Source organism: Chionomys nivalis, chromosome 6 (assembly GCF_950005125.1).
Source record: "Chionomys nivalis chromosome 6, mChiNiv1.1, whole genome shotgun sequence".
NCBI classification, from domain to species: domain Eukaryota; kingdom Metazoa; phylum Chordata; class Mammalia; order Rodentia; family Cricetidae; genus Chionomys; species Chionomys nivalis.
The window spans coordinates 477,470-549,558 of record NC_080091.1 but is presented as its reverse complement, the minus strand read 5'-3'; the positions used below and the strand labels follow the sequence as shown (position 1 = coordinate 549,558).

The 72,089-nt window shown below is 40.7% G+C and overlaps 1 pseudogene; it reads right to left on the bottom strand.

Annotated features, from left to right (window-relative positions):
- Positions 1 to 25,321: 25,321 nt before the first annotated feature.
- LOC130875598 (zinc finger protein 883-like) lies at positions 25,322 to 50,770 on the bottom strand (annotated as a pseudogene).
- Between the last annotated feature and the right edge of the window lie 21,319 nt (positions 50,771 to 72,089).

Sequence of the window (72,089 nt, the reverse complement as noted above, 5' to 3'; positions counted from 1 at the left end):
TCCCTTTATTGTAGAGGATTGCTTTGTTTATTCTGGGCTTTTCATTTTTCCATATGAAGTTGAATATTGTTCTTTCGAGGTCTGTGAAGAATAGTGCTGTGATTTTGATGGGAATTGCATTGAATCTGTAGTTTGCTTTTGGTAGAATTGCCAATTTTATTATGTTGATCCTACCTATCCAAGAGCATGAGAGAGCTTTTCATTTTTAAATATCCTTTTCAATTTCTTTCTTCAAGGAATGTAAAGTTCTTATCGAAAAGGTCTTTCACGTTTTTGGTTAGTGTTACCCCAAGATATTTTATGTTATTTGCGGCAATCGTAAATGTTGATGCTTCTCTAATTTTTTTCTCAGCTGCTTTATCGATAGTATACAGGAGGGCTATTAATTTTTTTTAGTTGATCTTGTATCCTGCTACATAACTGAACATGTTTCTCAGCTGTAGGAGTTCATTGGTAGAATTTTTGGGGTCACTTGTGTATACTATCATATCATCTGCAAATAGCAAAAGTTTGACTTATTCCTTTCCAATTCCTATCCCTTTGATCTCCTTTTTTTGTCTTGTTGCTCTAACTAGAGCTTCAAGTACTGTATTGAATAAATATGGAGAGAGTGGACAGCCTTGTTTTGTTCCTGATTTCTGTGGAATCACTTTCAGTTTCTCTCTATTTAACTTGATTTGGCTGTTGGCTTACTATATATTGCTTCTATTATATTGGGATATGTTCTTTGTATCCCTGATATCTCCAAGACCTTTGTCATGATGGGGTGTTGGATTTTGTCAAATGCTAATGAGATGAAAATAGGCTCTTTTCTCTTTCAGTTTATTTATATGGTGGATTACATTGAGAGATTTTTGTATGCTGAACCATCCCTGCATCTCTATGATCAAGATGGAGGAGTTTTTTTTGATGTGTTCATGAATTCAGTTTGCCAGCGTTTTTGAGCATTTTTGCATCAGTGTTCATGAAACTGATTGGTCTCTAATTCTCTTTTTCAGTTGCATCATTGTGTGGTTTGGGTACCAGGGTAACTGCAGTCTTATAAAAACAGTTTGGCAATAACCCTTCTGTTTCTAGCTCTTCTTTGAAATTTTGGTAGAATTCTGAGCTGAAACCATCTGGCCCTGGGCTTTATTGGTTGGGAGACTTTTGATGAATACTTATTTTTCCTTAGGGTTTATAGGTCTATTTAAATAATTTATCTGTTCCTAATTTAATTTTGTCATGTGGTACCTATCCAGAAAAATCATTCATTTCCTTCAAATTTTCAAATTTTCTGGGGTACAGGTTTTTTTTTTTTTTTTGGTTTTTCGAGACAGGGTTTCTCTGTAGCTTTGGAGCCTATCCTGGAACTCCCTCTGTAGACCAGGCTGGTCTCGAACTCACAGAGATCCGCCTGCCTATGCCTCCCGAGTGCTGGGATTAAAGGCGTGCGCCACCACCGCCCGGCTTGGGGGGTACAGGTTTTTGAAGTATGGCCTGATAATTCTCTGGATCTCCTCTGTGTCTGTTGATATGCCCCCCTTTCCATTTCTGATTTTGTTAATTTGCATATTCCCTCTCTGCCTTTTGGTTAGTTTGGATAAGGGTTTGTCTATCTTGTAGATTTTCTTAAAGAACCAACTCTTTGTCTCCTTGATTATTTGTATTGCTGTCTTTGTTTCTATTTTATTTATATCAACCCTCTATTTAATTATTTCTTGGTGTCTACTCCTCTTGGGTGAGTTTTTTTTTTCAGTATAAAACAATCTTTATTTATTAAATTTTTAGAGGTTTTTCTGTCAGAAGAAATATGACATTGGTCATATTTGAGACCAGACAAGTCACTATAGCATACAGATGTTTCTGGAATTGTTTTCTGGTCAGTAAGGGAAAAAGCTTTTTTTTTTTCTATAAATACAATGATTTCTTTGGTTTTTGCCTTTGCTTCAATTGCTGAGTTAAGTACAATATTTTTGTTGTCTGTTTTAAATCATGGTCACTGAAAAAGCTTGCAGTTTGGAATGGTTTAGCATCTGTCTCATTGTCTCTGATTTCTTTTCTTTTTTTTTTTTTGCTTTTTATTTTTATTTTTTTTAATTAAAATTTCCACCTGCTCCCCGTTTCCCATTTCCCTCCCCTCCTCCCAAATATTGCCCCCTCCCCCCAGTCCCCTCCCCCTATCCCCACTCATCTTCTCCTCCCCCCACACCATTCCCCCTCCCTCTCGATACTGAAGAGCAGTCCAAATTCTCTGCCCTGCGGGAAGACGAAGGTCTTCTTTCTATGTCCAGGAAGGTGAGCGTCTAAACAGGCTAAGCACCCACAAAGCCAGTTCATGTATTAGGATCGAAACTTAGTGCCATTGTCCTTGGCTTCTCATCAGCCTTCATTGTCCGCCATGCTCAGAGAGTCCAGTTTCAACCCATGCTTATTCAGTCCCAGACCAGCTGGCCTTGGTGGGCTCCCAATAAATCAGTTCCACTGTCACAGTGGGTGGGTGCATCCCTCGTGGTCCTGGTTTCCTTGCTCATGTTCTCCCTCCTTCTGCTCCTCATTTGGACCTTAAGAGCTCAGACCGTTGCTCCAAATTGAGACTCTGTCTCTACCTCGATCCATCGCCAGATGAAGGTTCTAAGGTGATATGCAAGATATTCATCAGTATAGGATAGGGTCATTTCAGGTTCCCTCTCCTTAGTTGCCCAAGGTACCAGCTGGGGACATCTCCCTGGACACCTGCTAACCCCTCTAGAGTCAAGTTTCTTGCCAACCCTAGGATGGCTCTCTTAGTTAGGATATATACTTCGCTGCTCCCGTATCCTCCCTTCCTATATCCCAACCATCCCAATCCCCCGAGCTCCTCCCATCCTCCCCTTCTCATGTTTCTCATCCCATTTCCCCTTTGCCCCTTGCCACCTCACCCACGAGTTCCCAGTTTTTGCCCTGCAATCTTGTCTACTTCCCCTCTCCAGGCGGATGACTATATGATTTTCTTTGGGTTCACTTTCTTATTTAGTTTCTCTAGGATCACAAATTATATGCTCAATGTCCGTTATTTATGGCTAGAAACCGATTATGAGTGAGTACATCACATGTTCCTCTTTTTGGGTCTGGGATACCTCACTCAGGGTAGTGTTTTCTATTTCCATCCATTTGCACGCAAAATTCGAGAAGTCATTTTTTTTTACCGCTGAGTAGTACTCTAATATGTATATATTCCACACTTTCTTCATCCATTCCTCCATTGAAGGGCATCTAGGTTGTTTCCAGGTTTTGGCTATTACAAACAATGCTGCTATGAACATAGTTGAACAGATACTTTTGTCATTTGATGGCACATCTCTTGGGTATATTCCCAATAGTGGTATTACTGGATCTTGGGGTAGGTTGATCCCAAATTTCCTGAGAAATCGCCACACTGATTTCCAAAGTGGTTGCACAAGTTTGCATTCCCACCAGCAATGAATGAGTGTGCCCCTTTCTCCACAACCTCTCCAGCAAAGGCTATCATTGGTGTTTTTGATTTTAGCCATTCTGACAGGTGTAAGATGGTATCTCAAAGTTGTTTTAATTTGCATTTCCCTTATCGCTAAGGAGGTTGAGCATGACCTTAAGTGTCTTTTGGCCATTTGAATTTCTTCTGTTGAGAATTCTCTGTTCAGATCAGTGCCCCATTTTTTATTGGGTTCATTAGCATTTTAAAGTCTAGTTTTTTGAGTTCTTTATATATTTTGGAGATCAGACCTTTGTCTGTTGCAGGGTTGGTGAAGATCTTCTCCCAGTCAGTGGGTTGCCTTTTTGTCTTAGTGACAGTGTCCTTTGCTTTACAGAAGCTACTCAGTTTCAGGAGGTCCCATTTATTCAATGTTGTCCTTAATGTCTGTGCTGCTGGGGATAAACGTAGGAAGGGATCTCCTGTACCCATATGTTGTAGAGTACTTCCCACTTTTTCTTCTATCAGGTTCAGTGTGTTCAGACTAATATTGAGGTCTTTAATCTATTTGGACTTGAGTTTTGTGCATGGTGATAGATATGGATCTATTTTCATTCTTCTACGCGTTGACAACCAGTTCTGCCAGCACCATTTGTTGAACATGCTCTCTTTTTTCCATTGAACACTTTTAGCTCCTTTATCAAAAATTAGGTGTTCATATGTTTGTGGGTTAAAATCAGGGTCTTCTACTCGGTTCCATTGATCGACTTCTCTGTTTTTATGCCAATACCAAGCTGTTTTCAATACTGAGGCTCTGTAATAGAGTTTGAGGTCAGGGATGGTAATGCCTCCAGACGATCCTTTATTATATAAGATTGTTTTGGCTATCCTGGGTTTTTTGTTTCTCCATATAAAGTTGATTATTGTCCTCTCAAGATCTGTGAAGAATTTTGATGGGATTTTAATGGGGATTGCATTAAATCTATGAATTGCCCTTGGTAGAATTGCCATTTTTACTATGTTGATCCTCCCAATCCAAGAGCAAGGGAGATCCTTCCATTTTCTGGTATCCTCCTCAATTTCTTTCTTCATAGACTTAAAGTTCTTGTCAAATAGATCCTTTACTTCCTTGGTTAGAGTTACCCCAAGATATTTTATGCTATTTGTGGCTATCGTGAAGGGTGATGCTTCTCTGATTTCCATCTCTGCTTCCTTATCCTTTGTGTATAGGAGGGCAACTGATTTTTGGAATTGACCTTGTATCCTGCAACGCTACTAAAGGTGTTTATCAGCTGAAGGAGTTCTTTGCTGGAGTTTTTGGGGTCGCTTATGTACACTATCATATCGTCTGCAAATAATGAAAGTTTAACTTCTTCCTTTCCAATTTGAATCCCTTTGATCCCCTTATGTTGTCTTATTGCTATTGCTAGAATTTCAAGCACTATATTAAAGAGGTATGGAGAGAGTGGACAACCTTGTCGTGTTCCTGATTTTAGTGGAATAGCTTTGAGTTTCTCTCCATTTAATTTGATGTTAGCTGACGGCTTGCTATAAATAGCTTTTATTATAGTTAGGAACGACCCTTGTATTCCTAATCTCTCTAAGACCTTTATCATAAAGGGATGTTGAATTTTGTCGAATGCTTTTTCAGCATCTAATGAAATGATCATATGGTTTTTTTCTTTCAGATTATTTATATGATGGATTACATTGATAGATTTTCGTATGTTGAACCAGCCCTGCATCTCTGGGATGAAGCCTACTTGATCATAATGGATAATTTTTCTAATGTGTTCTTGGATTTGGTTTGCCAGTATTTTATTGAGTATTTTTGTGTCGATGTTCATGAGTGAGATTGGCCTGTAGTTCTCTTTCTTGGTTGTGTCTTTGTGTGGTTTTGGTATCAGAGTAACTTCAGCTTCATAAAAGGAATTTGGCAATGACTTCTCTGTTTCAATATTGTGAAATACATTAAGGAGTATAGGTATTAGGTCTTTTTGGAAGTTCTGGTAGAATTCTGCATTGAAGCCGTCTGGATCTTGGCTTTTTTTGGTGGGGAGGTTTTTTATAACAACTTCTAATTCTTCGCGACTAACAGGTCTATTTAGATTGTTCACCTGGTCCTGGTTTAACTTTGGTATATGGTACTTATCTAAAAAAGTGTCCATTTCTTTTACATTTTCCAATTTTGTGGCATACAGGTTTTTGTAGTAAGATATAATGATTCTCTGAATTTCCTCTGAGTCTGTGGTTATGTCTCCCTTTTCGTTTCTGATTTTGTTAATTTGCGTATTCTCTCTCCGCCGTTTGATTAGTTTGGATAAGGGTTTATCAATCTTATTGATTTTCTCCAAGAACCAGCTTTTTGTTTCATTGATTCTTTGGATTGTTTTCTGTGTTTCTATTTTGTTGATTTCAGCCCTCAATTTGATTATTTCCAGTCTTCTACTTCTCCTAGGTGAGTCTGCTTCTTTTTTTTCTAAAGCTTTCAGGTGGGCTATTAAGTCTCCAATGTGTGCTTTCTCAGTTTTCTTAAGTGGGCACTTAATGCTATGAACTTTCCTCTTAGCACTGCTTTCATAGTGTCCCATAGGTTTGAGTATGTTGAGTCTTCGTTTTCATTGAATTCAAGAAAGACTTCAATTTCTTTCTTTATTTCTTCCTTGATCCAGGTGTGGTTCAGTAGTTGACTGTCCAGTTTCCATGAGTTCATAGGCTTTCTGGAAATAGCATTGTTGTTGAATTCTAACTTTAATCCATGGTGATCTGATAAGACACAGGTGGTTACCGATTTTTTTTGTAACTGTGTAAGTTTGCTTTGTTACCGAGTATGTGGTCTATTTTCGAGAAGGTTCCATGAGCTGCAGAGAATAAGGTATATTCTTTCTTATTTGAGTGGAATGTTCTATAGATGTCTGTTAAGTCCATTTGATTCATTACCTCCATTAATCCTCTTATTTCTCTGTTAGATTTCTGTCTGATTGACCTGTCCATTGGTGAGAGAGGAGTGTTGAAATCTCCTACTATTAGTGTGTGTGGTTTGATGACAGCCTTGAGTTTTAGTAACGTTTCTTTTACATAAGTGGGTGCTTTTATATTAGGGGCATATATATTCAGGATTGAGACTTCATCCTGGTGAATTGTTCCTGTTATGAGTAAAAAATGTCCCTCTCCATCTCTTTTGATTGATTTTAGTTTGAAGTCAACTTTCTTAGAAATTAGTATGGCCACACCTGCTTGTTTCTTAGGTCCGTTTGCTTGATAAACCTTTTCCCAGCCCTTTACTCTGAGTAGATGTCTGTCTTTGTGGTTGAGGTGTGTTTCTTGTAAGCAGCAGAATGTTGGATCCTGTTTTCGAATCCAATCTCTTAGCCTGTGCCTCTTTATAGGTGAGTTGAGTCCATTGATATTAAGTGATATTAATGACCAGTGGTTGTTAACTCCGGTCATTTTTCCTTTCTCTCTTTCTTTCTTTTGGTAGTAGAGTTTGTGTGTTTCCCTTCTTCAAGTTGTGCTGGTGAAGGGTCATTAGATGTCTGAGTTATTGTGGGCATTGTTGGACTCCTTGGTTTGTGATTTTCCTTCTATTACTTTCTGTAGGGCTGGATTTGTGGCTACGTTTTGTTTAAATTTGTTTTTATCCTGGAAAATTTTGTTTTCTCCATTTATAGTGAATGAAAGCTTGGCTGGGTATAGTAGTCTGGGCTTGCATCCATGGTCTCTTAGTTTCTGCAGCACATCTATCCAGGACCTTCTGGCTTTCATGGTTTCCATAGAGAAGTCAGGTGTAAGTCTGATAGGTTTACCTTTATAAGTAACTTGGCCTTTTTCCTTTTCTGCTCTTAGTATTCTTTCAGATGTGCTATTAAGTCACTTATGTGAGATTTCTCCAGGTTCTTTATGTAGTCACTTACTGCTATGAACTTTCCTCTTAGCACTGCTTCCAAAGTTTTGGTATTTTGTACGTTTATTTTCAATGATTTCTACTAAGCCTTTAATTTCTTTATTTCTTCCTTGACACAGAGGTGATTCAGTCGGATATTTTTCAGTTTCCATGAATTTGTAGGCTTTCTGCAGTTAGTGTTGTTGTTTAATTCTAACTTTAAGCAATGGTAATCCAGTAAGATATAGGGGAATATTCCATTTCTTTTATATGTTGAGGTTTTCTTAATGACCAAGTATGTGGTCAGTTTTAGAGAAGGTTCTATGAGGTGCTGTGAAGGTATATTCTTTTGTGTTTGGGTGAAATAATCTATATATGTCTGTTAAGTCCATTTGAGTCATGACATCTATTATTTCTCTTATTTCTATGTTATCTTTTTGTCTCTTTGACCTGTCCATTGGTGAGAATGGGGTGTTGAAATCTCCTACTATTAGTGCATGGGGTTTGATGTATGTTTTAAGCTTTAGTAATGTTTCTTTTACATATGTGGATACTCTAGTATTTTGGGCATAGATGCTCAGAGTGAGACTTCATTTTGATGGACTTTTCCTGATATGAACATGAAGTGACCCTCTCCATCTCTTATGATTGATTTTATTTTGAAGCCTATATTGTTAGATATTAGAAGAGCTATGACTGCTTGTTTCTTCGGTCCATTTGATTGGGAAATCTTTTCCCAACCCTTTACACTGAGGTAATATCTGTCTTTGAGGTTGAGGTGCATTTCTTGCATGCAGCAGAAGGATTGATCCTGTTTTCTTCTTCATTCTGTTAACCTGTGTCTTTTTATAGGTGAATTGAGTCCATTCATATTAAGAGATATTAATGACCGGTAGTTGTTTATTACTGTCATTTTTTGATGGTAGTACTTGTGCATATCCCTTCTTTGGGGTTTACTAGCCTGAGATATGAGATTACTTCATGCCTGTGTTTTTGTGGATGCAGCTAACTTTCTTGGGTTGTAGTTTTTCTTCTAGTACTTTCTGTAATGATGGATCCATGAGTAGGTAATATTTAATTTGGTTTGTCATGGAATATTTTTTTTTCTCCATCTATAATGATTGAAAACTTTGTTGGGTATAGCAGTCTGTGCACCTGTGGTTTCTTAGTATCTGCAATAGGACCGTATGGCTTTCAGAGAGTTGGATGTTTCTGATGGGTCTGCCTTTATATGTTACTTGACCTTTTTCCTTTGCAGTTCGTAATATTCTTTCCTTATCTTGTATTTTTAGAATTTTGATTATTATATAGCAAGGAGACTTTCTTTTCTGGTCCAGTGTATTTGATGTTTTGTATGCTTCTTGTACATTCATAGGAATATCCTTCTTTAGGTTGGGAAAGTTTTTTTTCTATAGTTTTGTTGAAAATATTTTCTGTGCCTTTGAGCTGAAGTTCTTCTCCTTCTTTTATTCCTGTTATCCTTAGGTTTGGCCTTTTCTTGGTGCCCCAGTTTTCCTGGATGATTCGTGTTAAGCATTTGTTGGATTTAATGATTTCTTTGACTGATGAAACTAATTCCTCTATAATATCTTCAACTCCTGAGATTATCTCTTCTATTTTTTGTAATCTGTTCTTTATGCTTACATTTGTAGTTCTTGTTCATTTACCCAAATTTTCATTTCCAGACTTCCATCAGTGTCTTTTTTTTTTTTTTAATAATTTTGCTTCTGTTTCAATCTTCAACTATTAAACTGTTTGAAGTGCTTGCTTCACTTGTATGATTGCTTTTTGGGGGGTCCTTATGTTTCTTTAAGAGATTTATTGATTCCTTCCAATTTTTTTTTGTTTGTGTGTTCCTTTATTTCTTTAAGACAATTTTTCATTTCCTCTTTAAGGGTCTCTATCATCGTCACAAAATTATATTTAAGGTTGTTTTCTTTTACTTCTTATGAGTTAAAATGTTCAGGTTCTGGTGGTGCCATATTGGTCTTCAGGTTGTTGGATGTTTCTTAAACTGTCACGTGCCCATCTTTTCCTCCAGTGGGTGCAGGTGGGGCCTTTGCTTCAGGGCATCCCTTTTCCTTCAAACGGTGAAGGTGGGGCCTGTGGCTTAGGTGGCTGTTCTTCCTCCAGGTGCATGTGGTCCCTGCCTCTAGTGGATGCTGATAAGGCTCCAGGGGCTCCTCTCCAGGGCCAGTCTTGGCCAAGGCACTGTCCAGGGGCAGTTTGTGCCAAGGCTCTCTCCAGGGTCAGTCTTGGTCAAGACTCTGTCCAGGGGGAAGTCTGGGCCAAGGCTCAATGGTCACAGATGCAGTGGGGGTTGGTCTCAGGTGTGTGAAAACTGCTGGGGATCTACAGGGTTGTGTGGGTGGGGGTGGGGCATGGGATGTGCCACCCAGGAATAGGTCCTAGAAAGCTGAGCCCTCCAATTGGGAACCCAGATGCTCACCTCTCCTGGGGTAGTCTGGGCCAAGGCGCTAGTGGTCAGAGATATGGTGAAGAGGGCAGCAGGTATGTGAAGGCTGTTAGAGGTCTCCGGGGCTTGGTGCATGGGGGTAGGGCATGGGGTGTTCCATGTAGGGCTACGGCCTAAAGAGCTGAGCCCTCCAACCAGAAACCAGACGCTTACCTTTCTAGAGGCAGTCTGGGCCAAAGTTTCCTTCGTCACAGATGCAGTGGGTGATGGTAGCAGGTATGTGGAGGATGCTTGGGAACTCTGGAGCTTAGTGAGTAGGGTTGGGGTACAGAATGTTCCTTCCAGGTCTATAGAGCTCAATCTGTCAACAAAGAACCCAGATGTTTACCTTTTCAGGGGCAGTCTGGGCCAAGACTCCAGTGGTCAAAGATGCGGTGCAGGATGACAGCAGGTACCTGTAGGTTGCTAGGGATCTCTGGAGCTTGGTGTGTGGGGGTGGGGAATGGGATGTTCTTCACAGGGGCTTGCCTCTCCAGGGGCAGTCTGGTCAAAGCTCTGGTAGTCACAGATGCCAAAAGTGATCTTTTTATACAGAATAAATGCACTGTTTTATGAAGATTTCTAGACTTCTTAATACATATTTAGTAGTGAGTGGACATCAGTTTGCCTACTAGAACACCTGTCTGTTTCTGGGATCTTCTCTGCTCTCAAGTATATGAAGAAGATCTGTGTTTTAATTCACTACAGATATGCAGAATGCCAACATTCTATTATTCATCTGTGTAGGACAGCCCTAGGCATTTCTGGAGATTCCAGTATCTCCAGAAAAATATCATTTTGTCATATCTGGATGTTGGCTTTCTCATACAGCACTTTATGCATGTCCTCTCTAGGACACATTACAATTGAATATGATAATGGTCTTATTTGTGCTAGGATTTGATTTTAAAATTTTATTAATATACCTAAAATCCCTTACCATTCATAGAAAAAAGTCGTTAGGGAGCACCATCAAAAAACTAATTGGAAAATTTTAATTATATAAGAGAGGTACACATACCTAAATTCCCAAATACTGTTCTATATTTAGTTATACTAAATTTAATTTAACTTTAAAGAATAATGCTTTTGCTGCTGCCAAAAACCATTTTGATCTAAAAGTGATACAGAGTAAGTATATGTTAAATTCAAGATCTAGAAACTAATCTCCAGTAAGGGTTTATGTTCTTTTAAAATCAGAATGACATTGTGCTTATGTCTTTCCATAAATGGACCATGTCAGAGATGTCACCCTATGCAATGCATCTAATCAGAACAGCATCCTGGAGACCACGAGACAGAAGAAATGTCTAGAGAGTGTTGCCAAACTCATCAAGACCAGATGCACCAAGAATAAGAGTAAGAAGAGAGTGATAAAGAAGGAAGTGAGAGCATCATCATTCATCTACATTGGTCCCAACTATGGACTATATGTGACCTGAGCCTATTACTCTTGCTATATGACATTATCAGCTTTGCTGGAAGAAGCAGATGCTCTCAACACAGAGACCAGATGAACTCTTTTCTATTGGAAAAAAACTCAACCAGTATATTTTTAAAAATGTATTTTTCTCTCAGAAAATACAGAGTGACTGCAGCTTCCCCTATGTTCACTCTTTACAGTTCCATACACACCTCCCCTCTCACACAGAATCCCTTCCCCACATGTCTAATTCCTGAAAATAGAAGGCCTCCCAGGGACAATAACCAAACACACCACAAGATACAATAATACCAGACATAAACTCTCCTATCAAGTCTGTGCAACCCAATAGGAGAAAAAAGGTGCCAAAAGCAGGCAAAAAGTCATAAAGCCAGGGTTGGAGAGATGGCTTAGAGGTTAAGAGCACTGGCTTCTCTTCCAGAGGTTCTGAGTTCAATTCCCAGCACCCCCATGGTGATTCCCAACCATCTGTAATGAGATCTGATGCCCTCTTCTGGCCTGCAGGTATAATATTGTATACATAATAAATAAACGAATCTTTAAAAAAGTCTTAAAGTCAACCAATATAATCTATAAGCAGAAGTCTTGGTGCAGACTCTTATAGGCTCCATGATTGATGCTTCAGTCTCTCTGACACTCCATGAAACCTGCTCTCTTGATTCTGAAGGCTGTGCTCTCTTTTAGTTTTTGACTCTTCACTAGCTCAATTTCTCCTTTCTCTCTTCCACTGCGCTCCCTGAGTATGAGGGGAAGGACCTCCAACCTTTATTTTATCTATCATCTCTCTCTCTCTCTCTCTCTCTCTCTCTCTCTCTCTCTCTCTCATCTATCTATCTATCTATCTATCTATCTATCTATCTATCTATCTATCATCTATCTATCTAATCATCTATCTATCTATCTATCATCTATCTATCTATCTATCTAATCATCTATCTATCTATCTATCTATCTATCTATCTATCTATCTATCTATCTATCTACCTACCTGCCTTTTGTGTGACTGATTCTCTGCATCCCTTCCCAACAGATTCTACATGCAGCCTCTCTTATGATGACAGGACTAGGTAGTGTAACATTTGGTTTGATGATGTCTAGTTTTTTTTTTAAGTTCTTTTTATATTTGGATATTATCCTTGTGTCAGATGTGGAGTTGGTGAAATCTTTTCCCATTCTGCATGTAGGCTTCCTTTGTGTCACAATGACAGTGTCCTTTGCTTTACAGTATTTCTGTTTCGTGAGATACCATTTTTACTTGTTGATCTTAGTGCCTGCCTGTTTGGTATTCTGTTCAGGAAGTTATCTCCTATGTCATCACATTCAAGGCTATTCACCCCTTGTTCTCCCATTGGGTTCAGTGTATCTGGTTTCATGTTGAGATTTTTGATCCACTTGCACTTGAGATTTTTGCAAGGTGGTGAATATGGATCAATTTTCATTTTTCTAATGCAGATATCAAGTTAAACAAGTATAATTTGTTGAAGATGCTTGCTTTTCTATTGTGTATTTTTGGTTTCTTATTAAAAAAATCAGGTGTCCAGTTTGGCAGTGATGGCATACACCTTTAATCCCAGCACCCAGGAAGCAGAGATGGGCAGATCTCTGTGAGTTCGAGGCCAGCCTGGTCTACAAGAGTTAATTCCAGACAGGATCCAAAACTACAGAGAAACCCTGTCTCAAAAAAAAAATCAGGTGTCCATAGATGTTTGGACTTATGTCTGGTTCATCAACTCAATTCCATTGATCAACATATTTGTTTTAATGCCAATATCATATAGTTCTTATTACTATGACTCTATAGTGCAGCTTAAAAGTAGAAATGATGGTGATCCAGATGTCTAGTACTGTTCAGAATTATGTTAATTATTTTAGGTGTTTCTCTTTTACTATATAAACTTACATATTTTCCTTTCAAGGTGTGTAAAGAATTGCTTTGGAATTTTGATGAGGATTGTAATGAGTCTGTGACTTGCTTTGGGTAGCATGGCCAATTTTCTATATTAATCCAAACCGTCCATGTACATGGAAGGTCTTGACATCTTCTGGTATCTTTTCAATTTCATTCTTAAGATATGTGAAGATTTTGTCATAGAAGTCTTTCATTTACTCTGTGAGATTTACTTCAAAATATTTTATGTCATTTGTGACATTTGAAAATGGTTTTCTTTCCTTAAGATCTTTCTCAGTACATTTGACATTTATGTATAGGAGGCTAGTGACTGTTTTTAGAAAATCTTATATCCAACTACTTGAAGGTGTTTATCAGCTGTAGGAGGACCCTGAAAGAACTTTTGGGGTCACTTATTCATACAATCATATCATATGAATATAAAAATACTTTGATTTCTTTCTTTCCAGCTTGTATCCTTTTTATCTCCATAACTTATATTATTTCTCTAGGAAGAACACAAAGTACAACATTGAATAGATATGGATAGAGTGGACAGTCTGGTCCTGTTACAAAGACAAGAGTCACCTAGTGCCGGGCGGTGGTGGCGCACGCCTTTAATCCCAGCATTCGGGAGGCAGAGGCAGGCGGATCTCTGTGAGTTTGAGACCAGCCTGGTCTACAAGAGCTAGTTCCAGGACAGGCTCCAAAACCACAGAGAAACCCTGTCTCGAAAAACCAAAAAAAAAAAAAAAAAAAGAGTCACCTAGTTTTCTGGGACTTCCACATTAGGGTCATTGTGTCTGAACTAGTTGAAAATAGAGGAATTATTGGACGCTAACCTGATCTGATGCACTGCAGAGCATCTGAAGTCAGTGTTCTTAGGTGCGCTGCATTTCTTCTTCCTCTCTAGCTCTAACCACAGTCATGTTTAAGATATATGCTTCTTGGTTCCCATATTCTCTCAATCAGCAGATCAGAAGCACTAGACCAATTTATCTGCAGGCTCTATACTCTCATGACAGTTAACCATTACACCTCTTTTGTTCTCATTGGTTGGAACCATGTCATATGACTATACTTACCAGCAAAGGAAGCTAAACATTTATTTTCAAGGATGGAATGTGCAAGAATGGCAATTGGACTGTATCACGATGTTTTTATCTCAAAGCAATACTAAGCATGATAATAAGCCAAGAAAAGGCTGTGAGAGACCTCTTCCTTCTATTATTTTCCAAATTGTGAGCAAATATTTGCTCGCACAGAGGACTTGGAAACTGTTGCTCCCTATGGAACTGTAATCTTTGTGTTATGTAAAGAACGTGTATTTGTGTATGTGTGTATTGTGTTATACATGTGTTAATGTATGTGAAACAAAGGCAGAGACAGTTGGACAGAAGCATGTAGAAATTAAGTATTGCAATATTGCCAATATAAACCCATCACACATTCATACAGTACTTAGAACTATAGGTGTACACATTTGCTCTGTATTTCAGAAGACTATAGAGTAACAGTCCCCATTGTACTGAGAATGTCTAGTACATATTACTTTCTAAAACATCCTGTCTCAGTGGTGGTTTTCAAACCCATTTTCCACTGCATGAACTATGATCCTGGAAAGAAATTATTTACATGGTGAATCCTGGTGAGCGCTTTAATCAACCATCGTGAAACACAATAGAATTGTGCCTAGCTGATAGGATCCAATATGAGAGGTGAGAAATTGTATTATTGTTTTTTAGATTAGTCCAACAAGGACTTCCCCAAGTTCATCTCCTTGGCAGCTTGTCAATCTAAGCATAAGAAATGTGTTCAATACCATGGATGCTGCTTGTTCCCTGTGGACTCTGTTTCAAGTGCTTCATTTTCTCCTCTCAACTTTTACTGTTCTTATTCACTAGCTGCCAACTGTATTGATCTACCATTTCAGCTCTTTTTTATTTCTAACCTTCTTCTGAGAAGAGTTTTATAGATATAGACTCCTTTAATGTCTTCCATAATGATCAGGCCTTATCAAGAGGGAAGGCTACACAGTGTTCTTTCTGGAAACAAGCTAGGAAAAGCTAAAAGTCCTTAGTGCCTAGAGTACAAAAGCCCTCAACACAAGTTAGCAATTGTTGGGGTAGGGTGGCAGGTTCAAAGGGTTGAATAGTTACACAAGAAAAAAATCTTTAGTGCTGTAATCACATTATTCCTACCTGATAATTGGAAGTAGAGAAAGGCAAAGCAAGCACTTAGTCACATTCTGGGTGAGTTGTCTGAAGCTCCCAATGAGACCATCTCAAGATTTATGAAGAAGACTGACATCTTAAATCATGGCCTTCATATGCATGTTTGGCCAAGTGAACAAATGCACTAAAAGATGGGAAACAAAGTTAGCATTTCCACAATGTGCGATTTGTGATTGGTTGATTTTTTTTAAAGATTACAATGCAGTTATTTTCAGAAAAGAAAAAAAAACCATCTTTTTCCTTTATTTATTGTATAAATAAAAGTACATTTAGTTTTTGAAATGAAAATACCCAATTCTTTATAAGAAGTACTTGCTCTTTATCAAAAATGTATGTAATTATTCAAGTAACTTTTTACCTATGTTACTATATGAAAAGAATTGCTTAGAAATACATGCTACTTTTTTAAACCTACTACATCTTAGGTAGGATTATCAAAGGGAATAGACTATATTTAAATGTATAGAAGAATATTGAGAATATTTTTCTTAAAAAACAAGGATTTTAAGGAGCCAGAGAACATCAAAGAGATTATCAAGGAGAATTTGTAATTAAGGAGCTAAAGGTCCTATACTACAATAGGAAATAAAGAAGTATAAAGCAAGGCTACTCTCAGATGCCAAAACATAACTGACCATTACCACCAACACTAATGTGACAATCAGTGTCATCTCTTGGCATGTACTAACTGACATAATATCACCTTCTGTGTTGAAATGAGAAGTACTATGAACTGTATTAAGACTTAATATCTACTGAAGAATGCTTTATGTGTATACAGAGTGTAAGAAATCATCACATAAATTATACTGATTTTGTTTCTTTTCATGCAAATAAACTTAGTTTCCTGCTTATGACTCAAACCAAATTATTTTACCCAAACTTATAACCCAAACAAAACTATTTATTTGGATTAAAAAGTTACATTGGTATGATTACACCAAACAATTCTTTATAAACTAAAAGAAAACTGCTAGACTAAACTCACCTCTGCAATATTGGATTTAAAAATCACATTATTTCCACATCATGTGCAATGTGCTTTGGTAAGACATAACAGACTACTCTACCATCCACCACCAGGATTATGTACTGTCTTTGGGGATAAACAGGCTCAGTGTCTTGTGTTGTTCCCAGCATGCAACAAGCACTGGATAAATATAGAGTGAATGAATTCTGATTTAAAACGTGGAGCCATATGAAGGAAATTTTAGGAAATTATCAGGATGCAACATACATGAAGCTAAATCTCCCCTTCCACTGGACAGTGCTCTGTCCACACTAATGTTGAAAATACTACTAGTGGGTTGGGAAGCCAAAAGGGAGTTCAAAAAATCTAATTTGAATTGTATTGGTCACCCAAAAATGTACTATTCATTCAAATACAAGTATGGTAACTGTTGGATTATTTTAAGTCCCGGGGAGGAAAATACCAGGGCAGTTTCGATGTATCTACATTAGTGCACAAATCTTAGGAAACATCAGATCATTCATACAAGGAAGGAACTTTGCAAATGTAGTGTTTGTGAGAAATCCTTTACATGTGTCTCACATCTTAGACAACATCGGTTAATTCATAGAGGAGAGAAAGCTTTCAAATGTAGTGATTGTGATAAATCCTTTACACATGCCTGTTTTCTTAAAGTACATCAGAGAGCTCACACGGGGGAGAGACCGTACAAATGTAGTGAATGTGACAAATCCTTTGCGAACATATCTAATCTTAGAAATCATCAGAGAATTCATACAGAACATCAGCCTTACAAATGTAGTGAATGTGACAAATCCTTTAAATTGCTAAGTACTTAAGACTCTAAGCTGTGACATTCCTAGGTCAAAAACAGGTACTGCAGGCTTGCCCTGCCCAGTCCAACATTGCGGAGCCACTTATGACTGAATCAGTTGCACCTCTGAGCTGCAGAGCAACAGACTGTTCTGGATGTTGGCTCCACCTCTCGCCAATTTCAAAATGGAGGACGTACCATTTTCTGCTAGCTCTGGGGCCACCAGGTAGATCTACCATGCAGAGCACTGCTCAGCCTGGAAACATCTCTGTGTATGGCACCAGGAATCCGCCATGCTCTCCCGCCTGCCTAAGCCTGATCCTACAGTCTGCCCAGGAGGGGAGCGCAGGCATGTTCTCAGAGTACTTTCTTCCAGATCCCCAGCGGGAACACAAACATCCAGTCCCATAAAAGCCATTGAAATGCTTTAAAGCCAGAGTTTGCACTGGCGGCACAGCCCCAGGAAGGCACCTTTTAAAATGAGGCAGCTTTTTTTCTGCTGCTATTGCTGAAACAGGAAATCTCTCTACGGCACGTCCTAGCAAACAGCAAAAACTGTGTTAAACTCTTTCTCCCTTTTTTTAAAAAGTCCTTTCAGGTTTTTAAATGGATTTAGTCCATCACATTGGAGTGCCACTCTGTAGTGGTGAGGCGAGCAGGCCTCCTTTTCGTCCCACCTGGCTCCCGCACAGCTAGCTTTACACTGCGGCTCGGCTCCCAGCTACCTTTACACCCGAAATAACAACACACAAATTGTATTCATTTAAAAACTGCTTGTCCAATTAGCTCTAGCCTCTTACTGGCTAACTCTCACATCTTGATTAACCCATTTCTATTAATGTGTAAGCCCCACAAGGTGGTGGCTTACCGGGAAAATTCTAACCTGTGTCCATCTCGGAGAGGAGAGCTATGCATCTGCCCGACTCTGCTTTCTTCCTCCCAGAATTCTGCTCTCTCTTCCCCATCTACCTATGTTCTGACCTATCAGGCCAAGCAGTTTTCTTTATTAATTGACCAATGAAAGCAACAGATAGATAGAAGACACACCTACATCAAGGAGTCAAGACTATGATGGGGAAACCCACAGAAACAGCTTGACTGATGTAGTGAGAGTTCACTGACTTTGGACTGACAGCTGGGGAATCTGCATAGGACTGAACTAGGCCCTCTGAATATGGTTGGCCGTTGTGTGATTTGAGCAGTTTGTGGGGCTAGTGACAGTGGGAGAAGTATTTAACCCTACTATATAAACTGGCTTTCTGGAGCCTATTCCCTCTGGAGGGATACCTTGCTCTGCTTAGATACAGGGTCAAGAGCCTTGGTCTGGCCTCAACTTGATGTGCCATACTTTGCTGACTTCCCATAGGAGGCTTTATTCTCTCAGAGGAGTGGGTATGGGCTAGAGTTGGGGGACAGTGGGTGGATCAGAAGAAGGATAGGGAGGGGGATCTGGGATTGGTATGTATAATGAAAAATATTGATTTAAAATTAAAAAAGACTAGAATCACTGAGATCACAAATTCTGTGAAGAGTTTCCTCAGGATCAACACAAAGAAGGTGACTTCCAGAGGTGACCATTGTTGTATCTTATGCTGGCATCTGGACTTTGTCTTATTACTACTATGAAAGGTAAGAAGAAGCAGTTACTGAAGCTGAAGTTTAAACAACATTTGAAAGCCTACAATGGAAGAAGTCACGCAGAAAGTTGTGTGCCTGCCATGAAGAAACCCTAGGAGATGTCATTGATGAATATGTAGCTCAGTGATGTATTAAAGTTCCAAAGTCTTACTGAAATGGGAACATAAAGGAGATAGGACATTGGAGGCTAGCTAATGTGATTAATAAGGAGAGACCACTGTACTTTGCCTTCAGAAGTTTTCAGTTTCAGGAAGTCCCATTCATTGTTGTTTCCGATGTTTGTGCTACTGGTGCTATATTTAGGATGTGATCTATAGTGAGTTTGCATTCAAGAGTACTTCCCACTTTCTCTTACATCAGTTTCTATGAAACTGAATTTATTTTTAGGTCTTTGATCCATTTGTACTTGAATTTTGTTTATGCTGGTAGGTATGGATCTATTTGCAATATTCTACATGTTGACTTCCAGTTATGTTAACATCATTTGTTAAAAATGATTTTCTTTTTGGAGTGTACCATTTTGGCTTCTTTATCAAAATTAAGGTGTTCACAGGTATGTGGATTAATGTCAGGATCTTCGACTTGATTCCACATGTCTTTTTTATACCAGTACCAAGTTGTTCTTTGTTACTATAGCTATATAGCAGAGATTAAAGTCAGGGATGGTGATGCCTCCAGAAGTTCCTTTATTGTACAGGATTGTTTTAGCTATTCTGTGGTTTTTTTTTGTTTTGTTTTTTGTTTTTCCATATGAAGTCGAGTATTGTTCTTTCAAGGTCAGTGAAGAATTATGTTGGGATCATGATGGGGATTACATTAAAATCTGTAGATTGCTTTTGGTAAAATGAACATTTTTGCCATGTTGACCCCACCTGTTCAAGAGCATGGGAGAGCTTTCCATTTTCTGATATCTTCTTCAATTTCTTTTTTAGAGACTTAAAGTTCTTGTCTTACAGGTCTTTCACTTTTTTGGTTAGAGTTACCGCAAGATATTTTATATGTGTGGCTATTGTAAAGGGTAGTTTATCTCTGATTTCTTTCTCAGTCCATTTATCATTTGTCATTATCATACAGAAGGGCAATTGAATGTTTTCAGTTAATCTTGTATCCCACCAAATTATTGAAGGTGTTTATCAGCTGCAGGAGTTCCCTAGGTAGAGTTTGTGGGGTCACTTATGCATATCATATCACCTGTGAAAAACGACAGTTTGAATTCTTTACTAATTTGTATTGCCTTGATCTCCTTTTGTTGTCTTATTGCTCTAGCTAGAACTTCAAGAATTATATTTAATACATTTGTAGAGAGAGTCATTTTAAACTTTAGTTATGCTAATTGATTTAGGAGAAATCTCTAAGCTGTTTCAATTCTCGTTTCCATAATTACTAAAGACAATGAGCAGCTTTTAATTTTTTCATGTTTTTGTTTTTTGAGAACTCTCTGCTTAGAACACTGGCCTATTTTTTTTTCAAGTGAATCCTATTTTTCCTTGTTTCTTAAATTTTGACTCCTCTATACAGTACATGTATTAACCTTTTTTTCCAGTTGCATATTCTCTTTTCTTCTTTATAACTAGATTATGTTTTCTTGGCTATTCACAAACTTGTTTAATTTGATTTCACAATTGTCAATTTTCACAATTGCCTTATTTTCAGGGCAACTGAAGTCCTGTTTAGAATTTCATTTCCTCCACCTATATCTTGTAGTCTACTGATAATGCTGTCTTCTAACAATATTAGTATTTGAGGATTTAAATTGAGTTCTTCTATTCAGTGGGATGTAACTTTTTATGATTGATAAACACTGCTCTGATTTCATTTGACTTCTTGTGGTTATCTAAGTTTTCTTTTTTATAGTCTTTCTTTATTGATTTTTATTGATTCTACAATTTTCTCTACTCCCCTGCCTGTCTCTCCCCTCCGCCTTCAACCCTTCCACAAGGTCCCCATGCTCCCAAATTACTCAGGAAATCTTGTCTTTTCCTACTTCCCATGTAGATTAGATCTATGTATGCCCCTCTTTGTGACCTCATTGTTATCTAAGTTCTCTGGGTGTATGGTTTGTACGCTGGATTTTTTTTTCTTTTATGTTGAAAAAAACCACCCATGAGTGAATACATGTGATAACTGTCTTTCTGTGTCTGGGTTACCTCACTAAAAATAATGTTTCTTAGCTCCATCCATTTTCCTGTGAAATTCAAGATGTCGTTATTTTTTCTGCTGTGTAGTACTTCATTGTGTAAATGTACCACATTTTCCTTATCTATTCTTCGATGGAGGGGCATTTAGGCTGTTTCCAGGTTCTGGCTATGACAAACAAAGCTGCTATGAACATAGTTGAGCACATGTCCTTGTGGCACGATTGAGCATCCTTTGGATATATACCCAAAAGTGGTATTACTGGGTCTTGAGGAAGGTTGTTTCCTAGTTTTCTGAGAAATTGCCACACTAACATCCAAAGGGGTTGTACCAGCTTGCATTCCCACCAGAAATGCAGAAGTGTTCCCTTTTCCCCACAACATCTCCAGCATAAGTTGTCATCAGTGTTTTTGATCTTGGCCATTCTTACAGGTGTAAGATGGAATCTCAGAGTTGTTTTGATTTGCATTTCTCTGCTAACTAAGGATGTTGAACATTTCCTTAAGTGTCTTTCAGCCATTTTAGATTCCTCTGTTGAAAGTTCTCTGTTTAGGTCTGTACTCCATTCTTTTAATTGGATTATATGTCCTTTTGGTAACCAATTTCTTGAGTTCTTTTGTATATTTTGGAGATCATACCTCTATCTGATGTGGAGTTAGTAAAGATTGTTTCCCATTCTGTAGACTTTCATTTTGTCTTGTTGACTGTGTCCGATTTTCTTTACAGAAGCTTTTCAGTTTCAGGAGGTCCCATTTATTAATTGTTTCTCTCAGTGTCTGTGCTGCTGGGGTTATATTTAGGAAGTGGTCTCCTCTGCCAATACATTCAAGTGTACGTCCCACTTTCTCTTCTACAAAATTCCATGTGGCTGGCTTTATGTTGAGGTCTTTGATCCATTTAGACTTGAGTTTTGTGTATGGGTCTATTTTCATTCTTCTATATGTTGATATCCAGTTATGCCAGCACCATTTGTTAAATATGCTTTCTTTTTTCCATTGGATATTTTTTGCTTCTTTGTCAAAAATCCAGTGTTTAAAGGTATGTGGATTAATACCCGGGTCTTCGAGTGGTTTCATTGGTTCTCCTGTCTGCTCTTATGGCAATACCAGGATGTTTTCAGTACTGTAGCTCTGTAGTAGAGTTTGAAGTCAGGGATTGTGATGCCTCCAGAAGTTCTTTTATTGTACAGGATTGTTTTGGTCATCCTGGGTTTTTTGTTTTTCCATATGAAGTTGACTACCCTTCTTTTGAGATCTGTGAAAAAATTTGCTGGGATTTTGATGGGGATTGCGTTGAATCTGTAGATAGCTTTTGGTAAGACTGCCATTTTTACTATGTTAATTCAGTCTACCCAAGAGCATGGGAGATCTTCCCAGTTTCTGGTGTCTTCTTTATTTCTTTCTTCAAATATTTAAAGTTTTCATAAAAATCTCCTACTTGTTTGGCTATAGTTACTCTGAGATATTTTGTGCTATTTGTGGCTATTGTGAAGGGTGCTGTTTCTCTGATTTCTTCCCCAGCCCTTTTATCAGGTGTACAGAAGGGTTACTAATTTTTTTGAGTTAGTCTTGTATCGTGCTACATTACTGAAAGTGTTCATGAATTGTAGAAGTTCCTTGGTAGAATTCCTGGGATCGCTTATGTAAAATATCATATCATCAGCAGACAGTGAGAGTCTGACTTCTTCTTTTCTGATTTGTATCCCCTTGATCTCCTTTTGGTGTCTTATTGCTCTAGCTAGGATCTCAAGAACTATATTGAATAAATATGGAGACAGTGGACAACTTTGTCTTGTTCCTGATTTTAGTGGAATCTCTGGGAGTTTCTCTCAATTTAGTTTGATATTAGCTGTTGGCTTGCTGTATACTGCCTTTATTATGTTTTGATATGTTCCTTGTATAGTGCTCTCTTCAAGACCTGTTTATCCTACTGTGGCTATTGTGAAGGGTGATTCTTCTCTGAAATCTTTCTCATCTCATTTATCATCTGTGTACAGGAGGGCTACTGATTTTTTTGAGTTAATCTTGTATCCTGCTACATACTGAAAGTGGAAAACTTCCTTTCTAAACTATCTTCTTATGATACATAGATAGAGACATAGCTATTCCTTCACTGAAGGAGCCTCTGTTTACAGAAAAAGGAAACATCAAAGAAAACCACAATTGAACACAGCTCAGATATCAAAAGAGCATGGAAGCTCATTGGCAAAACAAATATTTACATAACAGCTCTTCATCTATAGGTCAAGGAAATCCACCAAAGGGATTGGGCAAGGATAATATAACTGTCATAATATGAGGAATTTGATTGAAACATTGTCATCTAAAATGACATATTAATAGGACAGAGAAAAATTTTCACATTTTCCTGCCACCAACACAAAGAATTATACCTACTGAATGCCAGAAGAAAATTACTGATACTTGGGAATGAACATTCTTAATGTTTCTCAAATAGAGCAGAGTAGTCAGATTAAAATCATGTACACAAATATAAAGTCACAGTCATGTCAGCATTAAAAATTAACAATAAAAGAAAAATACCATCTACTTGAGTGTGTAAGGCTTAAGTAATGGTATCTGATTGAGGACCAAAAGGAAAACAAGAGTGGGATAGTGATGTAATTTTATTTTAATTGAAGCATATCAAAATAAGAAAAAATAAAGTTAAAAAAATACAGATCTTTTAGTAAGGGTTACTACTGAAAACACAAAACAGAATTTACAATTTAAAATAGAATTAACAGCTGCTTTCAAGAAACTCAAAGATGTTTCTATTGGAGGTTATCTATGCAAGTGTGTTGAGATGTTAACCACTCCCATATTGGTGATACAAAAAAAAAAGTTTCCCCTAAAGGTTTCAGTGTCAGTCTAAAAAAATAATTCCACTTAAGTGTGAGGTATTCATTTATTGCTTGTTTCTTAATTGTATTGCACCGACTTCTATAATGTCTACAGATCTGTCTGTCAGTATTTGTATGTGAGTCTTCTATTATTTTTGTCCTGTTTATGCTGATTTTATTTCTACAACTGAATTGGGTACTGACAAACATTCTTTCATATTCTTGGATAGTTCCTAGATGTACATATACATAGCATGTTGTCAAGATTGCATGTTATAGCTTTACAATTTGACTTGTAGGTATTTCTTCTATAATCAACATTGTGAAGGAAGGTAAGAGATGAAGTTTTACTATACCATTAATAATGTGGTTTATTCCAGTATCAATTTTCAGAAGAGTCTAAACTTTTATCACTAGATTTGAACAACTGCTGCACATTTCTAGGGGTTCTCCAGTGTGGAGTTTACAAGGTACCATGAACAAATTATCTAACAAATGATGGATAGTTAAAAGCTTTCTCTCTAATAACAATTTTCTTATGTGTTTCAACTTTTTTTTTTTTTTTTTTTTTTTTTTTTTTTTTTTGGTTTTTCGAGACAGGGTTTCTCTGTGGCTTTGGAGCCTGTCCTGGAATTAGCTCTGTAGACCAAGCTGGTCTCGAACTCACAGAGATCCGCCTGCCTCTGCCTCCCGAGTGCTGGGATTAAAGGCGTGCGCCACCATCGCCCGGCTTATGTTTCAACTTTTGAAGAACTATTAGTGAGGTCAGCTCATGCTGCATGATAGACCTTTCCTGGGAAGATGTAACACACACATTCATTTAATCTCCTCAAATGGGGACTGGCAACAGAATAAAAAATTAATGACACTGAATTCCATCTTAATGAATCTATAAAGCTTATATGTGTTACTTTCAGGATTATGGCAAATGTGCTGCTTAAAGGAGGAAAACAGACTACAAAGCAGTGGCCACTAGGAAGCTCCACCCATCATAAGATACAGCCTAAGAACTCGAGATACCCAGAGCACACTGCACACAACCTGTACAGGCATATCTACAGGTTGGAGGGCATCCATCCATTCCTGATGGTTTAGTTCTACAAAGTCAGTTATAAGTATCATTACTGGTCTCTGTTTCTTCAGGGGAGTAAAGTATACTGAATTCTGTCAGGTTCCTATATTCCTGAAATGATTTAGAAATACTTCTTTCCTGATTAATGAGCTTCTATTCAGGATGTACTGATTCAGCATCCAAGGAACTGGTGTACCAAAGCACATTCAAAGGCATCTTGATTTTCATTGTTATGTAAATTTGAGGTTGATACAGTAAAATATCTTAATAAAAATTTCCTACATTGTCACATTATCAGAATTCTTCCTTAGGATAAACTACCAATAACATTTCTACACTACTTGAAGTCTTTCAGAGATTTCAGATGTCATAAAGTTTCTTTTGTATGGATTGGATGTGCAGTGATCTCTGAGAACAGACTTTTGGATTAAGCCATATGTCTCATTATTTACTAAGTAAACTTTTTTCTCCAGTATGAATTTTTTCAAGTATTCTTACAAGTAAAATGCAGATACTCAGCCAAATTCATTACATTAACATTTTTTCTCTCCTCTATGTATTCTCTGATGTTTTATAAAATTTAAACACTCAGTAAAGCCTATTTCACATTCTCTGCATTTCTAGGGTTTCTCTCCTGTGTGGATTCTCTGATGTCTTCTAAGATGAGAAGAACGTGTAAAGGCTTTGTCACATTCGCTACAGTGATAAGGTTTCTCTCCTGCATGAATTCTCTGATGTTGTGTAAGATTTGAACTCTGTGTGAAGGATTTGTCACATTCACTACATTTGTAAGGTTTGTGTCCCATATGAATTCTCTGATGCACTCCAAAGTTAGAGGCACATTTAAAGGATTTGTCACATTCACTACATTTGTAAGGCTGATGTTCTGTATGAATTCTCTGATGATTTCTAAGATTAGATATGTTCGCAAAGGATTTGTCACATTCACTACATTTGTAAGGTTTCTCCCCTGTGTGAGCTCTCTGATGTACTTTAAGAAAACAGGCATGTGTAAAGGATTTATCACAATCACTGCATTTGAAAGCTTTCTCTCCTCTGTGAATTAACCGATGTTGTCTAAGATGTGAGACACATGTAAAGGATTTCTCACAAACACTACATTTGCAAAGTTCCTTCCTTGTATGAATGATCTGATGTTTCCTAAGATTTGAAGCCTGTGTAAAGGATTTCTGACATTCACTACATTTGTAAGGTGTCTCTCCTGTATGGATTCTCTGATGTAATTTAAAATGAGAAGCAAACATAAAGGATTTCTCACATTCGCTGCACTTGTAAAGTTTCTCTCCTGTATGAATTCTCTCATGCACTTGGAGATGATATGCACATTTAAAAGACTTCTCACATACATTACATTTGTAAGTTTTTTGTTTCATACATATTCTCTGATGTGCCCCAAGTTTGTTTTTCTGAATAAAACATTTTCCACATTCACTACATTTGTAAGGTCCCTCTCTACGATGGATTTTATAGTGGTTTTCAACCTGATACAATGTGCTAAGGCACTTACCACATTCTTTACATTGATAGGACTTCTTTCCAGAATGAGAGCTATCATGTCTGCTGAAACTCAAATATGACGTGAAGCATTTTCCACATTTCTCGCACTGGTATGTTTTCTCTACACTAGAGATTGGTTTCAGCATGGGTATATGTTTAGAGTCAAATGATTTACCATAGTCTGTAATTTTGCGTTGTTTCTCTCTAGTGCGAATTCTTTGACTAATGGTGGAACACACATTTAACCATTTCTCACAGTCTTTATACTTGAGAAGTTCTTCACCAGTGTTCCCACTTTCATCATTCTTTAGGACTGTAGAATCAGTAGAGGCATCCCTCTGGTTACGACATCCATACTTGTTGCAGTGCTTTGTAAGGTCACTTGTGTTATAAGGTATACATTGGACAGTTTTAGAGGCCGTTTTCCCAATCTCATTACATTTATGTGACCTCTCTTGGATATTCACAGGGTGATAGCCAGTATGCTGTGATCCTTCACTCAAGACTTTGACACGTTCACCACATTGATGTTTTTCTGGAAAATGAGCACAAATAAAATTCATAGGGATTGAGGCATGTTGTTTACACATTGAAGAACTGGTGTGTCCTTCAGTTCTCTAGGACAAGTAACCCTGGAATTCTTAGAAACAGAGCTCTCAGCATAGGTATTTGCATTTTACCATGATTACATGAAACCTCAGAAAAACCATTCTAACCTATCAAACTGTAAAGACTATCCTATCAGTCCTATATAAAATGTAAACCTTATAGAAGTTGGGACAAATAAGTAAAGAATGTGCTATGTAACCCAGGCTGGTCAGAAACTCATGACATCCTCTTGCCTCTCTGCCTCCATATTGCTAGGATTAAAATCATGCTGTCCTGTGTTAACATGACTCATTATACAGATGAAAACTCAAAAATAGATCCAGAAATAAATGAAATGAATAAGAGCCACAGAGTCCTCACTAGAAATATTTTTCTGTTTTAAAATCTGTTTTATAAAACTCAGAAATAAATGAAATTTATTTGATATTAATATTAATACATTCCAATCACTACATATAATATAATGCACTTTCTTGCCTTGAATATCCAACTTTTTTTGAACTCTGAAGTTTTCATTGACTAATAGAAGGCTCAAGAAATGACTCGCTATATAGTATTGGTTTCTCTTTCAGAGAACAAAGAATATAACAAATGAAACACTGAAAAAGTTACATTTACTGCCATAAATTCCCCCATTTCTGATAGTCTCCATGTTGTTCAGATAATTTGCATACAGACAAAGTATTTAAATAGTAAGGATGAGTGAGATATTCCAGAAGAAGAGACTTCTTACCTACAAAAACCAGATTGTTATAATTCTCCATCATCACATCAATGCAAAGGGCCCTCCAGGAGGAATCCAGACATTCCCATTCCTCCTGGGAAAAGTCCACAGCCACATCCCTGAATGTCAACAGACCCTGTAATGGAAAATTATCCATTGACCATGTGCTGCTAGAGAAAATGCTTTCATAAGAAAAAAACTTCAGTAATTATAGATATTTTGTGATACAAATGACCCATGCCAATTATTCCCAACACATTTTCCATAGGTGGTAAAAATGGTCCAGCAGATAAGATTTGCTTTCCTAGAGAAATAATTCACATTCCAGTATAGACATGACATAACAGAACTGATACTGATTGAAGGTTCATTTAATTGGGATGATTTGGAAGAAAACGGCCCCCATAAGGAATTACATTATTAGGATATCTGACTTTGATAGTGTGTGTGTGTCACTGTGGGGGTGGACTTTGGGGTCTCCTATGCTCCAGCTATGCTCTGAATGACTGGGGTCACTTTCTGCTGCTCGTGGATCAAGATGTAGAACTCTAAGCTGCTTTTCCCTTTTCCAGCATCACAATGACCTGCATGCCATATGGACCACTTTCCTGCCATGATGTTAATGTAAGAAACTCTGAGACTATAAACTAGCCTCAGTTAAATGTTTTCCTTTCTAAAAGTTGCTGTGTTCCTGGTGTCTCTTCACAGCAACTAAAATTCTTAAGACAGGATACATTTCTCTTCTTATCTCAGCATGCAGAGGCACACAGCCCTAATGCATACATTCAGTAAAATAGACACACAAAGTCTCTATTTATATAGTTTCAATGATGTGCATGAACCGATTTACAATCCGTTTTTACTCCTTAAGTTTCTATAAATGGTTACAATAATTACCAGTTTGTTCACTATATTGCTCCCCTTCATTCACTCTACCAGTGGTAGACAATACATTCCCACCCCCGCAACTGCAAGAGGCATAAGCAGTTTTGAAAGCTACAAAGAAACTTTTCAAACTAGGCAGACCTACAGGTAGAAGAGTGTTCCCAGTTGACAGCACATATAGTTACAGTATCATGCAGGATGATATTCTTAATATTTATTTCTTATAGGGTCTGAGTTCTCATAAGCAGCTCACCAGCCAAACTGAATCAATCCATTCTACATTTTGTACTGCTCTATTTCCTCTATGGACATACCAGGTTTCCCCATTTTTTATTCTGTTTTCTATGTCTATAAAAATGGAATGGCATAATAGTCTCACCACCCTTAATCTTTTAGGGAATAATGACATAACACTGAGGTCTAGATCCAGGGATATACCTTTACGAAGTAGATGTTGATATCAACTAGGACCACAGTATCTCATAGCAGAGAGACAAGTTACAATGAGCAAATCTCTACTTCCAAACACTGCAACTGTTCTCTTTGCTCAAATGTGAACACTGGATAAACCTTCTCTACAGATAGAGCTCACCTAAGACTATTCTAACATACTTAGTTGTGATGTTGAGTTGCATGTTCAATGATCCACCCTTTGTAGAACGAAGAGTTTAAATGTGGGCGGGAGAAGTATTGATGGACTAAAATCAGAGTTTAGGGGTTTTAATGGTAACTCTCCTTAAACAACACATAGAATCAAATATTCTAATGCCATTTTATGAGAATCGTGAGATAAATACAAAAATCAGCACATGAGGTTAGTGTTATCTGAATTTCTCTAACAGTCAACATAGACAGTTACAAAACAATCCCGCAAAATCAAGATGTGGTTTCATTATTTAATGTGTATATACATAATGTATATACATAATGACCTATGTGACCATGCATTAAAATGTAGTAAAATCTATGGTCAAATCGAATATATGAAGCTTTGTGAGAATAATACAAACTCTTCATTGACTTTCAATATATTATTGCTCATAAAATTTGCTCAATTAAACTTTTGAATCGTGTAATTCCACTTTCTTTTTTTTGCTTAGTATCTGAACTTAAGAATCTACAAGGATTTTAGGCTACATAGGTAAGCATCATTTATGACTCTCTCATTTAAGAAATTAGATGGTACAGGCTGTATAAGTTAAACAACTTTCACAAATCTTCACCATAAGAATAAACCTGGGGGCTGGTGAGATGGCTCAGTGGTAAAACACACAATCTTCTCATGCAGAGAAACCCAGACTGGTTCTCTCTACATACAGGCCAGGTGACAAATGTGCCTGATCCCAGTGCTGAAGGTTTGATGCCAGCCCAATAGAGAGTGGGGAGGCAGTGACTACACAAGGATATCCTGTCGGAAAAAAGTGAAGAAAATACAAAGAGAATACAAGTCTCTGGAAAATTTACTTTGGAGCATTGAAATAAAAATAAAAATATTAGTAGTAACTCCATTGAGACAAAAAAGATTTTACGAGTCAAAAAAGAACAACAATAACAAAAAACACACAGGCACATCCTCATTGTGGGATATTGAATGACAAAGAGAAAAACTAACATCCTGCTATCTACATCTCCTCCCAGAAATTTCAGTTTCATTGCAAAAGCAAGCCACGTACTTCTTCCATTATATGAACTCTGAGTGGTGCTGACATAATATTTAGGATTCAAGAGAGCGAGTCTCTTCTAATTCTAATTTTCATATATTTATTAGTAATACCAGCAAATCGTTTCATGAATTTGTGTGATCACTTCCAAAAGGCTATTTCTGGAAGCCTGACCATCCCTGAATTAAAAACCATATAAGACATGAAAGCTTCCCTCTTCAATAATATACAAAAACAGAAGTGTATCCCCTGGAGGATCTGGGCATCAATCTTTCTTGGATCAGCTTATACAATAAACTTTTTTTTTTTTTTACAATTGCAGGTTTCTAGTCAATAAAAAATATATCTGGAGAATTAAGTAAGGAAAAGAAAGGGTTACATTAGATGTCATTACTTAAGGCAGAGAATTAAAGGCACACAAGATTTCAATATAAAAACAGTTTTCAAAGTAATATGGATAGGCCACTGACCTGAGACACATTTACCTGAGATACAGCCATTCTCTCTGATAACTCTTTCTGCTGCAGGATTAAAGACCAGAATTCTTGTTGATAACTTGCATCAAGGTATCAAAACATCAACCTAGAATTAATATGAATGGTATGAAGAATGTCAAATCACACAAAGGAAAAGGAACTTGTGTGGACATTTCGCACAAGAAGCAGTGAAAAGGGGCAGCTGGAGAACCAAACCACAAATCATGACATCCAAATAGAGGGAAGACAAATATTACTAATAATGTAACCAAGCACACTCTTTAAAAGGAACCTAAGAATAATATACATATCAATTAGAGCCCAGTGATGATGAAAATCTCAGAGAAAATACAAATGTCATAAGACACATTTCAGCTGCAATTGTGATAAACTCCTAAAGGATATGGGAAGAAACGGAACACAGCCTATAAGAAAAAAGGACTCTTCTGTCACAGTTGGTCCATCCGTGCAGATAAGAGGCAAAGAAACATTAGAAGGAACAATGTGAGTTGAGGAAGGTGCGTGTACACCCAGGTCTTATTTCATCCAGAGTTGTAGGAGTGGCATAGAGAAAATGTGGGAAGGAGGAGACTAGGAAGACCAAATGACATTAAACTCCACTGCAGTGAACGTGAGACCACAGAAAGCACTTACAACTGTCACTCAAAATCTGTCAGAGCTGAGATGTGCTTTAAGTGATATTGAAAACTACAAAACACATAAGATCTCTATTATATTTCCTATATATCAATAAAGACAATTTCAAAAATAATTTTGAAAATTAGCTCATTTGTATTGCTTCAAGGAGATCTAGGAATACACCTAAGAAAATTTCTAAGAAATCATTTACGACCAAAAGAAACCAATAAAAATAATAGCAAACAAGTTTCAAGCACTTTATCATCTGCTTTGTTTATATGACTAACAGCAATGGACAGAATCCATGCAATCCTTATCAGTTAAAACTGAATTCTTCCTAATAGTAAACATGAAGTTCAAAATTAATCCTGAGAATGTGTGTTCCTGGTTGTATCACAGGACCTGACCTCAAATCATACTACAGAGCCTCAGAGGCAGACAGATCTTAGTCCTGTGCATGAGGAAATATGTAGAAAGTTGAACAGAACCAAGAGCCCAGCAATTAAAAACAAACTGCACCTCATTTGGACCTTAAGAGCTCAGACGGTTGATCCAAATTGGGTCTCTGTCTCTCTCTCGATCCATCGCCAGATGAAAGTTCCTGTGCCATTCTCCTTGGCCTCTCGTCAGCTCTCATTGTCCACCACATTAAGAGAGTCCGGTTTTATCCCATGTTTTTTTCAGTAGCAGTCCAGCTGGCCTTGGTGAGCTCCCAATAGATCGGCCCCCCTGTCTCAGTGGTTGGGTGCACCCCTCATGGTCCTGACTTCCTTGTTCATGTTCTCTCTCCTTCTGCTCCTCATTATAACCTTGGGAGCTCAGTCCGGTGCTCCAGTGTGGGTCTCTGTCTCTATCTCCATCCATCGCTAGATGAAGGTTCTATGGCGATATGCAAGATATTCATCAGTATGATTATAGGATAGGTTCATTTCAGGTTCCCTATCCTCAGGTGCCCCAATGAACTAACTGGGGACATTGCCCTGGGCTTCTGGTAGCCATTCCAGGTTCAAGTCTCTTGCCAACCCTTAGGTGGCTCCCTTAACTAAGGTATGAGTTTCCCTGCTCCCCCATCCAACTTTCCTTTAGACAGAGACCCAATTTGGATCAACCGTCTGAGCTCTTAAGGTCCAAATGAGGAGCAGAAGGAGGGAGAACATGAGCAAGGAAATCAGGACCACGAGGGGTGCACCCACCCACTGTGACAGTGGAACTGATCTATTGGGAGCTCTCCAAGGCCAGCTGGACTGGGACTGAATAAGCATGGGTTGAAACTGGACTCTCTGAACAAGGCGGACAATGAAGGCTGATGAGAAGCCAAGGACAATGGCACTAGGTTTCGATCCTAATACATGAACTGGCTTTGTGGGAGCGTAGCCTGTTTGGATGCTCACCTTCCTGGACCTAGATAGAAGTGGGAGGACCTTGGTCTTCATGTAGAGCAGGGAATTTGGACTGCTCTTCAGTATCGAGAGGGAGGGGGAGTGGACTAGGGGGAGGAGAAGTGGAGTGGGGATAGGGGGAGGGGAGCGGGGGGAGGGGGCAATATGTGGGAGGAGGGGGAGGGAAATGGGAAACGGGGAGCAGTTGGAAATTTTAAGTAAAAAAGAATAAAAAAAATAAAAAAATAAAAATTAAAAAAAAAAAAAACAAACTGCAGAGACCCATTTTAGAAAAATGTGTCAAAGAAAACCCAGGAAAGGAGAGACTGTTGAACATTCTGTGTTGCAAAAATAGTTGACTATGTGAAGAAGAAAATCATGACTAAATGCCTATTGATTCGAAAGTAAGCAGACACTGTGTCCTAGTTAAATTTTCTACTGTGTGATGAAACACCATTACCAAAAAGAAAGTTGGGGAGGAAAGGGATTATTTTGCCTATCCTACCCATTGCTGTTTCTCACTGAAGGAAGTCAGGACAGGAACTCTAACAGGGAAGGAACTGGAGGCCAGAGCTGATGCAGAAGCTATGGAGGTTGTGGCTGGCTGGCTTGCTTCCCATTTATTTGCTCAGTCTACCATCTTGTAGAACCCAGGACCATCAGCTGAGTAATGCCACCACCCACCATGGGCTGGACACTGGCCCCATTGATCATTAGTTGAGAAAATGCATTACATCTGGATATCATGGAGACATGTCCTCGGCTGAGGCTCTTTACTCTTGAATTACCCTAGCTTGGGTCAAACTGACATAAAAGGCCAGGCAGTACAACAGATCCCTTTCCAGCTTGGCACAAATACATCACTCTGAAGCCACAACCTTTACTTTATTATTCATCCCTAAGATCTCATAAATAATATAATAACTTTAAAGTCCTTTACAAACTCAAATATTAAAAGTTCAGTCTCTTTTAAGTAGCCAAACTCCTTTAAAATCCAAAGTCTTTTAAACTGAAATCCCTCTTGAGCCTGGGCTCCAGTAAAATACTTCAAGAGGGAAAAATCAGGACATAGTTACAATCAAGTCAAAGCAAAACCCAATCCCAGCATCACGCTACTGCTGCCGCTGTTCTTGGTGGTCATCCCACGGTACTGACACCCTTATAACGCTGTGGTCTCCTGCTGCGGCTGGGCTGACACCCTTATAATGCTGTGGTCTCCTGCTGCGGCTGGGCTGCACTTTCACCAATAGCCGTTCACAGTTTCTCTTCACGGCGCCAAGCTTCTACTATTTCGCGTGACTCCTTCAATACTGGTTGTTGAAACACCACTGACTGCCTCTTCACCCGTGACCTCTCCTGTCTATCACAGTGGCAAGCCTCATCTACTCCCATGGCCACTTTGGAATACAGCTTTGCTATGTTCTCAGGAAACACTTCCTAGAATATTTCACTTCACTGATGCTGGTCATAATTACCTCGAATTTCTTAACATCAGCTGACCAGCATCAAGCATAATAGCAAAGCAAAGTGTTCCTTTAGTAGTTCTGGTATCTTGTTAACCATAGCTAACTCTCCAGACCCAGCTAACCAAAACCACAGAATCTCAAATTAAAATAACAAATGACCCAAACAGAGTCTTTAAGCTTTAACTGAAACAGCATAAACCAGACCTCCATTATCTGCACTGCTGACAACACTAAAATCTTCCAGCCTCCTGCAGAATATCCCACCAAACTCCTTACACTCAATGGCACTTCTAATTCAGAGTTCCTTCCACACTTCTCCCCAAAATGTAAACAGGTTTGTCACAGCAATACCCGACTTTACTAGAACAAATTTGTCTTAGAGTGTCTATTGCTACAGGACACCATCATGACCATAAAGCAAGTTGCAGAGAAACAAGGGAACCAGGGTGGGGACTGAACCAGCTAGCTCGGACAGAGCAGGTTTGAGCCAGCAACCAGATCCAGAGTCAATGATCTCCACCGGAACAGGTACAGGGGAGTAACCGCTGAGTGAGTGAGCCAGAGCCACTGCTGGAATCTGAGACCTTCAAGGGAGTAGACCTAAGCCAACACCCCAGTGGGTCTGGGTGAGAGTCTAGGACCTCCCAGGAACTAGGCCTGAGCCAGGACCTCTGTCAGCCTGGGCGTGAGTGAACCTGGGTCCACTGAGGGAATAGGCAGGAATCAGAGATCTCTGCGGGGCCAGGTGCCAGGTCGGGGACATGAAAGGGAATAGGTAGGAACCTGGAACCCCTGCGTGAGCCTGGGACCTCTGAGGAAGTAAGCAGGTCCTCTGTGGGTTGGGGCCCACCTGAGCCTGGGACCTCCGAGGAAGTAAGCAGGTCCTCTGTGGGTTGGGGCCCACCTGAGCCTGGGACCTCCAAGGAAGTAAGCAGGTCCTCTGTGGGTTGGGGCCCTGGGACCTCCGAGGCATAGATTGGAACCAGAAACCTTTCCAGGTCCAACTCCAACCCAGGGACTTCTGCAGGAGGGAATCCAGACCAGGATTTACAGATACAGGTCAAAGCCAATAACCTAGGCCATAGTTGCCCTGAGGCAAGGAACTCTACCTAGGGCAACAAATTCCACAGAAGTGGAACTGAATGAGACCCCTAGGACAGAGAGAGCAAGAGGAAACAAGCTCCGGCAGGAGCAGAAGCCAGGAGCAAATCCAGTCCTGGGAGCCAACCCAGATCTTGAACACTGGTGGATTAGGACTAAGCCAGTGACCAGATCCAGAGTCAGCAATCTCCACCAGAACAGGTCCAACTCCAAGCTATGGACACTGCAGGAGGGGATCCAGACCAGGATTTACAGAAACACAGAAACAAAGCCAGCAACCTAGGGCAAAGAAGGCCTTGAGACAACAAACTCCAAGGGAGCAGAGCAAAGCACAGGAGCACTGAGCTATCTCTGGGAACAGGAGTAACCAACAGGGTAACTAGAACTGTGACACTGACTGTACCATGAGGAACAACCATCTGAGCTTTGGATTCACTGCCACCTAGAAGATTATTGAAGAGAATCTCAGACAGCCCCAACCACACCTATAAGAGGAAAAGGTGAGTGGAAAAGATAAGATCACACGCTACACCACAAAGAGCAACACAATACCAGTAAAACCTAAAGACCCTACAACAAGACCTGAACAACCAAATATGGATGACCCAGAAGAAAATGATCTAAAAAGTAACTTCAAGAGAATGTTTGAAGTTCTTAAAGATGAAATGAGAAAATGCCTTAAAAAGTGGAGGAAAAGAGAAACAAAAAATTGGAAGATAGCAGCAAATCACTTAAAGAAAACCAAGGAAAATAAGTCAAACATATAAAAGAAACTATCCAGGACTTGAAAAATGAAATGGACACAATAAAGAAAACACAAGTCGAAGAAATTATAGAAACAGAAACCATGAGAAAAAGATCAGGAACCACAAAAGCAAGCATGAACAGCAGATACAAGAAATGGAAGAGAGAATCTCAAGAGCTTAATATACAATAGAGGGAATAGACTCATCAGTTAAAGAAAACATTAAATCTAACAAAACCTTAACCCAAAATATCCATGAAGTATGGGACACCATGAAAAGGCTGAATCTTAGAATATTGGTATAGAAGTAGGAGAAGTTCAACTCAAAGGCACAGAAAATTTGTTTAACAAAATCATAGAAGAAAACTTTCCCTAACTAAAAAAGATATGCCTATGAAGATACAAGAAGCTTATAGAACACTAAATAGACTAGATCCAAAAAAAGTAATCTAGTCACATAATAATCAAAACACTAAACATACATAGTAAAGAAAGAATATTAAGAGCTGCAAAGGAAAAAGACCAAGTGACATATAAAGGCAGACCTATCAGAATTATACCTGACTTCTCAGTGGAGACAATGAAAGCCAGAAGGTGGTGGTTAAGCATTATGCCCACATTATGAGACCATGGATGCTAGCCCAGACTACTATACCCAACAAAACAGTCAATCACCATAGAAGGACAAAACAAGATATTCCATGACAAATCTAGATTTCACCAATACCTAGCCACAAAACCAGCCCTACACAAAATAGTAGAAGGAAAACTCCAACCCAACAAAAACAGAGACAATTGATGATCTCATAACAGCAAATCCCAAAGAAGAAAAAAATGCACAAATTAACATCACCAACAATGAAAACTAAATTAACAGGAGATAGCAACCACTGGTCATTCATGTCCCTTAATGTAAATGGACTCAACTTACATATAAAAAGGCACAGGCTAACAGATTGGATACAAAAACAGAATCCATCCTTTTTCTGCATACAAGAAATACATCTCAACCTCAAAGACAGACATCTTCTCAGAGTAAAGGGTTGGGAAAAAATATACCAATCAAATAGACCTAAGATATCCTAATATCTAACAAAATAGACTTCAAGTTAAAATCAGTCAAAAGAGACAAAGGTCATTTCATATTAGTCACAGGAAAAATCTATGAAGAGGAAATTTCAATACTGAACATCTATGTCCCAAATACAAGGACACCCTAATATGTAAAAGAATCACTTATAAAGATTAAATCATACATTAGACCATACACAATAATAGTGGGAGACTCCACACTCCACTCTCACCACTGGACAGGTCAGTCAGACAAAAAAATGAACAGAGAAATAAGAGAACTAACAGCTGTTACTATTCAAATGGACTTAGACATCTATAGACTATTCCATCCAAACAGAAAAGAATATACCTTCTTCTCAGTACCTCATGGAACCTTCTCAAAAATTGACCACATACTCAGTAACAAAACAAACCTCAACAAATAAAAAAAAATTGGAATAACCCAATGTACCTGCTTTAAAACTAGAAGTAAACAGCAATACTAATTCCAGAAGACCCACAAACACATGGAAATTAAACAATGCTCACCTGAATCAATTAATGGGTCAAGGAAGAAATAAAGGGGGAAATTAAAGACTTCTAAAATTCAATGAAAATGACCACATAACATACCCAAATTTATGGAACACAATGAAATCAGTGTTTAGAGGCAAGTTCATAGCACTAAACGCCTACATAAAGAAGCTGAAAAAAATCCCACACTAGTAAATTAACAACATTTGAAAACTTTAGAACAAAAAGAAGCAAACTCACCTAAGAGAACTAGACAGCAGCAAATAATCAAACTGAGAGCTGAAATCAACAAAATAGAAACAAAGAAAACAATACAAAGAATCAATGAGACAAAGAGTTGGTTCTTTGAGAAAAATCAACAAAATAGACAAACCTTTATCCAAACTAACCAAAGGCAGAGAGAGAATATCCAAATTAACAAAATCAGAAGTGAAAAGCAGGACATAACAACAGACACAGAGGAAATACAGAGAAGCATCAGGCCATATTTCGAAAACCTGTCCTCCACAAAATTGGAAAACTTAAAGGAAATGGACAAGTTTCTGATTAAATATCACTTACCAAAATTAAATCAAGACCAGATAAGCAAATTAAACAGACCTATAACTGCTGAAGAAATAGAAATAGTCATCAAAAGTCTTCCAACAAAAAAAAGGCCAGACAAGATGGTTTCAGCTCAGAATTCGACAAGACTTTCAAAGAAGAACGAATACCAATACTCCTCAAATTATTCCACATAATAGAAACAGAGGGAACATTGCCAAACTCTTTTTATGAGGCTACAATTACCCTGATACCCAAACCACAGAAAGACATTACTAAGAAAGAGAATTACAGACCAATCTCACTTATGAACATTGATGCAAAAATACTAAATAAAATACTGGCAAACTGAATCCAAGAACACATCAGAACCATCATCCACCATGATTAAGTCAGCTTCAACCCACAGATGCAGGGATGGTTCAACATATGAAAATCTGTCAACGTAATCCACCATATAAACAAGCTGAAAAATAAAAACCACATGATCATCTCATTAGATGCTGAAAAAGCTTTTGACAAAATACAACATTCCTTCATGATAAAGGTCTCAGAGAGAGCAGAGAAAAAAGGACCATACCTAAACATAATTAAGGCAATATACAGCAAGCCAACAGCCAACATCAAAATAAATGGAGAGAAATTTCCAGCGATTCCACTGAAATCAGGAACAAGACAAGGTTGTCCACTCTCTCTATATCTATTCAATATAGTTCTTGAGGTCCTAGCTAGAGCAATAAATCATAAAAACAAGATCAAGGGGATATAAATCAGAAAAGAAGAAGTCAAACACTCACTGTTTGCTGATGATATGATAGTTTATATAAGTTATCCCAAAAATTTCGTCAAGGAACTTCTACAACTCATAAACTCTTTCAGTAATGTAGCAGGATACAAGATTAACTCAAATAAATCAGTAGCCCTCCTGTACACAGATGATAAAAGAGCTGGGGAAGAAATCAGAGAATCAACACCCTTCATAATAGGCACAAATAGTATAAAATATCTCAGAGTAACTCTAACCAAATAGGTAGAATACTTGTATGCCAAGAACTTTAAATCTTTGAAGAAAGAAATTGAAGACACCAGAAGGTGGGAAGATCTCCCATGCTCTAGGGTAAGCAGAATTAACATAGTAAAAATGGCAATCTTATCAAAAGCAATCTACAGAGTCAACACAATGCCCATCAAAATCTCAGCAAAATTTTTCACAGACCTTGAAAGAATCGTAGTCAACTTCATATGAAAAAGCAAAAAACCCAGGATACCCAAAACAATTCTGTACAATAAAAGAACTTCTGAAGGCATCATAATCCCTGACTTCAAACTCTACTACAGAGCTACAGTACTGAAAATAGTCTGGTATTGGCAAAAGAACAGACAGGAGAATCAACGGAACTGAATAGAAGACCTGGATTTTAATCCACATACCTTCCAACACCTGATTTTTGACAAAGAAGCAAAAAATATCCAATGGAAAAGATAAAGTATATTCAACAAATGGTCCTGGCATAACTGGATATCAACATGTAGAAAAATAAAAGTAGACCCATATCTATCACTATGCACAAAACTCAAGTCTAAATGGATCAAAGACCTCAACATAAAGCCAGCCACACTGAACCTTATAGAAGAGAAAGTGGGAAGTACACTTGAACGCACTGGCACAGGAGACCACTTCCTAAATATAACCCCAGCAGCACAGACACTGAAATAATAAATAAATGGAACCTCTTAAAACCTGAAAAGCTTCTATAAAGCAAAGGACACAGTCAACAAGACAAACAAAATGACAAAATGGGAAAAGATCTTCACTAACCCCACATCAGATAGAGGTTTGATCTCCAAAATATACAAAAGAACTCAGGAAATTGGACACCAAAAGATCACATAATCCAATAAAAAAAATAGAGTACAGACATAAACAGAAAACTCTCAACAGAGGAATCTAAAATGGCTGAAAGACACTTAAGGAAATGTTCAACATCCTTAGTTAGCAGAGAAATGCAAATCAAAACAACTCTGAGATTCCATCTTAAACCTGTAAGAATGGCCAAGATCAAAAACACTGATGACAACTTATGCTGGAGACGTTGTGGGGAAAAGGGAACACTTCTGCATTTCTGGTGGGAATGCAAACTGGTACAACCCCTTTGGATGTCAGTGTTGCGATTTCTCAGAAAATTAGGAAACAACCTTCCTCAAGACCCAGTAATACCACTTTTGGGTATATATCCAAAGGATGCTCAATCGTGCCACAAGGACATGTGCTCAAGTATGTTCATAGCAGCTTTGTTTGTCATAGCCAGAACCTGGAAACAATCTAAATGCCCCTCCATCGAAGAATGGATAAGGAAAATGTGGTACATTTACAAAATGGAGTACTATAGAGCAGAAAAAAATAACGACATCTTGAATACTGCAGGAAAATGGATGGAGCTAGAAAACATTATTTTTAGTGAGGTAACCCAGACACAGAAAGACAACTATCACATGTACTTACTCATATGTGGTTTTTAAACATAAAGCAAAGAAAGCCAGCCTATAAACCACAATTTCAGAGAACTTAGACAACAATGCAGACACTAAGAGAGACTTACATAGATCTGATCTACATGGGAAGTAGGAAGTAGAAAAAGAGAAGATTTCCTGAGTAAACTGGGATCATGGGGACCTTGAGGGAGGACTGAAGCGGGGAGGGGAGAGAGGCAGGGAGGGGAGCAGAGAAAAATGTAGAGCTCAATAAATATCAATAAAAAATGTATAAAAGAAAAAAGAACAAAAGCATTTTGCAGGGGAATGGGTTTATTTAGCTCACACATCCACACCAATGTTGAGCACTGAAGGAAGTCAGAATAGGAACTCAAATAGGGCAGGGTCCTGGATCTCAGCACTAAAATGGTGGCCATGGCGAGGTCCTTGCTTCCCATGGATTGCTGAGCATGCGCATTGTAGAACTTGGGCCACCATCCTGGGCATGGGACCACCCACTACAAACTGCCCTCTCCCAGTGATCATTAATTGCCAAAATGCCTTACAGTTGGATCTCGTGGAAGCAGTTCTTCAACTCAGATGCATTCCTCTCTGAAGATTTTATCTTGTGTCAACTTGATCATATGAAGCCAGCCAGTAAAAGCAGTCTACAAGAAATTTTAGGAGAAATATAAAAAACCGAGACAACTAAATAATGTATTCCATGAACAAAAATTCTGCAAAGGTTAGACAAATATTCACACAGGGAATGGTAGCTCAGAGAGTTAGCTAAACACTTAGCAGGTTTTCTTCTTAGTAGTGATTAATACATAGATAATATAAACTCCTGAGTAGTGTAAATTCAAGATGTCCAACCCATGCAATATAAAAATGGAATAACTGAAAAATTATAGAGATTTCATTATACAAAATGACAAACACACCATATATCTATATTTAACTATATACACATATGTATGTATTTTAATTTTTTAAAAAAATTATTTTTAGTTTTGTATACCCATGTTTGTCTTCCCTGCATGTATTTGCATACCACGAGTGTCCGGTGCCAAGAGAAAATAGAAGAGAAAATTGGGTTCTCCAGACTGAGTTAAGAACAACTGTGTGTTATAATGCAGGAGCTGGGAAGCAAGCTGTGTCTTTTGCAAGAGTAACTAATGCTCCTAATGCTTAAGACATTTCTAGAATGACTGAAAAATGAGTTCTAAAGAACTCATGATCCTTAGTCATGAAATTATAAAGTTAAAACCCAAGTGCAGTAATTGCTAGCATGGTCAGAATGGCTAATATTAAGTTACAACACATTTAGGCATGGTGGGAATGCCTTCAATCTCACCACTCCAGAGGCAGAAGCACATGAATTTCATTGATTCCAGGGTGGCATGCTCTACGTAGTCGATTCCAGGTCAGCTGAATAATCATAGTGAGGCCATCTCAAAAATACATTTAAAAATAAAATGTATAGTAAGATATGTAGGTAAGGGATGGAATATTGGGATCTTCTTTCACTCCTGATGGGCAAGTCACTGGAGTCCATTCATGTCATAATCTTACCCTCCACAGGGAAACTGAGCTCTCACTCAGCTCCTAAAGTTCTCTCACACACAGACTTGCATACTCAGGGTTGACTGATACATTATTTATCAACATCTGGGAATGGAAACAGCCCAGATTCAAATGAACAGATTCAGGGTTAAAAAAGGACAAACACGGCTGGGCGGTGGTGGCGCACGCCTTTAATCCCAGCACTTGGGGGGCAGAGGCAGGCGGATCTCTGTGAGTTCGAGAGCAGCCTGGTCTACAGAGCTAGTTCCAGGACAGGCTCCAAAACCACAGAGAAACCCTGTCTCGAAAAACCAAAAAAAAAAAAAAAAAAAAAAAAAAAAAAAAAAAGACAAACAGGAATCTAGGATTAAATTCGATAATAGTGAAAATGACATTGAGTGAATGACTAGGATAAAGAGTAACATCTTCCATGTTTTCTTAGTCGGACAAATTCCATATTTCTTTTTTGTCAGTGTGCTTGTGGTTATAGTCTACAGCTCAACGCAGAGGGACGTGAGATAGGAACAAGATCTCTCAATAGGATTAGGAATGAATGAAATAATGATTGTTGGAAGACTGGCAAAGGCAGCATTAAGAACGGAAAGTGGTTCCCATTTGTCCTTCAGAATGAATTTACAGGAGAGAGGGCATGGAAAGAAGCATGTGGCCTTGAGGAAGAAGAGCACCACTGTGTTCTTCACATGGCTGATGGCCTTCAATAATGCACAGATTATCAATGGTGTCTCTAGCTCACAGCTTAGGAAAGGGACAGCTTCACTATTGATAATGTTCAGGGGAACACTGTTAGTGATCTGGAAAAATATAGAGCACTGTCTTTTATGTGAACATGCAATCACAATCTCTGATCAGTCAGATCCTGAGGAAACAGTTGAGGTTCTCTCAAATGTGCCATCTTTGCACATACGTGCCAGTTCTTCCAGCTGTTAGAAAAGAGCTATCTAAATCTGACCAAATTTCATTTCATTCCAGCTACAAGATCCGGGCATGTATTTAGCATTTGTTTCATGCTCTCTTGGCAAACAGACATATCATGTTCGTCTTTGAAATGTCACATTTTAATTAATGCAGTCAACTTGTTGTCAGTCAGGCTAGAATATTTCCCATCATAATCTAAGGAGTCCAAGAACTTGTACTCTGAGGTAAGGTATACTCTTCCGAGATCCAAGTGTGTAAGTAGGAGGGTCAAGCATAAGTATGACATTTGTGAACCTCTAACCCTGAACTGAGCTGCTGCTTCCTTTTTAGACAGGAACAGAATTGACAAGGTCTGAAACTGCCTCTAGGCACTCAGCGTATTGGAGGGGAGTGTGAAGAATTAAACGAAAGGAAATTATACAGGAATGATCTCTGTTCCTTGACAAGAATACAGATGTGGAGGAGAAAATAGCAACGATGTGGTGGTGTTTGTGGCGTACCTGGCCCTTTGGGTACAGTGCTTGTAGCTGAGTTATTCTAATGCTTGCAGCTCAGCTGGTAGGAAGCTTTTGACTCAGTGAGTAGAGTGTCTGTGTCTCCGTAGACAGAGTGGTTTCAGCTCAGTGCTTAGAGTGCTTATAGCCCATTGCATATATTGCCTGTAGCTCACTGAGATGTCAATCCTTACTTTCCCCTGTCTTTTTAATCTTCTTGGACTTCCTACTTCTGTGAGGAAAACAGACTAAGAACAAGGTGGGAGGAAAGGGTGTATTTGCCTTGCATGTCCTGGGATGGCTCATCAACCCTCTGCTTGAAGCTGAGTTCCTGGAGGGAAACAACCTTAAAGAATCCCCATTCCAGCTAGGAAAAAAGTACTACAGCAAATAACCAAGGTTCAAAGTAGACTTCAGATACTATAATAAAGACACAAAAGCACAGAATCCACTCTGTCACAGCCATGTTAGAGTACAGCTGTCCTTCCTTCCTTCCTTCCTTCCTTCCTTCCTTCCTTCCTTCCTTCCTTCCTTCCTTCCTTCCTTCCTTCCTTCCTTCCTTCCTCAGCCCTTTCATCCATTTTGCTGTGTTCAGAGACTGAGGTTTCTCCTCGTTCCATGCTCTAAATATTCTCCTCTGTGCATGTGTGTGTGCGCACGCATGCACATTGGACTATTGTACACAGCCATCCATAAACCACCATGGAATGTCAATTCTGCGTTTTTTCCCTCTTTTTCAACTTCAGGGTCACTACTGTTACTGTGAGGAAATCTGTGACTAAGAAGAACCTGCAGGGTTTGCATGCCCTATCAGTGCTCATCAATGACTAAGAAGAACCTGGAAGGTTTGCATGCCCTATCAATCAGGGCTCATCAATGAAGCACATCATGACAGGGACTCAATTCAAACTGGACTGTGACCTAGAGACAGGAGCTGATGCAGAGGGTATAGAGTAGTGGTTTTCAACATGTGAGTTGCTAACTTTTGGGGTGGTGTTGAATGACCTCTTCAGAGGGCTAACATATAAGATGTCATATGTATCAGATATTTACAATATAATTAATACAGTAGCAAAATTAAAGTTTGGAGTAACACGATAATAATTTTTGGGTTAGGGATAACCCTAATATCAGGAACTATATAATAGGGTTGCAGAATTAGGAAGGTTGAGAACCACAGCCATAGAGGAATGAGGATGACTGGCTTGCTGAGGCTGTGTTCTTGTAACAACCCAGGACCGCCTCCCACAATGAAGTAGGCTCCCACATCAATCACTAATTAAGAAAATGCCCTTCAGATTTGCCTAGAGAACAATCTTACGGAGGCATTTCTTTTTTTTTTTTTTTTTTTTTTTTGGTTTTTCGAGACAGGGTCTCTCTGTAGCTTTGGTGCCTGTTCCGGACTAGCTCTTGTAGACCAGGCTGGCCTCGAACTCACAGAGATCCGCCTGCCTCTGCCTCCCGAGTTCTGGGATTAAAGGCGTGCGCCACCACCGCCCGGCTATGGAGGCATTTCTTTAATTGAAGTTCTGTCTTCTCAGATGACTTTAGATCATGTCAAACTGATGAAAAAATACCTGTCCTAATAACTATTGCCTTGTGCCCTGCTGCAAAGGCTGAAGTTGACTGTGGCTGAAGGAACTTGCGCATGGAGTAAGGCTGCTTGCTGTAGAGTATTATTTTAACTATGTGAACACGTCGTACATTTGTTTATACTGCCTATGTTGACTTTGTAAAAATGTGTTTTAGTTGTTTACGCCGCATTTGTTGAACTTTGTAAATATGTGTTGCTGTTTCATTTTACCTACCTAAGTCGCCTAACTGGCCTAATAAAACCTGAACAGTCAATAGCAAGGCAGTAGATAGGTAAAGGGCATGCAGAGAGAAAAAGTCAAAGGAGGGGTAAGAGAACAAGGAGAAAGAGAGGGAGACACATGGGCCAAAAGCCAGAGAGACCGACATGAAGACATCAGAAAAGAAAGAAAGGAAAGAAGTCTCAAGGCAAAACTGGATGAAGAGAAACAGGATAATTTACATTACAGGAGCAAGTTAGATAGCATAAGCAGGAGAGCATTCTTAACTAATAATACGTCTCTGTGTCATAATTTGGGAACTGGTTGGTGGCTCAAAGGAACCCTGTTACAGTATGTGCAGTGGTGGCACAGCCTTTAACCCCAGCACACAGGAGGCAGTCAGGGCAGGCGGATCTCTGTGAGTTCAAGGTCAGCCTGGTCTACAAGAGTTGGTTCCAGGAAAAGCTAGGGCTGTTAACAGAGAAAACCTGTCTTCAAAAACCATTAAAAAAAAAAAAAAAAAAAAAAGAACCCCTGTTACTGCTGCCACAGCTTTCAAGGATGGATTTAACCAGAGTCTAGAGCAGGAAAAGTGGAGGGATGTTAGGAACATGGAGAGCCTTCTGCTCAGCAAGATCTTCAAGTATTTAGTCACCCTGCCAGGGGCTGGAAACATCTCTTCTGTTGTACAATGTTGAGACTGGGGTCCAGAAAAAGCCTTGTACTATATCTAAATCTACCTGCTTTCTTGAAAGAAGCTATTTCTTTCCTGAGTCTTTTCTCTTAAATTTCAAAATCTTTGGCTATGTTTTAGCCTCACAGTTGTTTTCATGTGGGTAACTAGAGGATAGGATACACTCCTGTGTGTTCAAAAAGGTCCAAGAACACCAAGACTGTGTAATAATAGTAAAACTGGGTAGAAGTTTGTGGTAGAGGGCTTCTCTAGTGTGTGTGACCCCTGGGTTCTGTCTGTAGCCCCGCAAGAAGGAAAATATTAGCATAGTGACAAGTCTGTAATTTTCAACTCCGTACATAACATACGTGGAACCTTGTATGCAATACTTTGGTTTTAGATTTAAAAATTGTCATTTGTGGCTTTTATTTTTACCGAGACAGGGTCTCACTACGTAGCTTTGACTGTCCTGGACCTCCCTATTTAGAAGAGACTGCCATAAAATTCACTGAGATGCATCTGCCTGTGCTTCTCCAGTGAATGTACCACCATATCAAGCTAAGATTTTTTTTAAAAAAAATTGTATTGAAACTGTTTAAATGTGTGTGGCTATGAGTGCATGTGAGTCCAAGTGCCCAGGGAGCAGATTCCCTATTGACTGAGAGGCAGCCAGTTGACAGTGGTGAGGAAGTTGAAAGCTTAACCTGGGTGTTCTGCAAGAACAGTGCTCACACAATCAGAGCCATCTCTCCAGCCATGTGCACTGTTCTGAGGTGTGTAACCAGCAAAGAGTATGGGTTTGTGTATAATGCACAAACATCGACACAGAAGAAGAATTCTATCCCAATATTATGGACTTGGGATGTGACTCAGTCATTAAGACTGCTTACCTGTCACTCTTCATGAAGTCCAGAGTTTGTTCCAGGGCGCCTCATATGTCAAGTAGGGTATTACAAACCTGTAGTTGCATCAGTTGAGGGGTGAAGATAGGAAAATCAGAATTTCAAGGTCATTCTTGCCTACATAGATATAATGCACTTAACAGGAACCACCACTGAACGCCTGTCTATCAGCAATCCCAAAGGTAACCAGGCCAAGACACAGACTATGAGGGCCAGGCTGAACTGAGCCATGTCCTGTTCCTTACAGCCTGATGAAGAGAGCTGCTGACTGCAAAGCTGAATGGTTTCCAGGCTTATATTTTCCCCCTGCTGTTGCTATGCAATGTTGGAGAGTGCTACTATCTGTCTTTGTCTTTTAGCCCAATACGTATCTGGTTTATCATCTTCATGTCCCTCTCTCTTTGCCTACTCTAATACCTTGCTTGCTTTTGCATGCACTTAGGGGCCTAGGGCATAGGGCCCTGAAGGAATTTCCTGATATCACATAGGATTTAATGAAGAGTGATGACCATGTGAGAGTCCTAAGTCTTGAGGGGGAAGCTGTAGGTGGGGGCAGAATGCCTAGGCTTGGAGGTTGTTGGGGGTCAGGGGAAATAAAGGCTTCCCAGAGAGTTTACGCTGTGTTATTGCAAAGGATAAAGGTAGAGTGGATGACAGCCCCATGACACATTCCACAAACAAGCAGCTGGGAGCTCGAAGTTAGGAGGCTGCGAAAGAATGCCTGCCTTGACTTTCCTAATGTCGCCCTGCCTCCTTTTTCTTTATAGGCCTGTCTCTGGGGAGCTCTACAGTGGTGAGACCATATGGGAACAGAAGGGCTGCACTGTCTGCCTCCTTCCAGCTCATTTCTTTTCCTTCCAGGAATGAGCAGGAGTCCAGAAGATTGCTCTTCTAGCTGACTTCTATCTTCCTCTGGCCTGTACTGGACTCAGATGTCCAGGCTCCAGCGAGGCAGCCTCTATGGAGGGTCTTGGGATTGAAGGGTCAGAATGGCAAGGGGGCACAATCTGTTACTCATACCTGTGACTGATCTGAGCACAAGGGGCTCCTGGGCTGAGAGAGATATGTCCATCTACATATCACAAGGGTCAGACAAAGGCTTCAGTGCTGACGGCTGTAGCATGCACTTCAATGATGTTCTCTCTCCCTCCTTTCGCCTATTGCTTCTCTCCATGTCCTAATTCCCCGTTATTTTACTGCCTTTTTATTTCGACATAAACTAAGTTCCTTCAAAGTCCCTCTGAAAAAATAATCTTTCATGTTGAGCAGTGGTGGCACATGCTTTTATCCCAGCATTCAGGAAGCAGGCGGATCTCTGTGAGTTCGAGGCCAGCCTGGTCTACAAGAGCTAGTTCCAGGACAGGCCCTAAAGCTACAGAGAAACCCTGTCTCAAAAAACAACAACAAAAAAAATCAAATCAAAACAAAACAACAACAAAATCACTCTTTGCTCTCCACAGTTCCCTGTGTCTTCCCATGGCCTACTCTCCTGGACAGGAGAGAAGGATGGCTCCCTGGGTCTAGGGTTTAAACACGACCCTGTGCTGGGACTGGGTATAAGGTATGAAGGGACACTGGTCACTTGAGCTTGTGGCTCTGGAACACCATGTCCTCCTCCCCAGTTGCCTCCAACCCGCTGAAGACCCTTAGGTTGCATTGCTAAATCAAGGTCTATTCTCTCCCTTGTCCGCCTCCTCCTCCTGAGGGGGATCACCAAATTCCAGCCACCAAAGTATTAAATTCCCACAATCAAAGGCACCTTGGAAACAATCTTTCACCTGATTAACATGCCCAATTAAAATGTGCCACCACAACCTAGCCCATTCTAATAGGAACCTCCCTCTTTTCTCTCCTGCTAGGGCACTCACTTCCTGTTGTTCTCAGCCTGAGTCTGAAGCAGCCTCTTTCACTCTGGTTCCCTGCTTAGGAAAGGATCTCTCTGTGTGAACAAGGGTTTGGGTGTGGTTTGTGCCTGAACTGGGCTCCAGGAAGAAGCCCCTGCTGTGCATGAGTGGGGTCTACTTCCTGGAAAAGGGAGACTTTTGGCTTCATAGAGGGGATGCAGTACCCCTGTTATGGAAAAATAAAACGGCACCGTTCCCTCAGTGGCTGCCGTAGACAGTGGGCCAGGAGGAGCAAGTGCCAGTCAGGGAGCTGCAAATACTATGGTAAAAATAAAACAGCTCTGCTGTTCTCCGATGGCCCGCGGGTACGAGGAGCAGAAGTCTCAGGCAGGGAGCCTCCTGACGGTGAGAGGCAGATGGTTAGAGTGAGTTTGGATATTTATTTAGTTGGTTATGAAAGTGAAGGGGAAAGGGGCAAAGGGGAGAAGGGGGAAGAGGTACAGAGAGAGAAGTGGGGAGAAGGGGAGGGAGGGAAGGAGAGGAGACAGGCATCAGCAACCCGGACGGAACTCAGGTTGGACGTGGGAGGAAGAGCTGCTTGGGAGGGAGTGGGGGGGCTTGTCTCTTAAAGGGACAGAACAGTCCATTACACCCCCTGCTAGGGCCACAGAGAAGAGACACACCCAGGCTGTGGGCAGATCTAAAAAGGCCATTTTTCTTTTTCTTCTTACCTTTCTTTGAGACATGATATATTTGAGGATGATCTTAAATTTTCCTCATGCTTTTACCTCTTTAAGTGCCGGTTCCCCGGGCAAGTACCACCATGTCCTACCACCAGTGATGGAATCCAGTGCTCTAAGCAAGCTACATAAGCACTCCACTAACTAAGCTATAACCCAGCCTTTCTTTCTTTCTTTCTTTCTTTCTTTCTTTCTTTCTTTCTTTCTTTCTTTCTTTCTTTCTTTCTTTCTTTCTTTTTTTTTTTTGTTTGTTTTTTCGAGACAGGGTTTCTCTGTGGCTTTGGAGCATGTCCTGGAACTAGCGCTGTAGACCAGGCTGGTCCCGAACTCACAGAGATCCGCCTGCCTCTGCCTCCCGAGTGCTGGGATTAAAGGCGGCGCCACCATCGCCCGGCTGTCTTTCTTATTTCACAACACTGGAAATGGAGGCAGCTTAGGGTCTTCCCTTTGTCTTCACTGCAACATTCCCTTCCCCAGCGAACACTGTGCTCGGCAAGCAAGGTGACCTCTAGTAAACTCGCCAGCACCACCCCACATCCCTGGGCTGACAAAAGCTGAAGTCTGGGTCCTTCCTTACCTTTGCACCAGACCGAGCCACAGCACTGTTGGAAGAAAGTGCTGTAGGGCGAGAGTGACTCTTCCTTCTCAGGCAGACAAAGACTGACTTCCTGGCTCAGCAGACCACTTTCCCTGACTACCCTCCCCCTCCAGTCCATTTGACCACGGCTCTCTCACGTCATAGGGGTGGGCAGATGCGATTGGTTAGCTGGATGTCACTCCTCTCATGCTAAGGAATCCCAGGGCGGGGTTGAAGTTGTGGGTCCTGGTGCTCTGAAAAATCACCCCCAACCGGATTCCTTTCTGTGTACCCTCGAGGCCCTGCCGTGGTTGCCTGCCCCTGTCTGCCCCAGGCTGTTTCTTTCCAAGATCCTATCTGTTGTCCCAAAGGCTCCAGTGACTCGTGGGTGGGGAGACATGCTCAGAATGTCTTCAGCTGTTCATACCTGTCCACAGCATAAGTCGGCCAGAAGTCTCCTTGTGGTGACTAGATCAGGAGACCCCAAGACAGGGGACATAGCTTGTCTTGTCAAGGTGGCTCTTGCCCCTTTTTGGAGCCGCATACACAGCTCAAAGCCATGTTTACCTCCCCATTCGAAAGGCAGCTGCTGGATCAGAAGTTTCTTCTCACTGACCCTCTGTTCCAGGCGTAATACAGCGCAGCCAGGCATGGATGGCACAGCCACCTCTCCTGAATGACTTTCCCAAGGGGCTTGGTTTAGGAAAAGGGTCCAGACATTGCCAGTGATGATAGAAGTCAGTGTGCTTGCCCTGTGGAACTTTCCTCTGCAGCCAGTGGAGGAGGAGAAATGGGGAAGAGGCAGGAACAGCAAGATTCATAGTTTTCTCCTCTCTCAAGAGCTCAGATTATTCTGGAAGCTTCTGGTTGACACAGCAGTGACTAGATGCTGGGTGGTGGGTATGGGTATAGCAGGGCTTCCTCGCCTTGCTGCTCCCTCCCATGCATGCTGTGCAGTGACTAGGCTTGGGACAGGTTGAGCAAGTGTTTTCCTTGACTTTGCGGCCTATGTAGGTATTAACCGTGAGCTTTTGTCCCGTAGACTCTTTGTCCTGATGTAATTGCCCCTGAGCACCTCCACTCCTGTGCCCTGCTACATGGCACTGCCCAATTGTTTCATCAGCTAAATCCCATGGGGAACAGCACAAGGAAATGGCAGCTATTTCTCTTAGTTTTCTTTTTCATTGACAAAATAACTTGGCAAAAGATCTAGTTAAGAAATTGCCCATCTCTATGTGCATGTGTTCTCTGTGGTACTTAATGTAGGGAATTATAAATCTGTATTTTTCCAAGATATATCAGCAGCTGGTAAATTTCTGTTTCCTAGCTGAACTCGAACATACAGTTCAGAAAGTCTGATCTTCCATTATCTGAAGAACCATCTTCTGAATATTTCCCACTCTTGATTTCCTTTCTCACTGGAATTTCAAGGTCTTCTTAAAATAGTATTTCTCAACTCTTGGCACTAGAAGCAGTTTTAACTATGCCTCTGAATAAGTAATTTAATTGAAACAGGTAAACCCTTGGATTTCACAATGTGCAGCCATTTGTCCCATTATAACACATGATCCGTTTGTTCATATATACCAAAGGAAGAGGTGGAGAACTTTGCCTTTCAGACACAAATCACACAGCCCACGTTCCCCTTCAACCACACTTTCTATTCAAACGAGGAAAGTTTACCACAGGATTTGATCACTATCGCTTCAGAAGGGAGTGTTCTGCTGTATTCTGAAAACTTTATAGAAATGGGAGAAGTGATGTGTACTGTGACCCTTAATGGGAGTGGCTGAGGAACAATGCAGTCGTTGATCCCAAAATTCGGCCACAAGATTGAAAGGGAAGGGCCTGTTAGGGCTAATACAATAATGTGTCTGAGAACCCAAAAGAACCTTCTAAGTTAGACAACACTAAGGAGCTGAAAAATGGCCTAATCTCCATTCCCCTGGAATGCATCCTGTCCTTGCTAGACAGAGACCTGGACATGACCAAGGCTGAACTGAAATCAAACATAATAGCCGCTGCAGCTTCTGGCACAAACACGCTGGTGGAGGCTGTCAAGGTGCCTGGCCTTTCCCCATACCATTCTGAGTTCATTGGTGCTTTTGGCTTCTCAAATTTTCAAAACGTACTTGACGGCTGCACGTACTAGGTTTTAGAGTGAGTACATGTGGAGGGTAGAGGAAAACTGTAACAATTAGGTTGTGGAGTTTGAAACCTGGGTTGTAATGTTTGCTGAGCAAGAGCTTTTCCTTGGGCAGAGGAATCTTGCTGGCTCTCTCAACTTTGAGAATCCTCCCACTGTCTGTTGGAAGCAACTATGTGATTGCACAATTGGTTTTGGATTTGATTCTGCTTTCTGGTAGCAGAGAAAGTAGTAGCAAACACAGGGTATCAAGATGAGCAGCATGCCTTGGCATCCTCTGCTGGTGGCCCCTTTCTGGTTCATGCTCACAACAGTTAGCTGCCTGTGCTCATTGGAGTGGTTGGTGGAAAACGCTGAGTAAGTCAAGTCTTCAACACTGTATTTTAAATGTTTAGGTGAAGTTTAAATTCCTTGTCTTTATACTTTATTATGTATCATCTTTTTATAGGTGAGCTCATTGAATCCAGTTCTTTACCTTATACAAATTCATACAGAACATTTAGGGAGAGGGGTTCAAGGAAGTTCTGAAAACACAGTTCATGGGCTGTCTCATCACTCTGTGTAAGTGTGGGCTTGGCAGTCTGAGCAGGCTGTTGTTTTGGCTCCTGGCTTCTGGCTTTGCTGTTATTGAACTCACTACAACTCATTATTACATTTGGAGACTTATCTGGAGAAATAGGAGAGAGTGAGGTCAGGGAAGATTAGACAGAGGAAGAGGAAAGTGAGAAAGAGGAGGAAGATGGAGAAGTCTAAGATTCAAGATATGGGAATAGATGAGGAGAATGTCAGAGGCAAACACAAAGTAAAGAAAATCAGGAAGAGAATCAGTAACAGGACAACCAAGGGCTACATCATGTGAGACCCTGTATCAAAAACGTTTTTGCCTCTTCCCAAGTGACCACACCCACCGGACTATGGTCTTCATCCTGCTGCATTGAGAACAGAACCTGTGGCTGGATAGACAACTTGTAGGACCAAGTTGTCATTAAAGCCCAGATAGTTCAAGATAATTCTCTAATGGGTACCTGATGACCAAAAATCACCAAGAGATCCATCTTTCCCACCCACTGTGGAGAGGCTCCAACAGAAGGTTTAGGCTTTCATGTTTCAGGGTTCAGACTGCTGAGTGACAGACCCAAAGATGAATGAATACTTTTTCAATGCTCATATTTGTATTCCTCAACTCTAAACTGTACCTGCTGTCTTCTAGGCTAGGTACCCAGCTAGGCTTCTTAGATAAGCTGCCTATGGATCCTCATGCCCCTAAGTTCTACCTGGGGCCACTCCTTTTTATATGCCCCATGGTCTTGTTTTACTTTTATCCTTCCTTCTGGTCTGCAGTGTCCTTCCCTTTGTGTAGCCCTGCTTGTCACAGAAGTTTAGATTCCTACTTCATCCTTGTCCCTTTTAAGTCTCTGTTCAAAGGTTCCTGACATTGAGGCCTTCCCTGAATTCCCTAAGAAAAATTTACCTCCAACCTGCCGCATTTTAGCCTTTCTCCCTCTAAAAATTGATCAGTGTACTCACTTCCCTTAAATACACATATAGTTTACTTTGTATATTTCTTGTCTGTCTCATTCTTCCTTGGTTTTTCCTCAAATGTAAGCTCCACTCCTAGGATAATGAGTGGGATAATGATCTAGAAGGGGAGTTCAGATAGTTACGGCTGAATTTATTATGTGTGGTGCAATACATCAATTTTTACACAGCAGAGACTGCATAAATTCTGAAACTATTCATTTACTCAATCATGTAGAAAGAATTTATAGATTGCCTATGCACTTAGACTGAAGAGACAGCAATGTAAAAGTAGGAGACTTCCTTCCCTAGGACATGGGCCCTGTCTTTGCCCCTCAGAACCTGGAGCTACTTAAAACTTTTCATTTCTTAAATGGGAGGTCTAGGTGGTGAGGGGCTCTTTGCCTGGCACTGGCTGCTCCTCCAACAGGCAGCGTGCACAAGCCGGCTTCTGACAAGGAGATTCATGCAAGGCTGTGTCACCACGTTGATCCTGTAGTATTCAGCTGTCCCCCTTCAGCACCAAATCCCAAACTGATCTATCTGTTCCAGATCAATAGCAAAGTGTGTAGGCTCAGAGGGACATAGAACCACTGCGACAGTAATCATCTTCTGATCCTACCAGCTTCTCTGAATGTAGCTATGAAGGCCATTCCAGTCTTCTATGAAGTTGCTCCCAAGCCCTTTCCCATATTCTTAGGTTCCCAACTCTGGAATCAGAGAAAACAAAACAAAACTTTTCTCTTAATATTGCTTCCACTAAAGAGATTTGTATTATCCTCAAGAGCTGATCTCTGGGGTTACGTTAGAGGAAGAAAGACAGAGGAGACAGGGAAGCACACCTGACTCCTCCATCTTTTTTTATTGAAAAATTTTCCGCCTCCTCCCAGCCTCCCATTTCCCTCCCCCTCCTCCCACTCCTCTGCCCCTCCCCCCACTCCTCTCAGTTATCCTCCTGGATATTGGAAATAGACAAGACTACTCCATCTTTTAAGACTCAATTAAGCTGTTGTGTTTCTTGTTAAGACTTCCCTGCATATACCACAAAGACAATAACACCTTCTGCCCTAAAGCTGGAATGAGTCCTCCATACAACAATTTGCCAGCATGCTATCAAACTAGGAGCTGACAATTCTGCTCAGCACAGTCTTGGGGTAACTCAGGCGCAGGGACTTCAACGTACTCATTCATTATTGTATCGCAGCTGCTGGCTCTGCATCTGGCTGATGGCTTCCTATGGCTTCTGATTCAGCTGTTGTGGATGGCAGCCCAGGAATAAACAGGTGTCTAACCAAAGCTTCTCTCTACTTACGTGGCAAAAATTCTTCTAAATGTACAGGACTTCCTGAGGCAAGAAACCCAGGTGGAATAAAGCAGTGCTGATGCAATACAAATTACTGCCAGGTGTCACGCCTTGAGGAGGAGAAGAGAGTTTATGCTGGAATCGTGGATTTGGAATGAATACATCAACCTCTGACTGCCTACCCTAAAAACAAGTATAGTAAGAAGAATTTTGGACTAGAATATGATGGGTTGCCACAGGAAGCCAGGATTCTGGAGGTGGCAGCTCGATGCTCCCATGGCTGGCTCCCATGGCTGGCACAGTGATAACAGGGGCCCTTCCAGTCAACTTATCCACAGCCTTCCACCTTCTACCCTCAGGGCTCTGCTAGGCAATCTCTAACTCAAATCTAAACTGAAAACTGCTTGAGAGTTACAGAGCAAGTTTCCAGGACTGAGCTACCCACCAAACAGGGGGACAGGACGAGTGAGTTTTTGATATTCTTCCAGCAACTCCAAGGGAGGGCAGAGAGTAAGGAGAGACCACTGCCCTTCCCCAGAGTCTCTGCCTGTACAGGTCTCATGGTGCCTAGTCAGAAACTGTCTCCTAGATACAGCTCCAAGGGGGAAATTTCTATAGTGCAGACATGCATTAGATGGAGCACAGGGTGAAAGAGTTGTGACTTAGTAGCAACCAGGCTGTTGCGATGAGAAGTTTGTACACTTCACGTAAGAAAAACAAAAGCCAGCCTTAATGGACTAAACCTGAACAGCTGCCTTGGAAAACCCTGGTTTAAAGACCTATCTTGACTTGTGGAAAATTACTGAGGAGGGAGTAAGCTTTTGCTGTAGGCAAGCGGTAAATGGAGGGAGGCAGGAACCACTTCTACATCCCTTCAAGCCATGGCCTGATCTCTGGCTTACATTCCTGCAACCGCCTCCCTGTCTCCCTCAGTCTCCCATCCTCCCACTTCCTTTCCCCACTTCCACACTTCTCAGTTCACCCAGCACCAAATGAGGAAAGAGCTCTGCTGGGGTGTCCCGAGCCTTCTCTAAAGAGACCTGTCCGAGGCTGGAACTCAGGCTATAGAAGGAGGAATGTGTGGGTAGTTTGCATGGAGCTCCCGAAGCTTTGAGGTTTGGGACTGATGGTTTTTGAACGAGGCACAAACTATGAAAGGTTTCTATGGTTTCTTCTCTCTCATTCACAAGACAGAGACTCTTTGTCAATACCAAACAGAGACTCCCCATTTCAAGAAACCAGGTTAGGACAGGTAATCCCTAAATTCCCGCGTCCCTCACCTTAGACTCCAACTGTCCTGATTCTGTCCGTCATCTACAACAGTTGTTTCCTCTGTTAATATGTTCTACTAAGGCCAGGTGTTCTTCTGGTGACTCAATCGCACACAATCAACGGCCTCTCTGTCTAGCTGTCCCTCAGTCCCATTGGTCCTATGGAAGGACTGCGAAAACGAAGAGACAGGATCATGAGGATTAATTTGGGGAATTCAGGAGGTGCAGGGTTTTGGGGAGTCTGAAAACAGGCACCACTTCACTTTTCTTAACAGAGAGGGAAGAAAACTGGGGCAGGCAAGTGCCTACCCTGTTTGCTGGTGGTTCGTCTGGCCACCCTTCTGTTAGAGCCAATTACAAGCAGCCACTCTAGCAGAACCCATAACCAAAGCTTCCTGGGCTCAAATGGAAACCTGTAATCTGGGGTTGTCATACTTCTTGGATAGGGTGATTCCAAGTCAGGTACTGAGATCTCATAAATAGGAACAATCCTTCCCTCAATAGGAAAATGCTGATGGGCATGTCAGAGGAGAAGCAGATGGCAACTGATGCCAGGGAATCTGCCAACCAGGAAACAAAACCCTGATGAGTGAATCTCTAGTAGGCAAGTCCCCAAGAGCCTTGGTCCTAGAATGTTTCTTGCTACTGCTTTTCTTTGCATGTTTGCTGCTGATACTTTTCTCTGGTGTATGGCATGATGTGAATATACACTGGGAAGTCCGCGCTGCCCCTAATGCAGTATGATCATCTCTTGGATCTATCCTGTTGAGTCTAGGAGTAAAACAATGATGCAGGACAGACCACCAAAAACTATTAAACCAGGAGCAAACTTCAAGTCAAGCATCAGGTACGGGACAAGGAGCTTTTACTACCTTGAGGTCAGGCTTAAATGTACATTACATTTTAAATTTTACAACCTTTGGTTATAGAACTTTTACTTAGAATGTTTACTTAGAATGTTTGCAAAGGATTGTGGTTGAATGACCACTTCTCACTGTCCCTGAAAGAATGCAAGGCAGAGAGTAGAGTCACATGGGGGAGAGTTAAAAATGAAGGGAAGACAAGAAGGGATCCCATAGAGGCAACAATTACAAGCTAACCTTTGTCTGCAGCACCTGCCTAGCTGGGATGCTGGGAAGCACGAGACAATCATTAAACATTTACCTCTGTACACACTAGCTTCCAGATGTCTGTGCTTAAGGCAGAAAGTGTTTGTTAAAGGTTAACCGTGGCTAACCTTCTCTGCTTTCATACAACACAGAGCTGTAAAAGAAAAAGGCCAACACATAAAGGCAGACCTATCAGAATTATACCTGACTTCTCAATGGAAACAAGGAAAGCCAGAAAGTCCTGGTCAAGCATTCTGTGGACACTAAGAGACCATGGATACTAGCCCAGACTACTGTATCCAGCAAAACTTTCAATCACCTTTGATGGACAAAACAAGATACTCTATGTCTGCACCAGATTTAACCAATACCCAGCCTTACACAAAGTACTAAAAGGAAAACTCCAACTCAAGGACAATAGCCACATCTACAACACAGAGAATAGATGATCTCACAGCAGCAAATCCCAAAGAAGGGAAACACACAAAATAATATCACCGACAACAGAAACTAAAATAACAGGAACTAGCAATCACTGATATCCCTTAATAGAAATGGACTCAACTCACCTATAAAGAGACACAGGCTAACAGATTGGATATGAAAACAGAATCCATCCTTCTGCTTTATACAAGAAAATACCTCAAACTCAAAGACAGATATCACTTCAGAGTAAAGGATTGGAAAAAAATTCCAATCAAATGGACCTGGGAAACAAGCTGCAATATCTATCCTAATATCTAACAAAATAGATGTCAAACTAAAATCAACCAAAAGAGACAAAGAAGGACATTTCATATTTGTCACAGGAAAAATCCATCAAGAGGAAATCTCAATACTTAACATCTATGCCCGAAATACAAGGGCACCCTCATGTGTAAAAGAAACACTTTTAAAGTTTCAATCACACATTAAACCCCTTACACTTAATAGTGGGAGACTTCAACACCCCACTCTCACCTCTGGACGCATCTGACAGACATAAACTTAAAAAAGAAATAAGGGAACTTGCAGATGGTATGAGTCAAATGGACTTAACAAACATCTACGGAACATTCCATCCAAGCAAAAGAATATGCCTTCTTCTCAGCACGTCATGGAACCTTCTCAAAAACTGACCATATACTAGGTAACAAAGCAAACTTCAACAGTTAAAAAAAATAGAATAATCCCATGTATCTTATCAGATCAATTTGGCTTAAAATTAAAATTCAACAACAACATTGATTTCAGAAAGCTCACAAACACATGGAAATTAAACAATGATCACCTAAATCACCAATGGGTGATTCCTTATGAGATTACATTTCAAGATACATAACAAAGTGGATTCTTTCTTTGAAACCTCAATATGCAGTCTGTCAGCAAAATATCTGGTTAAAGAAAATATCCTGGTCCCTCATACTCTCTTAATTTATAAAAAGTTACATAAATGTAAATCTGTGTAAATTCTTAGGATGAAATTGTTTTAATCAGGTAAGGCAAATGAAAAGTGTATTTTTAACCTGTATTCATTTTAATTATTCAATTAAAAAATAGAATGTAACTACATTGTAATTCTTATATTTCCTGAAAGATTTTGTTGGGTGTATAAACTGTAGAGGAAAAATAAGGTCAGAGAAACAATGAAGATAATACAGAAGAAAGAAACCATCAAGTGTGTGTGCGTCTCTCCTCCTTTCCTCAGATAAAGATGTCTTAGTATGCCAACTCCATGGATCCCCTTTAGTGATACACTGCTGGAAAGATGGTCCTTAGGGCAGCAGTACAAAAAAATTAAAACTGAATTATTGGAAAATTTCTCTTGCCACAGATGAGTCATTGGCACGTTTTGAAAATTCTGCCTAGGGATCCAAGAGTAGGCCCACTCTCAAAAGAGAGTTGATTTCTGGTCTTTTGGGTTGAACTTTTCAAAAGGTTAAAAGTAGCCTGTGAGTTAGCAACTTGTCCATTTATAAGTGCACAGGCATTGTGTTCCTTAATCTAGTGAACTGTGATTCTGCACTTTTTCCCAAGATGCTTTAGTAGGAGTTGAGGTTCTGAGCCTCCTAGCTGATCTCTATCATACAATGCAGCCTTCCATTGGTTGCACAACCATTGTTTAAATGTTTTCCACTCTTGATTTCCCTTCTCACTGACTTTCAACATCTTTTTAAAACATACATTTTCATCTCTTAGGACTTAAACAGTGTTATCTTTGTCTCTGAATAAGGCCACCTGATTGAAAGAAGTTAACTTTAATATTTTACAATGTGCAACAATTATGTTTCATGTTAATACATCATCCTTTTATTCCTAGATGTACATTTTCATCTCTTAGGACTTAAAGCAGTGATATCTTTGTCTTAATTGAAAGAGGCTAACTTTAATATTTTACAATGTCCAGAAATTAAGTTTTATGTTAATACGTCATCCTTTCATCCATAGAGGCCAGAGGAGAGAGCTTTGCACTTCAGGCAGAAATCACTCAGCTCATGTGCCTCTTCATTATTACTTGCTGCTCCAACAATAAAAGTTTCCTACAGGAGTTAATCTCTAATGCTTCAGAAGGGAGGATTCTTTGTATTTGAAAAATTTCACAGAAGTGGGAGAATTGATGCACATTAGGACACTTGGTGGGAGTGATTGAATAGAATAATCCAGCTGTTCGTGTCACACATCTGCCCCAGATTTGAAGGAGAAGGGACAGTCTGGAGAAATGGAATAATGTGACTGTGTATATGTTTATGTAGGCCTTGGGAAAGATTCACTATGTGTGTCCAAGAAAATATCTTAAGTTAGACAACAGTAGAAGCCTCATCTCCAACCCTCAAGGTTATAAGCTAGCCTTGCTTGATGCACACGTTTAAATGATTAACTGTTGGATCCTTCACAGTTCATGCAGACCACGGTAAGCTGGCTGTGTGCCTTGTGCTGGCTGGAACTTGCTGAGTAAGTCAGCAGTCTTGAGCAGTGTGTTTTAAACTGGTCTAGTTGTAGTTTTAATTCCATGTCTTCATGCTATATTATGATTCATCTTTATATAGGTGACACTTTGACTGTGTAACCAGTCTGATCCCTCACCTCCGAAAATCAGACAGGGCTGGCAGAGGTGGTGCACACCTTTAATCCCAGCATTTGGGAGGGAGAGGCAGCCAGAACTTTGTGAGTTCAAGGAGGGCCTGGCCTACTGAGCTAGTTCCAGGACAGCCAGGACTACACAGAGAAACCCCATCAGGACAAACAAACAAGAGAGGGTGGGCGTGGCGGGGGAGTGGTGTCAAGGTAGTCGTGAAGAAACAACCCACGGGCTGTCCCATCACTCTATGTGAGTGTGGGCTTGGCAGCCTGAGCAGGCTGTTCTGTCGGCTCCTGGCCTCTGGCTTGGCTGCTGCTGAGTTTCTCACAACTCATACTATATTTGGTGATTTAATCAGAGGATGAAGGAAAGAGAAAGATGAGTAAAGATGAGAAAGAGGAAGAGAAAAATATGAAAAAGGAGGACAATAAGGGGGAAGCAGCCTAAGATTGAAGATGTGGGTGCAGATGCAGAGGACAGCAGTGGCAGAGACAAGACAAAGAAAACCAAGAAGATTAAGCAGGTATAGCACAGCCAAGGCTAAACCACATGAGACTCGGTATCAAAGAAAGAGTTTTGATTGCCCACAGGTGACTGTCTCCAATAGGCTTACACCTTCACCAAGCTTCTCTGTCACAATCATCTATGGAGAAATAGGCAACATTGAGAAAATAATGAGGCCCAAACACTTCAAGACAACAGTATAACAGTTACCTGATGTCCAAAAAGCAAGAAGAGATTAATACTCCTCCCCATCGTGGAGCCCCTACAACAGAAGTCTTAGGTTGACAACAATGACAAAATTGTCAAGGACCTGGTGCTGCTGCTGTTGAAACTGGTCTGGTTTCTGTTTTGTTTTTCCATTAGGATCTTGAGACTCACTGGAACCATTACATTACTCAAGAAGTCTTGACTGGCATACCTACCTGGTTACATATCTGTGGACCTCTTCTATTATGCCCTACTTCCTTAAGGCAGGAAAATCCCCTTTCCACAGTATAGCAGCCTCACAAACAGTGGATGAGATACTGTTGACACACCAGGCAATCTGCAAATCCACAGCTGTGCATCCACTAAGTATGTGCTCATCTACCAGGGAACCTGCCCGGATCAGAAAGTGCACTGTGCTGTGCTCCTGAGTTTCCATAACCAGCTGCAGAACAGAATAGGTATGCCAATTATGTCATTCATGAAGCAGTACACTGATTCTTTACTCTGGAAATGGAGCTTAAACAGATTTGACACTCTCGGCAGAGATGCGACTAGACCAGAAGGAGTCAGGAGGTGGACAAGGTGGCATCCTGGCTCCATTATGAAACAGTGGTATATGAGTGTTTGCTTCTCCTGCAATGTGGTGCCTCGAAGACAGAAAAGGACTAAGGTGGATTAGTAGGGGCAATTGTTTGCCACATGGTGATTATTTTCTTCAAGAACCACACTATCCTCCAGCCTCAAGGGACCCCTGCTAATTCCATGCCTCTAATAACAAGATTTTAAAGTACAACCTCCCTAGGCTGGGCGGTGGTGGCACATGCCTTTAATCCCAGCACTTGGGAGGCAGAGGCAGGCGGATCTCTGAGTTTGAGGCCAGCCTGATCTATAAGAATTAGTTCAAACAGGCTCCAAAGCTACAGAGAAACCCTGTTTAGAGAAAAGTAGCTCTCCACATTTCCAGTCATGCTGTTGAAACGTTTAGTTTCAGGGTAAGGCTGCTGAGTGGCAGCCTGAAACAGCAACACACGGTTAGTGTGCATGTTCACCCCTTCCAGTTGTAAACTGTACCTGTTTTCAGCCCCAGCTAGACTTCTCATATAAGCCGTCTGTGGAACTTCCCAGCTCTAGGCCCTACACAGGAATCCCTCCTCTCTATATGCCCCAGAACTCAAGTTTTCTTTTGTAAAACCATCTGGTCTGCAATGTCTTTCCTTTCTCTAATCCTGCTGGAAATAGAGATTTAGATCCCAACTTCATCCTTTGTCTCCTTCAAGTCTCTGTTGTTCACAGGTTCTTGATAGGCCTTTCCTGAATTCCCTAGGAAAAAATCACCCCAACCTGCCACATCCCAGGCTACTTACTCCCTCTGCTGGTCTATCACAGTTCCTACTTCAATTAGTAGGGATGTCCAAGAGTGATAACGCGTTCAGACTGGAGGAATAGCAATTTAAAGAGAGGGTAGGACAATTTACTCTCTGGGATGTGGGGCCCTGTCCTTGCCTTCAGACTCTAGAACTACTGAAAATTTTTCAGGCAGTAGGTGGGAGGTCTAGAAGATAGGATGGCCCTGTGCCTGACACTGGCTACTCCTCTAACACGCTGCGTGCAGAAGCCGGCTTCTGACAATAGAACACTTGCAAGGCTATGCCATAGTGTTGGTACTGTAGTAGCCAGCTGTAACCCTTTAGCACCAAAGCTCAAACTGCACTTGGCAGGTCCAGATGAACAGCTAAATGGAGCAATGTCTGTAGGTTGCAACTGGAGGAAAAGATTTTCACCAACTCTACACTTAACAAAAGGCTGATATCTAAAATATATGAAGAACTAAAGAAACTAGACATCATCAAAGCAAATAATCCAGTACCTAATCCAGTCATCACCAGAGCGGGTGCCTCCAACAGCTGATGGGAAGGAAGGAGAGACCCACATTAGAGCATTAGACAGAGGGAGAGCCCATGTTGGAGGTTTTCATTGGTTCCCTACAGGCATAGCTCAGTGAACTCTGTGGAAAAGGGGAGGTGAAACTGTGGGAACAAAAAGACCAAGAACATTAAGAGATTACAACTGGTAGAGTCTGTTATGGTTTTCTGTCTGAGAGACAAGCCACGCCCACTCCTCCCTCCCCCATCCGCTGAGGCAGGCTGATCTTCACCTTCTGGCCTGAGCTTACTCTCTTTTCCACCTTTCTTCCGGAGAGGCAGCTTCGTTTCTGCCTCTCTCCCCACTTCTCTGCTTCCCCCTTCTCTGTCTCTTTCTCCTTTCCTCTTCTCTCTCTCTCTCTCTCTCTCTCTCTCTCTCTCTCTCTCTCTCTCTCTCTCTCCCCCCTCTCTCTCTCTCTGTCCCCCTTCACCCTTTCCCCTCCACAACCCCCTGAATAAATATTCAACCTCACTCTGCAAGTCATGTCTATCCATGTCTCTGTCTCCTGCCTGCCTGCCATGTGTCTCCCTGCCTGGGACCAGCCACTGCTCGAGGACCCGCAGCCATCTCTGGCTGCTCCCAGAGCCTGCTGTCTGCTTCCATATGGCCCTCTACCACCACTTGGGCCACTGCTCTGGGACTGGCAGCCGTCTCTGCCTGGGACTGGCTGCTCCCAGGACCCGCTGCCTGCTGCCACATGGCCCGCTACCACCATTTGGGACCTACAGCATTTCTGCTGCCTACTGCTGCAGGGGATCTTGCAGCATTTTTAAAAAAATATAAAAGAGTCAGTTAAGCAAGGTTCATGGGGGCTCACAGACACTGAACCCTCAATCATGGGGACTGCAAGGTCTTCTGTTTATACATTATGCTTGATTGCTTTGCATTATTTCCATTTTTATTGCTTTTGGACCCTTTTCCTTCTACTTGGTTTTCTCAGTCTGCCTTGATGTCGGGGTTTATGCCTGGTCTTATTTTATATGCCATATTCGTTGATGTCACTGGGAAACCTACTCTTTTTTGGGAGACATGGTGTGAAGTGGATCTGGGTGAAAAGGGAGTTGGGTAAGATACTCTTAAGAGTGAATGAGGAGAAGCCACAGTCAGGATGGATGAGAGAATAATTTTTAAAAGAATATATTATTTAAAGTTTTTCAGAACAAAAGAGCTAGAAAGGTCCATTTAGGCTCTGTATTGAGAGTGTACAACTATGTCAGAACTGCTGGGAATGCTAGGTAGCAAGAATGAAGGGCATCAGGTCACATTTTGTCACCCTTTTTACTCAGACTGGAACCCCAACTCACAAAACAATAATCAAACATGATTTGAATATCTGTGAAAATACCCTCACAGACCCACTAGTGAGGTGTCTTCTCAGCAATTCTAAGTCCATAAAATATACCACCAGGATTTTCCATCACGCAGTTAACATGAACACTTGAATTTTACATAATTGTTCCAGTTGCTCCTTGAAGTATCATATTAATTTCATAAAGCAAAGTGATAGCATCAGATAAGTGTCTCTATGAATCCTCCTTGAAAAACTTTCTCTTTACAGAAAATGGAAACCATCACAGAACACCACAACTGGACACATGCAGAAATCAAAAGGTCACTTTTAGCTGTAATGGGTCCAAGAGAGTATATGCATAAAGAGTTGTATGACAAAGTCATATTCCAGATATGGCATAATGGTGTTTTTCTGAAGATCCCGGAGCCCTGTGCCCTGCCTAGTGCTGTCCTCTACAGATGAATACTATGGGATTGGCATGATGCATATCTGTAGTGAAGTCCAAGACAAATCTGTATACAATGGAGAGCAGAGAAGTGCCCAGATACAGAGAGATGTAGGTCAAGATATCAAGCTGATGTCCATTTACTACTAATTTTGTACTAGAAGGCTGGAAATCTGAACAAAACAATGAGTTTATACTGCATATAAGATTGCATTTAAAGAGCATAGACTTTCTTTAACTACTGTCCTTGCCAGAACATACACACACACATACACATACATATACATACATAAATACACACACACACACATATGTGTGTGATGGAGAAGTTTTCTCAACCAATTATCTTTAAGAGGTGGTACTAAGTTAGGGTGTGGAGAAAAATGGGCATGTGAGGCCCAGGTGCTCTCTCTGTGTGGCTCCCTCGCAGCACAGGTAAACTTGGACTTCTAGTTCCTGTTTCTGAGTTTTCCCCTTATAATAAATAAGAAAATAATTGTTTTATCTTTTAGCTAGCCTGGATATTTCCTGAACCCAGTTAATTCAACACATATACATTTATATGTGTATATATGTATGTGTTTATATATATATATACATACATACATATATACGTATGTGAGTTAAACAATCATATTGTGGTTAAATGAAAATTATTGGGCTGGTGAGAGGAGGGGTGGGAGGAGAACTGCGGATGGACTGTAAATCAAAATTGAAAAATAAAAAGTGGCAAACATTGATCTTATGATATAATTGCTTTCAATATTTTCTTTAAAAGTGACATCAGATCAGGCATGGTAGATTAATTTTAGTCCTACTACCCATAAGCCATAGACAGTACCAGCTGTGTAAGTTTGAAGCTACCCTGCATTCCTCAGGGAGTTCTAATACTGGACAGCTACAAAGTGATTTTGTCTGAAAAAAAAAAAAAAAAGAAATGCCAAATATACAAACCAAAAAATACCAGACCAAGGGTCTAGGCATTTCTATATACATGAAAGGCAGGCGTGGCTTCTTGTTATTTCAGCTATACTTGTCATAGGTGTGGGGTAAGTTGGGAGTGATCTACTGCTTCCCCTATAAGAATTGTTAGAGCAATGGGTGGCTCTATGACCTCTGCCAGAGGCACACTGCAGGAGAAAAATAGCAGTAGAAGCAACGGAACTAGACCTTTGGGAGAACATTCTGATACCAAAAGTATAAGACATTAACAAGTGTCTAGAGGATTACATCTGACCCTGTCTGTGATGAAGACTCAAAGGAAGTACGAGGGCTTGGCAGGTGTCATGGGAACGATGCTGGAGTCTCCTGCTTTGAAGTAGCATCTTTGAACCAGCTTGCTGTTGGGTACCTGGTGTGGTCCATAGCACACAGGAAATTATGCAGCAGTCCAGGCTTGAGCTTTGGAAGATGTCAGAAGTCCAGATGCAAGACTGGAAAAAGTCTACATAGCCTGTTGCCACTGATCCTTCTCTAGCCAATACCCATGGTGCACCTGACCTGACAGTCCTGAACACGTCTCAGGAACAATGCATTCCCTTTAAAATGACTGACAACAGTCTAGACAAAAATTCCACAATAGCCTACTTTACCATGGCAGCTTGCGCACAAAACTGTGGGGAGGGAGGGGTTCCTTCCACAAGGGCCATGCAATCCTCTCTGTATTATTCCTATTTTAATATATAAGCGGTTGAAGCAAGTACTGCAGAAAATATTTTAAACAATTGAATGAATAAATGAATAAGGACACAGAACTATGAGAAAAGAATTTTTAGAACTATTAAAATACATTTTACAAAGGGGAAGAATAAATGAAGGATGGATGGGTGAAAGAATCAAAGCAATTGTGAGTAAAATCTAGGAACCAGTGACTCCCAAGCTTCTCCAGCAGACTTCAGGGGAATTCCAGAAAGACAAGCCTCTGTGTATAAATGAAACTGCTAGGGAGAAAGGCCTGTGGGCAGGGCCAACGACAGGCTGCCACTTCTCAGGCATCTGGGTGAGGGGAGATTTAAGACTGAACTAGGGACAATTCAACTGCCTTAAGCACTGACTGAAGTAGAAATATCTCATTTCTTGTCTGCCATTTATCTACACACCCAGGTAATAATAAAACTACTTACCTGTTCTACTAGGTGGATTCACAAACCCAACAATCATACAACATACTTCTGAGGTGGTACCTCCTCCGCACTACGCCCTCGGCACGGCCACCTGCATTTCAGCAGTGTGGGAAGAGTCGGAGTGGGCGACCACAGCCAGCGTGGCTCAACCTCAGAGTCACTGATGATTCTTTTTGCCTTTGCTTGCAAGGATGCCAGGCTCAGGGTCCTTGCACGGTGACAACCTACAGCTCTGGATCCATCCGTGGTGGACCTACAAGTCATTTGCGGAAAAGGAAGATGCCGAAGGGGAACAAGGGGACTCCACCTTTGTCTCTTCTGCTCTCACTAAGTCCTTGCCCTAGTGGGGAATACTCTAAGTGGATGACCTGTCCCCAGGCTAGCTGCTGCCCACTGAAGGTGCTGCGGCTCAGCAGCTCTAAGCCCTCACATACATCTCTGTGGATGGTGACACATCAGGAAACAGGCTTGACTGAGACAGGATCCTCAATTTGAGCCCCCCTGAACTATAAGCTGTTGGGCACCTGCCATCATCCCAGTGTGAACCTTCCCTGAAAGATTCAGTGCCCTTCCCCAAATTCCAGGCTTAACTCACAGACTACATTTAACTTATAACCAGGTTAACAACCCCCCCCCAAAAGCATCCCCTCTCTTTTGTGAATGGGTAGAGGAGCAGGGCCCTTATATGAGCTTTGATCTCCAGCCAGAATATTGAAAATCTACCAATGATCCACCCCTGGCAAGAGAAATTCCTGAATCAACTCAGTTTTTGTTTTTCCCGTTAATGCAGGGAGTGAACTTGTTTGCTCAATATTTGAGATCTTGGTGCCTGACTGCAGAACACTCTGTCTCAAAGCCAAGACAACCCAAGGTCACAGGTTGACACCTGAGCCCAGGAATATTGGGTTAAATATTGTGCATTTAGTGTGCCTGTTTAAAATTGGCTTTAATAGAAAAGTTGCTGGATTAAACAGTCTTGCCCCGTCAAATAGAATTGCACTTGCCTACCACAATTTTCCTTCTCCTCTGCCAAGAAAAGTGAAGTGATATCCATTGTCAGCATCTCTAAATACCATGTACACTCTGAATTCCCAGATAACTCCCATGGTCCTCTTTTGTCTCTTCATTTCCTCTTTCCTTCACCTATGATAGACCATGGGGATTCTTGAAGTTGGACTAAATGCATTTTGTGTTTTATTGTTACAAGCTTATGGGGACCAGGGAGAGGAACGTGGTAATTTGTGTGTAATTGGTCCACAGGATCTCATACCAGATTTCTCATAAAATTTTTTTTTTTGCTCCCAAGGTCCAGTTGAAAGGCAGAAGGAGGGAGAAGAAAAAGAAGTCAGGATCGCAAGGGGTTGGTCCACCGACTGAGGTAGTGCGCCTGTTCTAATGGGAGCTCACCAAATCCAGCTGGAACCGGTCTGAATGAGCATGTGATCAAACTGGACTCTCTGATTGTGGCTGACAATGGGAGCTGACTGAGAAGCCATTGATAAAGGCACTGGGACTTACTTTTACAACATGTTCTGGCTTTTTGGGACCCTAGTCTATATGGATGCACAGCTCTCTAGGCCTGGATGTAGGGGGGAGGGCCTTGGACTTCCCACAGGACAGGGTTCCCTGTGCTCTCTCAAGCAGGATGGGAGAGGGAGGAGGGGGTTTGGGGGAGTGGGACGGGATTGGGAGGAGGAAAGGAAGTGTAAATAATTGAATGGAAAATAAAATAAAATTAAGGCAAAAAAAGATTTATTTATTATATATAGTGTTCTGCCTGCATGTACACCTGCAGGCCAGAAGAGGGCACAGATCTCATTACGGATGGCTATGAGCCACCATGTGATTGCTGGGAATTGAACTCAGGACCTTTGGAAGAACAATCAGTGCTCTTAACTGTTGAGCCATCTCTATAGCTTCAAACTCTTATAAAAAATTTATCTGTGGTGGCTCACTAAAATTTCAGAGCTTCAATACATTATTATCTCTACAGTAAGTATGATGATATGCAGACAGACTTGGTGCTGGAGTAATAGCTGAGATTCTTCCATCTTGCAGGCAACAGGAAGTCGACTGATACAGTGGTGGTATTCTGAGCATAGGAAACCCAAAGCCTGCCCCCACAGTGACACACTTCCTCCAACATGGCCATACCTTTTTGAACAGTCATGTCTTCATGGGGACCATTTAAATTCAAACTACCACTCCTCCCTTGGAATGTGTGACATTTGCCAGGATGGTCCCACGACCTGACTCCTCCTGCCCTTCCTCTTCAGTGTTGGAAACCACCTCTGCATTTTTCAGCAGATCTGAGCAAGAGCAAGATGAGTTTTAATAGTAGGAACCTTTCCCAAACTGAATTAACTTTTAATTGTATAAATAAAGGAACCAGAGTGGGCTAGCCAGGTATCAATCTTTTCAATGAAGGTGGTACCCCTCTGCTCCTTTGGAAAGTTAAGGCTTAGCAACTTGGTGAGTTTCTCTCTTGACTGCAGCAACTATGACTCAAAACCAATAACAATAGTGTATCTATTTTGTAGGGTAAGTGCTCAGAAGTTGATGAAATCATTCTAACCCCAAGTCTATAACATACTCTCTCTCGCCTGGGCCCTTATGTTAGCCTTCCCCTGCTTAAGGCTGTCATGAATTTCTGGTGGTGCTATGCTCTTCCTTGGTTTCTTGAAATACAAATTTCCGTAAATGTAGAACACCATTGCCAAGTGATTAGAGAGACAAGGGTATGTCAAGATACCAGTTTGTGACTGGGCTGTGGTGCACAACAGGCAAATCAGACGCCTCAGTAAGCCGTCTGCCAGACAAAGAAGTGGCAGCTATGATACAAAGCTTAGTTTTTAAGATGCTGTCTTGGCTACTGGGTGACCACAGACTGTGATGGGGAAATCACAATACCTAACAAAAATTGTGTGGGAGACCCCAATCAGCTTCAGCAGGTTTAATGTCTTTGTGGAACAGGCAGGAAAATCTGCCTGTTAAGAAGTGACATTTCAATTCAGTCATAAATGAGAGAGCAGCAGGGGACTGACCGGTTTCCACGGTTTTTCCTCCTCCTACCCAGCCTCAGCTGGTCAAGCCTTAAGGAAAACACAGAACGCTCCAGTGGAGAGTTCCAACTGTGCACCTGGCAGTTGGTCCGCACCTTAGCACCGTCCCATCCAGAGTCATACTTTTAGATATTGGTACTGAAATCCTGCTGCTGACTGTGGAAGATAAGGCACCTCAGGACCTGGCTGAGAATGTAAGAGATATATATGCTCTGCCCTGTAGACCCCCCACTTCCACCCATGACAGAGGTGCTTTCCTTAGGGAAAGAATGCCCACCAATTAACAGTAGTCGGGTTTCAGATGGGACATAGAGCCCAGTGTGTAAGGGGTTCTGACTTCAATTCCTAGTACCACATAAAGTAGCTTATAACAGTTATTCTAGACACGTGGGAAATGGAGGTAAGAGGATTAAAGAGTGAAGGTCTTCTTCATCTGCCCAGGCCTTCCAAGTCAGTCTAAGCTACATTAGGTACCACATCAAACCCTCAATCACCAAAAAGCTTCTTGGGCAGAATGCATTTTACCAACTAAGACCCCTTGAGTTGGTATGTTCCCCAGCCAGCTAATTTCCTAAAGTAGTCAGGTCCAAAGAGGGCAAACATGGACTCCTGAAAGGGGAGAATCACTGAAGCTACCAGATAGAAGGCAATGCCAAGCTGTGCCCGTGTGAACCAAAAGGCCATGAGTCAGAACATGTACACACTCAACTCCAGGAAATGTCTGCAGTTACAAATATAGACCTGACATTTCCAGGTCTTAGATTTGTTTGTTTGTCTGCATGTTTTTAAGAGGCACAACTCATATTTTCTATCTGCACAAATATATTCAGTTGGACAACATGGTACATGCCTTGAATACCATTCAGGAGTTAAAGACTGTTCGAACTATGAGTTTGAGATCAGCCTGGTATAGTCAATGAGTTTCTAGACAATTAGTGCTATATAATGAGAACTTGTTTCAAAAAGTAAACAAACAAAACTACATAAAACATGTCATACTAATCCTTCTTTGTCTCCAAACAAGAAACAAAATGTAGGAAAAATGGATTGGATCACCTCTTAGTTACTCCTTGTTCACGAATGCTGAAAGATTTTTAGATGTCATCTCCAGCTTTGGGGATTAGCTTTACCCAGACCAGGTACTGACTGGGACATCAGAATGATGTCATGGCTGGTCTTCAGCTCAGGTGGAGAGAGTACTGCCAAGCAGCTTTCCTAGGTTCCTGGGCATCATCTCATGTGCTATCCTGGTTGCTCTCCATTCTCTTTCACAGTGCCTTTCTCATTCTCCTTTTGTTGTCCTGAAAGGCTCCCGGAAGTCACTGCAGTGCACTGCCTGAAGACTGGACAGAGCCCTGCCTCTTCCTGCCTGGAAGCTGGAGCCCAACTGCTACAATTGGTGCTCAAACAATATACCCCCATGCTGTGCTGCAGTCAGGGCTAGTGCAGTACCACAATTAGAGGAAAAACAAAGATGCTACTGGAATAATCACTTAGCCAAAAAAGGGAGGAAACATCATTGTTAGAAGTGGAACTGTTATGATCTGCTGCTGGCTTTTCCTGTCACCTGATTACCCTGTCCCCTTAAGAGATAAGCCCTGCCTACTCCCACTCCTGCACCTAGGCAACCGGATCTTCTGCCTCCTCCAGCTCTTCCAGTCCCTCTTCTGAAGAGGTGGCTGCTGCCTCTCTCTCTCCCCTTTCTTCCCCATCTCTTTCCCTCTCCCCTTCCCCTTTCCTTCTATAACCCACTAAATAAACTCTATCCCCAAACTCTCTCTGCATAGCGTATCTGTCTGTCTCTCACTGACTGAGGTCTCCCACCTGCCAAGGGGACCTGCTGAGGCCTCTGACCCTCCATGGTCTCCCACCTGCCACTACTCCACTGGGGACACCCACATCATTAAAAACAATAACATTGGAGAATAACATTGGCGCTTTAGAGAGTAACAGGAACTCTAACCTAAGGGCAAGTTCTTCTCATGCTGGCTTAGTTATGGTTTCTATTGCT